The sequence below is a fragment of the Asparagus officinalis genome, chromosome 8, assembly GCF_001876935.1.
Source record: "Asparagus officinalis chromosome 8, Aspof.V1, whole genome shotgun sequence".
NCBI classification, from domain to species: Eukaryota; Viridiplantae; Streptophyta; class Magnoliopsida; order Asparagales; family Asparagaceae; genus Asparagus; species Asparagus officinalis.
Genome location: NC_033801.1, coordinates 5,832,436 through 5,891,356, shown reverse-complemented (window position 1 = coordinate 5,891,356; position 58,921 = coordinate 5,832,436). Strand labels below are relative to the sequence as shown.

At 43.6% G+C, this 58,921-nt stretch overlaps 1 protein-coding gene across 1 annotated transcript; it reads right to left on the bottom strand.

The window, feature by feature from the left end:
• On the bottom strand, positions 32,045–53,242 carry LOC109820759 (probable LRR receptor-like serine/threonine-protein kinase At3g47570). Its single transcript, XM_020386954.1, has 7 exons — positions 52,912–53,242; positions 41,778–41,983; positions 41,019–41,198; positions 40,800–40,915; positions 34,820–34,978; positions 32,587–34,187; positions 32,045–32,504 (listed from the first exon to the last, which is right to left on the bottom strand). The coding sequence occupies exons 1-7, from the start codon at positions 53,240–53,242 to the stop codon at positions 32,131–32,133; spliced, it is 2,967 nt and encodes a 988-aa protein (XP_020242543.1). The 3' UTR covers positions 32,045–32,130.

Below are 58,921 nucleotides of genomic sequence, written 5' to 3'. Positions count from 1 at the left end.
ACACTGGGGGTGGCCGTATTATTCCTCTCAAAAATTGTCCAAAACAGGATATAGATGAGGCCGAAAAGAAGAAGGATCTCGAAAGAAAAATTGATGCCCTGATGTCTGTTCGAGAGGTAAAGAAGACCGGGATTCCATGTCCTTACCCAAGAGAATGGGAATCGATCCCGTATCCGGCGAAGTTCAACTTGATCAACTTCACGCCATTCGACGGGAAGGGTTCCCCCACTCAGCATCTGATTTATTTCAAGTCCCACTTGGGGGTGATCTCTGGCAACGAGCCTTTGATGGTTCGGTCATTCGTTGGCACCCTTCGCGGGCCTGCTTTCGATTGGTACCGTCGTCTCAAGCCCGGAAGCATCAGCAGCTGGGAGGACCTGGAGAGCATGTTCCTCGCTCATTTCTTCGATGATGACGCCGAAGTGATGATCAGAGCACTCTTCGATGAGAAACAAAAAGACGGAGAGTCGGTGGATACCTTTATCAAACGCTTCCGCAATCAGGCAATGAACTGCAAGGATCCCGTCACGGAGGAGTTCGTCTTGCAGACCTGTCATAATAACTTGTCCATTAACATCTTGGACGTTATGGGAGTAGAGCCGCTCAATACCTGGAGAGAGTTGAAGGTGCGCGGAGAACAGGCCGAACGCTTCCTCAGAAGGAGGAAGGTCGAAAGAAACCAACCGAGGGTTAACCCTCTGAATTCGAGTCCCGTGTCCCATGATGAAGGGAAGGCACCTACAACAGTTATTGACATTAATCAAACGTCACAACAACAGCTCCGAAGACAACAGAAGAATTCGGATCCAAGGCTCCAAAAAGAGTACTCATTCAAAGACGAAGACGTTCCAGCCATCTTCGAGACCCTTCTTGAAAACAACAAGATCAAGCTGCCACCCATCACGAATCAGGAGGAAGCTGACAATACTGCGGATCCGAAGTACTGCGCGTACCACAGGAGGATCCTTCATCCCACCAAGGCTTGCTTTACTTTAAAGAATAGCATCCAAACCTTGGTTGAAGCCGGCGTCATAACGCTAGGATAAGCCAAATAAGAACGGCACTACTCCAAAGAGTATACGAGTATAAACTGCTTCTCAACACTCCGAAGAGTATACGAGTATAAACTACTTCTCAACACTCCGACAAGTATACGAGTATAAACTGTTTTCGTCAAAAGTTGCCTTCATCATTGATTTCATTAGAACTTCAAACGTTTACAAATGAATTCAAATAACGAAAATAAAAATTACAACTTTCTTGAAAATAAACACAAGATCCGTTTATCGTCTCTTGCTTGCGTGGGTCTTTGGCCTGTGACGGGGACGTTGATATCTGTGGACTACCTGGCAATCAGATCTGCTCCGAAAAAATCGGACAGAGCTTCGTCGATCCGCGAGGAGATCTAGAAGCTCAAAGCGCCTATCTCGGCTAAAATGAGATATTTGCTCTTCTTAGGATTACCGGCGAAGGGTAATACTAAGGAACGGACACGGGTGATGAAGACCTCTCCTGTGTTGAAGCGCTCGACCACTCTTCACTGCAGCAGGGCTTTGCCAACTCTCCAAAAATCCAGATCCTCCAAAAGTGAGGCCTAAGGCTCCTATTTATAGGCAAGAGGGCACCTAGGGTGTTGGGACACCCCTGGGGTGTCTAGGAAAATCCGAGACACCCCTGGGGTGTCTCAGAAAATCCGAGACACCCCTGGAGTGTCTCGGAAAACCCGAGACACCCCAAGGGTGTCTCGGAAATTCCGAGACACCCTAGGGGTGTCTCGGAAATTCCGAGACACCCCAAAGGTGTCTCGGAAATTCCTCCAAGAAAGATAACAAAGGGAAATCCCCTGTTACCGACCGCATTGGGTTGCGTGTCGAAGTTCAAGAGCCCGTTAAGTTTTTACGCTCGCAAAAGCGTAGACTTGAACGAGCGACTTTTGAAAACGCTAATAAAGCGTCATATCCCCAGAGGGAAACACATTCGTCTGATGATGATTGTGTTATACCTGGGAAGTCATGCCAACACTCTATGGGTTGCTCCAATTATCAAACTGATGAGTTGTACTATAGAGCTGGGGGTGCGAGTAAGTCTCGAAAGGGAGATGCTCGAGACACGGAACCTCACTGTCCGTGTGCCAACATCATCAGGGCAGTGTTGTCAGAATGCTGCTGTTCTAAAACCCCAAAGAGAGTCTCGGTATTCGAGAGGATTTCCAAGCCAAGGCGTTTTCGTGGGAAGAAGTTCGTTCGCCAAGAGGACGAATTCCTAGAAGTGTCTGTTAATATGACCGGCAGAGGCAAATCGACACGACCTTCTAGCTCAGATCAACTTGCCGAAGCGTCCCAGCGCATGACTCGACTGCGGTCAGGGATCAATAGGCGAAAGAATTACCAAAGAATGCAAAAGGGACTTCCTTTGGAAGAGGAGGTGTCAGATGCTGATTCAGACTCCTACTCGGCTATAGCATCCGATGACACGGCGTCTAGTGCGGGGAAAATCAACACATTGATCTCTGCTCAAGAGGTGAAGAAGACGGGCATTCCTTGTCCATACCCACGAGAATGGGAATCGATCCCCTATCCGGCGAAGTTTAGTCTGATTAACTTTACGCCGTTTGATGGGAAGGGTTCCCCCACTCAGCATTTGATTTATTTCAAATCGCACCTGGGTATTATTTTCGGCAATGAGCCTCTGATGGTGCGGTCATTCGTCGGCACTCTTCGCGGAGCAGCCTTCGACTGGTATCGCCGTCTCAAGCCCGGGAGTATCAGCACTTGGGATAACATGGAGGACATGTTTCTAACGAACTTCTTCGACGACGACACCGAAATCTCAATCGGTACACTATTCGATGAGAAGCAGAAGAATGGTGAGACGGTCGAAAATTTCATGAAGAGATTCCGAAACAAAGCAATGAACTGAAGGGATCCGGTCAGCGAAGATTTCATCCTCGAGACCTGTCACAACAATCTTTCATTGGACATCCTCGAAGCTATGGGAATGGCACCGCCAAAGACCTGGAAGGATCTGAAGGTGCGAGGAGAAAGAGCCGAACGATTCCTTAAAAGGAAGAAGGCGGAAAGGGGCCAAATAGCTGATAATGCCCCGCAACAAAACTTTGTCCCTAAGGGAAAAGCACATGCGAATGCTGTGGACACGAATCAAACATTCGAGGTGCAAGCGCAACCGCAACAGCGGCAACAAAAGGCGCCTCAACAATCAAGGTCACAACAGCAATCCCGAAGGCAGCAAAAGACTTCGGAACCGAAACTCCAAAAAGATCCTTGAAGGTAACAAGATCAAGCTACCACCTATCACAAATCAGGAGGAAGCTGACAACACTACGGACCCAAAGTACTGTGCATACCACAGGAGGGTCGTTCATCCCACCAAGGATTGCTTTGCTCTCAAGAATAGCATTCAGACCTTGGTTGAAGCCGGCGTCATAACGCTGAGGTAAGCCAATTGAGAATGGCAAACTCCGACCGGTATAAGAGTATAAACTGCTTCCTAAAACTCCAAAGAGTATACGAGTATAAACTGTTTCTCAATCCTCCGACCGGTACAAGAGGTTAAACTGTTCCCTGATACTCCAATAGGTATATTGAGTCTAAACTGTTTCCCACTTTTGACGGGAAGTTCCTGAAGAATATTACGCTAATATTCTTAAGGATAACCCGGTCAGGTAACTGAGAATAATGTCCATACCCAGTTTTGTAAAGAAAGCTGGGGGTGGATGATTCATGTAACGGGAAGTTCCCAAAAGAAATCCATATAGTGTATTCTAAGGGATAATCCGGTCACCACAGCAAGTTGATGAATAAGAAACTCCCATTCAAGTTCTCACCGCGTCTGTGTACTCAACACTCTCCCCCTCTCGATTCCCCCCAATGAACGAGAGGTCCACAAATCGAGCGATCAAACCTTCCTACAGTTAGGATCATCTCAAACCTCCCGATTGGTCAAACCTTCCTACAGTTAGGACCACAGCCAAAATCCCCTCTCGATTCCTCCAATGAACGAGAGGTCCACTTTCAAGTCGAATGATCAAACCTTCCTACAGTTAGGGTCATCTCAAACTCCTGCTTGGTCAAACCTTCCTACAGTTAGGACCAAAACCATAAATTCACTCTCGATAAACGAGAAATTCATCTTTAGTTCGGTAATCAAACCTTCCGACAGTTAGGGTTATCTAAATCTTTTCGATTCTCGGAGTGGAGATCCGACTTTTAGTTTCACCTTTCCTGATTCTGGGGGTGGAGATCCCACCTCGAGTCTCCTTTCCAGCTGAAGATAGAATATAAAATTCTTCTTCTTCAGTATCGGGAGATAGAATACAAAATTCTTTCTCTCCCATTTTGGGTTCGTCTTTGCCCCAAGAGAAGACAACACCTTTTTTTAACTCTCAAAATCTGTGCCTCACAGGTATAGGGAATTTTATCCCGAATCCTAAGTAGGGATAAGTCAACGCCTAACACGCGTTGCCGGTTTAGTCTTTCGCCGATTGAAAAAGACACCGGGGTCTAAACCTGGGGAATTTTATCCCGAAGCCTAAGAAGGGATAAGTCGTCATCTAATACGCGGTGCAGGGTGCCTTTTCCCTATAAAAAATGGTCAAGTCTATGTATTCAAAGTCATAGCATTAAGTCTAAGAGAAGCAATTCTCTTAGCACAACGTTACATGTGAAACAGGTTTTAATAATTCACATGCTAGCCCGATTCAAATGGTAATCGGTAAAGGCACGTCAAACCCGTTGATGGCTGGGGGTTTACCAAAAATCCCAAAGACTATGTCTAACACGCATTGCCGGTTAGTCTTTGACCGTAAAAAATGACAAAAGCCCACATATTCAATATTGTGGCAGGTTGTTATTAATAACGCCAAAATTCGTGCTTCACACGCACGGGGAAGTTTATCCCGAAGCCTAAGCAGGGATAAGTCAACGCCTAATACGCATTGCCGGTTTAGTCTTTTACCGATTGAAGAAGACACCAGAATCCGAGTCTGGGGATTTTTATCCTGAATCCTAAGTAAGGATAAGTCAGCGCCTAACACGCGTTGCCGGGTAGTCTATTCCCGTGAGAAAGACGAAGTCTACGTATTCAATATCGTAGCACTAAAAGGGTTAACTCTTTTAGCTTAACGTCACATGTGGAACGGACTTAAACAATCCGCATGCTAGCCCGACTCAAACGGTAGTCGGTAAAGGCTCATCAAACCCCGTTGATGGCTGAAAATTTGTCAAAAAATTCTATAAATGCGAGTCATTGACGCACCAGCTCCACTAGTTGGTCTCGTGACTTAAGCATCCAACAAATTCAGGATAAAATCCACACATGCAGATGAATCAGCTTTAACAGTTGGTCCTGCAGCCCCAACATTTGGGACCGCCATGCTCCAATACCTTAAGAGATTAAACTGTGTATACTCCAGAAAACGTATGAGTATAAACTGTGTCAACGTACGAGGTTCAAAAACCCTAAGGTCAACGCCAGTCAACGCCGGTCAACGCGTAACCCTAGGTCAACGCCAGTCAACACGTTGCGACAAAAAGTCAACATTCGACGTTCGAAACCCTAGGGTCAACGCCGGTCAACGCGTAACCCTAGGTCAACGCCAGTCAACGCGTTGCGACTAAAAAGTCAATATTCGACATTCGAAACCCTAGGGTCAACGCCGGTCAACGCGTAACCCTAGGTCAACGCCAGTCAACGCGTTGCGACAAAAAGGGTCAGAGCTTGACGCTCGAAACCCTAAGGTCAACGCCGGTCAACGCGTAACCCTAGGTCAACGCTAGTCAACGCATTGCGACCAAAAAGTCAAAGTTCGACGCTCGAAACCCTGGGGTCAACGCCGGTCAACGCGTAACCCTAGGTCAACGCGTTGCGACAAGAAGTCAACATACGGTGATCTGAAACCATAAGTCATCACAATGTGACAGAGACAGTCAGTTCAATGACACGAGCCAAACTCAACTCACTGGTGGTAGACTCGAGACTCCGACGACGGCCAGGCGATAAACACAGCGCCGGAAGAATTTCGGTTATTCGTCAAAGCATCGAATAGACCGAAAATCAAAGGAGCCAAGAGTTGAAGCTAACTACGCCGACTGAAGGCCAGATCAATCACATCCAAAGTATTCCAGCCTCTTCTATAAAAGAAACGAGTCCGGAACGCTTTGGAGGGGGTATCTGTAGGCATCGAAAATTGCCCATAGGTCTCCAAGAACAGCTCAGTGTTAAAGAACGATGATGAACGTCACTATCCGATCCACAGGAGTTCGATTGATGTCGATGAACGATTGAAGTGAATCGACGAACTACGAAGGCACGGGCTAATCGAGAGCCCCGCGATGTTTACAAAAGGAACAACGCCCTTCATGTCTCATTCATCCTACAGATAATCCAACCATTGGAGCTGATAGAACTCTTCGTCAGGCTTCCAACGCACTTGGAATCACTCAAATCCGAGTTCGGACGAAGAATTTACAGCGGAAGCAGACGAATGCACCTCAACGGAATGTCTCGGAAATTCCGAGACACCCTAGGGGTGTCTCGGAAATTCTGAGACACCCTAAAGGTGTCTCGGAAATTCCGAGACACCCTAGGGGTGTCTCGGGTTTTCCGAGACACCCCAGGGGTGTCTCGGATTTTCTGAGACACCCCAGGGGTGTCTCGGATTTTCCTAGACACCCCAGGGGTGTCCCAACGCCCTAGGTGCCCTCTTGCCTATAAATAGGAGCCTTAGGCCTCACTTTTGGAGGATCTGGATTTTTGGAGAGTTGGCGAAGCCCTGCTGCAGTGAAGAGTGGTCGAGCGCTTCAACACAGGAGAGGTCTTCATCACCCGTGTCCGTTCCTTAGTATTACCCTTCGCCGGTAATCCTAAGAAGAGCAAATATCTCGTTTTAGCCGAGATAGGCGCTTCGAGCTTCTAGATCTCCTCGCGGGTCGACGAAGCTCTGTCCGATTTTTTCGGAGCAGATCTGATTGCCAGGTAGTCCACGGATATTAACGTTCCCGTCACAGGCCAAAGACCCACGCAAGCAAGAGACGATAAACGGATCTTGTGTTTATTTTCAAGAAAGTTATAATTTTTATTTTCGTTATTTGAATTCATTTGTAAACGTTTGAAGTTCTAATGAAATCAATGATGAAGGCAACTTTTGACGAAAACAAGCTGGCCCCAGGGGTGTCTCGGATTTTCCTAGACACCCCTAGGGTGTCTCGGAATTTCCGAGACACCCTTGGGGTGTCTTGGAATTTCCTAGACACCCCTGGGGTGTCTTGGAATTTCCGAGACATTCCGTTGAGGTGCATTCGTCTGCTTCCGCTGTAAATTCTTCGTCCGAACTCGGATTTGAGTGATTCCAAGTGCGTTGGAAGCCTGACGAAGAGTTCTATCAGTTCCAATGGTTGGATTATCTGTAGGATGAACGAGACACGAAGGGCGTTGTTCCTTTTGTAAACATCACGGGGCTCTCGATTAGCCCGTGCCTTCGTAGTTCGTCGATTCACTTCAATCGTTCATCGACATCAATCGAACTCCTGTGGATCGGATAGTGACGTTCATCGTCGTTCTTTAACACTGAGATGTTCTTGGAGACCTATGGGCAATTTTCGATGCCTACATAAACTGCTTCTCAATCCTCCAATCGGTATATGAGGTTAAACTGTTCCCTGATACTCCAATAGGTATATGAGTCTAAACTGTTTCCTACCGTTGACGGGAAGTTCCTGGAGAATTTTTATATGTAATATTCTTAAGGATAACCCGATCATGTAACCGAACGCAATGATAAACTCAGTTTCGCGAAGAAACTGGGGGTGGATGATTCATGTAACGGGAAGTTCCCGGAAAAATACTATATGTAATTCTCTTAGGGATAACCCGATCATTACAAACAAAGTGATAAACACTAAACCCCACTATGATTTGTATGAGTCAACACTCTCGATGTGATTTGTACTCCTACTCTCACTGTTTACCTGGTCAAACCTTCCTATAGTTAGGGCCACAACTAAAGTCCCCTCTCGATTCCTTCCATGAACGAGAGGTCCACTTTTAAATCGAGTGATCAAACCTTCCTACAGTTAGGGTCATCTCAAACCCCTGTTTGGTCAAACATTCCTACAGTTAGGACCAAAACCACAATTCACTCTCGATAAACGAGAAATTTATCTTTAGTTCGGTAATCAAACCTTCCGACAGTTAGGGTTATCCGAATCTTGTCGATTCTCGGAGTGGAGATCCCACTCTTAGTTTCATCTTTTTGGATTCTAGGAGTGGAGATCCCACCTCGAGTCTCCTTTCCAGCTGAAGAAGAATATAAAATTCTTCTTCCTCAGTGTCGGGAGATAGAATATAAAATTCTTCCTTTCCCATTTCGGGTTCGTCTTTGCCCCCAAGAGAAGACACCACCTTTTTCAACTCCCAAAATCCATGCCTTTTATGCATGGGGAATTTTATCCCGAAGCCTAAGCAGGGATAAGCCAACGCCTAACACGCGTTGCCGGTTTAGTCTTTCACCGATTGAAAAAGACACCAGAATCCAGTCTGGGGTATTTTATCCCGAAGCCTAAGTAGGGATAAGTCAACGCTTAACCCGCGTTGCTGGGTGGTTCGTTCCCGTAAAAACGACCGAGTCTACGTATTCAGCATCGTAGCAACAAAAATCCATGCCTTTTATGCATGGGGAATTTTATCCCGAAGCCTAAGCAGGGATAAGCCAACGCCTAACACGCGTTGCCGGTTTAGTCTTTCACCGATTGAAAAAAGACACCAGAATCCAGTCTGGCAGGTTGTTATTAATAACACCATAATCCGTGCCTCACACGCACGGGGAATTTTATCCTGAATCCTAAGTAAGGATAAGTCAGCGCCTAACACGCGTTGCCGGGTAGTCTATTCCCGTGAGAAAGACGAAGTCTACGTATTCAATGTCGTAGCACTAAAAGAGTTAACTCTTTTAGCACAACGTTATGTGCAGAACGGATCTAGACAATCTGCATGCTAGCCCGACTCAAACGGTAGTCGGTAAAGGCTAATCAAATCCGTTGAAGGCTGGGGATTAGCCAAAAATCCTGAAGTCAGTGCCTAACACGCGTTGCCGGGTAGTCTATTCCCGTGAGAAAGACGAAGTCTACGTATTCAATGTCGTAGCACTAAAAGAGTTAACTCTTTTAGCACAACGTTATGTGCAGAACGGATCTAAACAATCTGCATGCTAGCCCGACTCAAACGGTAGTCAGTAAAGGCTCATCAAACCCGTTGATGGCTGAGAATTTGCCAAAAATTCTATAAGTACGAGTCATCGATGCATCAGCTCTGTTAGTTGGTCTCGTGACTCGATTATCCAACAACATTAAGATAAGATCCACAAATGCAGATGAATCAGCTTTAACAGTTGGTCCTGCAACCCCGACACTTGGGACCGCCGTGCTCCAATACCTTAAGAGCTTAAACTGTGTATACTCCAGCAAACGTACGAGTATAAACTGTGTTAATGGCGATCCGTAAACCCTAGGGTCAGCGCCGGTCAACGCGTAACCCTAGGTCAACGCCAAGCAACGCGTTGCAACAAAAGTCAACGTTCGACGATTCAAAACCCTAGGGTCAACGCCGGTCAACGCGTAACCCTAGGTCAACGCCAGTCAACGCGTTGCGACAAAAAGTCAACATTCGACGTTCGAAACCCTGGGGTCAACGCCGGTCAACGCGTAACCCTAGGTCAACGCCAGTCAACGCGTTGCGAAAAAAAGTCAACGTTCGACGTTCGAAACCCTAGGGTCAACGCCGGTCAACGCGTAACTCTAGGTCAACGCCAGTCAACACGTTACGACAAAAAGTTAACATTCGACGCGCGTAACCCTAGGTCAACGCCAGTCAACGCGTTGCGACCAAAAGTCAACGTTCGACGATTCAAAACCCTAGGGTCGACGCCGGTCAACGCGTAACCCTAGGTCAACGCCAGTCAATGCGTTGCGACGAAAGTCAACATACGGTGATCTGAAACCCTAAGTCAGCACGATGTGACAGAGATAGTCAATTCAAAGTCAACTCAATGACACGAGCCAAACTCAACTCACTGGTGGTAGACTCGAGACTCCGACGACGGCCAGGCGATAAACGCAGCGCCGGAAAGACTTCGGCTATTCGTCAAAGCATTGAATAGACCGAAAATCGAAGGAGTCAAGAGTTGAAGCTAACTACAGGTCCTTTACGCCGACTGAAGGTTGGACCAATCACATCCAAAGTATTCCAGCCTCTTCTATAAAAGAAACGAGTCTGGAACGCTTTGAAGGGGGTATCTGTAGGCATCGAAAATTGCCCATAGGTCTCCACGAACAGCTCAGTGTTAAAGAACGATGATGAATGTCACTATCCGATCCACAGGAGTTCGATTGATGTCGATGAACGATTGAAGTGAATCGACGAACTACGAAGGCACGGGCTAATCGAGAGCCCCGCGATGTTTACAAAAGGAACAACGCCCTTCGTGTCTCATTCACCCTACAGATAATCCAACCATCGGAGCTAATAGAACTCTTCGTCAGACTTCCAACGCACTTCGAATCACTAAAATCCGAGTTCGGACGAAGAATTTACAACGGAAGCGGACGAATGCACCTCAACGGAGCGTCTCGGTCAATGCGAGACACCCCAGGGGTGTCTTGGATTTTCTGAGACACCCCAAGGGTGTCTTAGATTTTCTGAGACACCCTAGGGATGTCTCGAAATTTTCGAGACACCCCAGGGGTGTCCCAACGCGGATTTGGGCCCTGTAGTCCGTTTTAACCGCTCCGTTATCCCTCATGCCTATAAATACAAGCCTTAGGCCTCATTTTTTCAGATCGGGAATTTTGGAGAAGAGGCGAAGCCCTGCCGGAGTGAAGAGTGACCGAGCACTTCAACACAAAGAGAGTTCTTCGTCAGATCTACATCACCCGTACCCGATCTCCTAAGAAGAGCAAATATCTCGCTTTTTCCGAGATAGGCGCTTCAGTTTCTAGATCTCCTCGCGGATCGACGAAGCTCTGAACCAGATCTGATTGCCAGGTGGTCCACGGATATCGACGTCCCCGTCACAGGGTAAAGACCCACGCAAGCTGTCACGCCCCGCTTCCCAAAATACTCAGGAATTGGGATGTGAACAAGTCCGCGACGTATTAGGTTGAGAAGAAATATACACTATTAAAATTCTTTCTTTTTCTTTTCTTCTCAATCTAATACGCTAAGCGTCAAATACGTAAATCTCAATCACAGGTCCCCGATCACAATAGCAAGAATATAAAGACAATCCAGAATAAGAAATAAACATATCATCCATAGCAAAATCATCCAGACATAAAAATATGGGTCAAACATGCCCTTATTACAAAACAGGCCCAGACAGAAATAAAATACATAGTCCATAAAAGAAAATACGGCCAAATACGAAAATCCGACATTAACTAAAGAATAAAAAGATAACTAGTTCTAATGTTCATCAGCTACTACAGAGGAAAACACATCTAGGCTTCGGTTTGCTCTTCGACTCCATCGGAAGGATACTCCGGCTCGGCATACACTGGCTCTGCTTCAACATCTAGCTGGACCTGTCCGTCTCCTAAGTCTGACGCACACCAGAGAAAACAGGTGTACGTCAGGGTGCATGGCACACGGCAAGATCTCACATGTACAGATAAAATGGTCTAACGACCCATACTATGACAATAGTAATGATGGAACATGATTCTGTAACTCTAGTAATTTAAGTGAACATTTTCTACTTTCAGAAAGTACAGAGATACTCAAGTCAATCGGTAAACTAATTCCTATGCCTGATCCATCCTGTAACAAGTCACTGGTCAATTCTCACACAAGTCATCACTCATATCACCGGATATCTGACTGTTCACAAATCCTCTACGTATACCCAATACGCCGCTACACTGGATCGGTCAGAGGGCTACACGTAATCCGTTTTTAACCTGGTTCGAACTCAAGTTAAACCCGGGTGAATATTCAATTCACGGACCAAAGTGACTACACTGGCTTCACTTTGGCCCAACAAACTAACCCCAAGCTACACTGGATCATGGGGGAGTCAGGAAGATACATCAACAGTTATATCCGATCACATGAACAAGGACTTCCCCATCCCAACTCTTCTCGTTTTTCTAAGTTAACCATAATCCCTTTGAAACTCGGGTTCACCGCCTAAACTTACACATGTCACTAAGTCTGTTCATGACGCCCAAGGCTACTAAGTCATGAACTACTAAGGTTCTCAACACATCAACAGATCATAAATATAATAAGGCATATTTAACATGATTAAGCAGTTTATGAAGCAGAAATAAAGAACTGTAATGAACATGAAATGCTTAAACAAAATACAACATGAATGTAAAACATGAGGGAGCTTCATTACTATCTTACTACTGGGATGTCCGAACTTCTCATACAAAATATCCGTACTTACGTATTCTTTAATATAATAATACAGTAAAAAGAAAACTAGAAACCGATGTCGTTTTGCACATGAAATGTCGTGCTCTACGACGATCAGTCATACTATCATAAATAATAATATTCTTTTCCCAAAATTTATTCTTTAAACTATTTCTCATAATAACTAAATTAAAATAACAATGATTTATATAATATCATATAGTAATTCCTTTCTGCATGAAAATAATGTTTTCCTATTTCATGAATTTTCCTTAATTAATTTCTTTTCAATAAAAATTACGTAAATTCTAATTTTAACACATAACTTATCATTTCTTGTCCGAAAATAGTTATACATAAATATACAAAATTGTTAATGTCTCGTAAAATCTATTTACAACGCATATACTCATCCTTTCATGCTCGTTAAATTCTCCGACATAATTACCACAAAATATCTCAATATTACCTCTAAAACATTATATAATACTATTTATCCACATTCCACTTCAAATATTCACAATATGCACATTACCAACATTATCAAATCTAATTAAATTATTTGATAATATTTGTAAAGCGAGAAAAATATGTAGATGCGAGATCTTGCCTCGGGACAGTGCGGATCTGTCGAGCGGCTGCTGACGAGGATGAGGCTCGGTCTGTCGGAGGCGAGCGGCAGCGGGGTGAGGGCTCGACGGCGTGGTCGTCGAGGGGGTCGTCGCTGCGGAGAACAGGGGAGGGGAGGACTGGTTCGTCGGGGGGCTGCTGGCTGAACGGCGGCGAAGCTGGTGGTCAGGGGAGGCGGCGTCTTCGAGGCGGCGGCTGCGGGTCACGGCGAAGGCGGCAGGCTCGGGTGCAGCGGCGAACAGGGCTCGGGTTTCGGAGGAGGACAGGGCGAGCGGCTGAAGCGCGAAAGCCGGTCGGCGAAGCGGAGCTAGACGGAGGGCGGCGACGTTCGTCGGAGGTGGGGATGACGAGGAGAGAGGGGCGGTAGGAGCAAACGAGGGAGAGAAAGGGAGGAGGTGGGTTGGCGGCGCTCTCTGGGAACGAAGGAAAAAGAGAAGGATGAGGGTGACTGCTGGGTTGTTCACGTGAAGAAAGAGAAGAGAACCTATATATATATATATATATAGGTTAGGTTAGGTTAGGGTTAGGTATTATATGTATATCTTTATAGTGGGAGTACGGGAGATAAAAGATTTGGCTGTGATTTTAAAAACTTTGGAGAGAGAAAAGATTTGATTATGGAAAAATTTGAGATTTGAAAGATAGGGAAGATTTTGTGCATAAAAAAAATATGATAGGATTTGATACGGAGAAGGTTGACAAAATATATGGAGAGAGAGAAAGTTTCGGAATTAAAAAGGAATGAGTTTACAAGTTGATTAGAAATTGATTTGGGAGGGATTAGGAAATAATTCAAATGAGAAAATAAGAGAGGGAAAATTCGAAAATCTCACCTAATATTCTGAAATATATTAATAATTAATCATCAACCAAAAATCTTTTTATTAATATTTATATACTACATCAATAATAACAATGTCATTAATAATATTAATCACCAAATGATTATATACAAAAATCACTAAACCGTAAATTAATATTTAGCGGAATTAAAATACAAGACTATATTTTTATTATTTATTTATTTTGAAAACTCAGAAAATTCCAAAAATTAGGAAAAGTATTAATAAAATACAATATAATATTTTGAATACTAGAAAATTTTATTTAAATACGTATTAAAATTTACGGTTGTTACAGCTTGCGCCAAAAGTTTAATCAGACCGTTCAGGAGTATACGACGGAGTTCCAGCAGCAGGCGATGGTTCTAAACATCGCAACAGACGAGTATCCCATCTTCATGAAGTACATGGCGGGTCTGAATGATTACATCCGGAAGGAGATGAAGCTGTTTTCAGTAGAGACAATCGCAGAGGCGAACGTGAAGGCCATTGCCATTGAGGGCCGGCAGAAGAAGGGCAATGAGACAAAGGGGGATTCCAAACCATCGGGGAGCAAGACGGGTGGCTCTCAGTCTAAGGATGAGAAGAAGAAGGTTGACTCGGGGAAAGCAGGATTGACATGCAATCACTACAAACAGACAGGGCACGTGGCTGATCGTTACTAGGCTAAGTATCCTCATCTGAAGCCAAAAGGGTTGAAGAAGAAGGAGGAGAAGAAGGCGTACGTAATAGCACAGGGTTCGAAGGAGGTTCCCGGGATGACCGAACCCAATAGCAGTCTCAACCTTATGGCGGGGAAGCAGGCTACCAAGGAAGATGACGACCCGAGGGAGCAGCTCTTTGTTCTGAAATTGCAGGTCAAGACCAGCTTAGTGGATGCTATTGTAGATCCAGGGAGTCAGAAAAATCTGATATCTGAGGTATTAGTACAGAAGCTGAGATTGAAGACGGGTAGGCATCCGAAGCCCTATCCATTAGGGTGGATTCAGAAGGAGGCGGGATTGAGTGTGGTGAACCAGTGTTCATTCAGATTTGCACTCCATGAGTCGTATATTGACGAGGTCACATGCGACGTGGTTTCGTTGGATGTTTGCCAAGTTATTTTGGGCAATCCTTATTTGTGGGATAGATACGCAGTATATGATCGGCGAGCCCAAAAGTACACGTTCAACAAGGATGGCGAGCAATTCATTTTTCGTTCAGCATCTCTTTGTTCACTTTTTCAGAACAAGGATGACTAAGATTTTCAACATCTCTTCGTTCATTTTTCAGAACAAGGATGACTAAGATTGTCAACAACACAGTATATGATCGGCGAGCCCAAAAGTACACGTTCAACAAGGATGGCGAGCAATTCATTTTTCGTTCAGCATCTCTCCCACAGGAGACGAGCTTGGTGACAGTGACTCAGGCTAAGAGGTTGGTGAACGCGGGCAGGAAGTTCGTTTTATTGTTCATTCGGCCGTATGAAGAGCAGCTGAGTAGGATGTGCTTGTCTACCTTGAGCAAGCGCCAGGAGGGAGATCTTGACAGGTTGAAGGTCAAGTATGCGGACTTGTTTTCGGAGATTACGGGACTACCACCACGTCGAGGTGTAGAGCATGAGATTATGTTGACCGGGGAGAGTTCCTTACCTAACATAGGCCTATACCGCACATCAGTACTAGAGTCCGAGGAGATCAAGAAGCAGGTTCAGGAGCTCTTGGAGGCGGGAGTGATTATGCCGAGTTGTTCACCTTGCGGGTCACCAGTGTTGTTGGTGCCCAAAAAGGATGGAGGCTGGCGCATGTGCGTAGATTATCGGGCACTCAACAAGATCACAATCAAGAATCGCTACCCATTACCGCGGATCGATGATCTTATGGACCAGTTGGAGGGAGCGAGGTTTTTCACGAAGCTGGATTTGAAGTCTGGTTACCATCAGGTGAGGATTCGGGAGGAAGACACTTGGAAGACTGCGTTCAAGACCAAGCAAGGCCTGTTCGAGTGGTTGGTGATGCCGTTTGGATTGTGCAATGCTTCGGCTACCTTTATGAGGCTTATGAATGATTTGTTGCGACCCTTTATAGAGGATTTTGTGATAGTTTACCTTGATGATATCTTGGTGTACAGCAGGACTTGGGAGGAGCATCTCGTTCATGTTGAGAAGGTATTTGAAGTGTTGCAGGACGGACAGCTGAAGCTCAACGGGAAAAAGTGCGAGTTCGGGAAGGACGAGTTGGTGTATCTCGGCTTCATCGTAGGGAAGGGCCAGCGGAGGATAGATCCAGGCAAGGTGGAGGTGATCACAAAGTGGCCGACGCCGAAGACAGTGACTGAGGTGAGGAGCTTCATGGGGGCTTGCCAGTATTTGCGCAAGTTCATTCGACAATTTTTGACTTATGCGGCACCGTTACATGGCCTCACAAAGGCTAAAGTTCAGTTTGAGTGGGGAAGGACACATGAGGAGGCTTTTTAGTTGCTAAAAAGGAAGATCTCGGAGGCACCGGTGTTGGCGTTGCCGAATTTGCAGCGGACTTTCGAGGTAGAGACCGACGCGTCTAATTATGCGATGGGCGCGGTGTTGATCCAGGATGGGAAACCGGTGGAATACCATTCTGAGAAGTTTTCAGGTGCTATTGCGAACTACCCAACCTACGACAAGGAGTTCTATGCACTATATCAAGCAATCCAAAAGCCGTTGGAGTTCTTACATGCCCAGACAAGGCTACAGCAGGCACGGCACATGAAGTGGATGTCCTATTTGATGGCTTTGAACATCATTATTAGGTACAAGAAGGGGGCAATGAACAAGTTGGCTGATATGTTATCTCGTCCGCCGATAAGGTCTTTATTGGTGGCGACGCGTATTCAGCCCTTGGTTCCTTTGGAGTATGTACAGTTGTATGCATCCAGTAGGGACTTCAATAGTGTGTTTGAGCAGGCGAAGGCTGGTCGAAGGGGGGAGTATGCACTTGGAGAAGATGGCTTGTTGTATCGTGGGACATCACTATGCATTCCGGAAGATGGTGATAGGTTGCAATGGATTCGGGAAGCACATACCTCACGTGTGCAAGGGCATTTTGGCATTCAGAAAACGCTTCTCAATCTACGGCGACATGTGTTTTGGCCACGGATGCTGGATGATGTGACCAAGTATGTTGGAGGGTGTAAGTTATGCTGTATTTCGAAGCCTTCTAACAGGAAGAGGGGATTGTACCTACCATTACCGGTTGATTCCTTATAAGAAGACCATGACGGGAGCGGGTGCAGCACAATTGTTCTTTGAGTATGTGTGGAAGCACTTTGGGTTGCCGAGCTCGATTATTTCGGATCGGGATAGCCGTTTTCTCGGGCATTTTTGGGATTCTTTGTGGAGTTTGATGGACACTAAATTGAAGAAGAGCACGGCCTTTCATCCACAAACAGACGGACAAACGGAGGTAGTCAACCGGACTATGGTGCATATGTTGCGGGGGTATAATTCCAGGCATCCTAAGACTTGGGATGAGAGTTTACCATATTTGCAGTTTGCTTCAACGGAGGTAGTCAACCGGACTATGGTGCACATGTTGCGGGGGTATAATTCTAGGCATCCTAAGACTTGGGATGAGAGTTTACCATATTTACAGTTTGCTTTTAATCGGGCGATTCATGGATCTTCCGGAAAGTCACCGTTTGAGACTTGTTATGGATTTTTACCGCCGAGCCCGTTCGATCTTGTGTTTTCAAGTGAAGCCATAGTGGACGGCAAGGAGGGGAGTGAAAGACAACGTGCTCAGCGATTTCTCGAGAAGATTGCAAATATTCATGCCACGGTTGAAGCTCAATTGAAGAAATCGCAAGCTAAGTACAAGGCGAAGCATGATCAACATAGGGTTCCTTGTAACTTTGGTAAAGGCGATATGGTATGGCTAAAATTGAGTAAGGAGAGGCTCAAAGGAGAAGGGAAGAAGTTGAAGCCTATTCGTTATGGTCCGTTTCGGATTATCGATCAGATTGGTGACAACGCTTTTCGTTTAGATTTACCACCTTACTTAGGCATGTATTCGGTGATCAATGCCGAGTACTTGAAGTTGTTTGAACCTCCGTTATTGGATGATGAAGGTGATGACAAGTTGATCTTACCGCATGTTGAAGACTTGTGGTTTGATAGAGAGGAGCCACTCTCCTCTCTAATAGTAGATCTCCCCCTCCTTACCCCGTGGACGTAGGCAGTTTGCCGAACCACGTAAAATTGGTTTGTTTGTGTTTGTGGCCATTGTAATAGTTTTTAGGATCCCTCGATAAGTCAGTCTTAGAACTGATGAAAGGAAGAGCCGATATCTCACATTGTTGAGATATTCGCTTCTGATTCTTGTTTTCTTTGTGAGACGGGAATTCTTATTGATCTTTCTCTCTTATTGTGCACCAGAAACTATGCCGAAATTTCCGTCGCGCACAACAAATGTACAGGAAATGTGTATAGGAAATGTGCCATGATTTAGAAGACCCTCGACCTAATTTCATTCAATTTGTCAGGTTACGCACAATAATGTCTCAAATTTGATATGCATGTTTCATAAAATTTGTGAATAGAGTCGAATTTTATTTTTTAAAATCTCCTCAACTAGAGCTAAACTTATCAAACATAAAGTTTTAAGCTCTTTTTGACTAGAACTAGTTCTGTGTTTCTTCAAAAGTTCTTACAAAATTGGGGCAAGAGCAGAAAGAATTTGGTCCATGCTCAAAACCCAAAAGGTTTGGAGGATAATGTTTCTTGGCTGTCACGCCCCGCTTCCCAAAATACTCAGGAATTGGGATGTGAACAAGTCCGCGACGTATTAGGTTGAGAAGAAATATACACTATTAAAATTCTTTCTTTTTCTTTTCTTCTCAATCTAATACGCTAAGCGTCAAATACGTAAATCTCAATCACAGGTCCCCGATCACAATAGCAAGAATATAAAGACAATCCAGAATAAGAAATAAACATATCATCCATAGCAAAATCATCCAGACATAAAAATATGGGTCAAACATGCCCTTATTACAAAACAGGTCCAGACAGAAATAAAATACATAGTCCATAAAAGAAAATACGGCCAAATACGAAAATCCGACATTAACTAAAGAATAAAAAGATAACTAGTTCTAATGTTCATCAGCTACTACAGAGGAAAACACATCTAGGCTTCGGTTTGCTCTTCGACTCCATCGGAAGGATACTCCGGCTCGGCATACACTGGCTCTGCTTCAACATCTAGCTGGACCTGTCCGTCTCCTAAGTCTGACGCACACCAGAGAAAACAGGTGTACGTCAGGGTGCATGGCACACGGCAAGATCTCACATGTACAGATAAAATGGTCTAACGACCCATACTATGACAATAGTAATGATGGAACATGATTCTGTAACTCTAGTAATTTAAGTGAACATTTTCTACTTTCAGAAAGTACAGAGATACTCAAGTCAATCGGTAAACTAATTCCTATGCCTGATCCATCCTGTAACAAGTCACTGGTCAATTCTCACACAAGTCATCACTCATATCACCGGATATCTGACTGTTCACAAATCCTCTACGTATACCCAATACGCCGCTACACTGGATCGGTCAGAGGGCTACACGTAATCCGTTTTTAACCTGGTTCGAACTCAAGTTAAACCCGGGTGAATATTCAATTCACGGACCAAAGTGACTACACTGGCTTCACTTTGGCCCAACAAACTAACCCCAAGCTACACTGGATCATGGGGGAGTCAGGAAGATACATCAACAGTTATATCCGATCACATGAACAAGGACTTCCCCATCCCAACTCTTCTCGTTTTTCTAAGTTAACCATAATCCCTTTGAAACTCGGGTTCACCGCCTAAACTTACACATGTCACTAAGTCTGTTCATGACGCCCAAGGCTACTAAGTCATGAACTACTAAGGTTCTCAACACATCAACAGATCATAAATATAATAAGGCATATTTAACATGATTAAGCAGTTTATGAAGCAGAAATAAAGAACTGTAATGAACATGAAATGCTTAAACAAAATACAACATGAATGTAAAACATGAGGGAGCTTCATTACTATCTTACTACTGGGATGTCCGAACTTCTCATACAAAATATCCGTACTTACGTATTCTTTAATATAATAATACAGTAAAAAGAAAACTAGAAACCGATGTCGTTTTGCACATGAAATGTCGTGCTCTACGACGATCAGTCATACTATCATAAATAATAATATTCTTTTCCCAAAATTTATTCTTTAAACTATTTCTCATAATAACTAAATTAAAATAACAATGATTTATATAATATCATATAGTAATTCCTTTCTGCATGAAAATAATGTTTTCCTATTTCATGAATTTTCCTTAATTAATTTCTTTTCAATAAAAATTACGTAAATTCTAATTTTAACACATAACTTATCATTTCTTGTCCGAAAATAGTTATACATAAATATACAAAATTGTTAATGTCTCGTAAAATCTATTTACAACGCATATACTCATCCTTTCATGCTCGTTAAATTCTCCGACATAATTACCACAAAATATCTCAATATTACCTCTAAAACATTATATAATACTATTTATCCACATTCCACTTCAAATATTCACAATATGCACATTACCAACATTATCAAATCTAATTAAATTATTTGATAATATTTGTAAAGCGAGAAAAATATGTAGATGCGAGATCTTGCCTCGGGACAGTGCGGATCTGTCGAGCGGCTGCTGACGAGGATGAGGCTCGGTCTGTCGGAGGCGAGCGGCAGCGGGGTGAGGGCTCGACGGCGTGGTCGTCGAGGGGGTCGTCGCTGCGGAGAACAGGGGAGGGGAGGACTGGTTCGTCGGGGGGCTGCTGGCTGAACGGCGGCGAAGCTGGTGGTCAGGGGAGGCGGCGTCTTCGAGGCGGCGGCTGCGGGTCACGGCGAAGGCGGCAGGCTCGGGTGCAGCGGCGAACAGGGCTCGGGTTTCGGAGGAGGACAGGGCGAGCGGCTGAAGCGCGAAAGCCGGTCGGCGAAGCGGAGCTAGACGGAGGGCGGCGACGTTCGTCGGAGGTGGGGATGACGAGGAGAGAGGGGCGGTAGGAGCAAACGAGGGAGAGAAAGGGAGGAGGTGGGTTGGCGGCGCTCTCTGGGAACGAAGGAAAAAGAGAAGGATGAGGGTGACTGCTGGGTTGTTCACGTGAAGAAAGAGAAGAGAACCTATATATATATATATATATAGGTTAGGTTAGGTTAGGGTTAGGTATTATATGTATATCTTTATAGTGGGAGTACGGGAGATAAAAGATTTGGCTGTGATTTTAAAAACTTTGGAGAGAGAAAAGATTTGATTATGGAAAAATTTGAGATTTGAAAGATAGGGAAGATTTTGTGCATAAAAAAAATATGATAGGATTTGATACGGAGAAGGTTGACAAAATATATGGAGAGAGAGAAAGTTTCGGAATTAAAAAGGAATGAGTTTACAAGTTGATTAGAAATTGATTTGGGAGGGATTAGGAAATAATTCAAATGAGAAAATAAGAGAGGGAAAATTCGAAAATCTCACCTAATATTCTGAAATATATTAATAATTAATCATCAACCAAAAATCTTTTTATTAATATTTATATACTACATCAATAATAACAATGTCATTAATAATATTAATCACCAAATGATTATATACAAAAATCACTAAACCGTAAATTAATATTTAGCGGAATTAAAATACAAGACTATATTTTTATTATTTATTTATTTTGAAAACTCAGAAAATTCCAAAAATTAGGAAAAGTATTAATAAAATACAATATAATATTTTGAATACTAGAAAATTTTATTTAAATACGTATTAAAATTTACGGTTGTTACACAAGCAAGAGACGATAAACGGATCTTGTGTTTATTTTCAAGAAAGTTGTAATTTTTAATTCTTTGTTATTTGAATTCATTTGTAACGTTTGAAGTTTAATGAAATCAATGATGAAGGCAACTTTTGACGAAAACAGTCCTATCTGCTATGGGTGTGGTCTGCGTCACACCAGGATGTGGCAGACTCGTTTTAGAATCCTAATCTGTTTGGGATTGTGTTTTGTTATAAATAGAAACACGTCCTTTTAGGGTTTAAGTGAGAAAAAGAGTACGAAAAAAAGAGGGTTTTGAGGGCTCTTTGAGGTTTTGAGGTTAGAAATCTTAGAGAGAGAGGCCAATTGTTTGCGGTCAACCGCCGCGCCACTCGCGGTTGACCGCTGGAAGTCTAAACTTGTTTTTTGCCGTTTTTCCTGTATTCTCTTCAGTGGACGCCCAAGTCAATCTTGGATCGATTCTTCTCATTAATGCTAAATTGCTGCATTTAAGCCCCTGTGTGATATCTGTCCTGCTCAAGGTGAGGGGTATGAGATTTTAATTTGAAAAATTCTGACAGCAGTAGGAGGATTATGGCCCTATTGCGATATGAATAGTCAATTTGACGCATTATTTGGTTCTATTTTACTTTCGCTGTTGAGACCGGTGGATCTCGTTGCTTCAGTGAAACTGGATTTTCATCTCGAAATGGATATCTATTTACTAAGTCACAGTCAATGGACACCTAATAGATCGAAGAAGTCTGTTCTGTATCCTGTTCCATATCCAGATTCTTTGTGAAGTACTAGAAATTTGACACGAGCAAATGCACATGACGTGAAAACATATTGTTATTGTATATTTACATAAAAAATAAAATAAACAGACCTTAAGAAGTAAGTAAATAATGCAGTGTTTTTTCTGATCCGGCCTATTGTAGACCCGTGACCAAATAAGTAGGCCCGACACACTGTAGACGCGGCCCGGCCTACTGTAGACCCGACCCATCATTGGCCTGGTCCGGCCCAAGCCGGCCCGGCCCGGCCCCGCTAGATTCAAGGTTAATTATAAATATTTATTTTTTTTAGCAAAAAATAAATGTGCTTCACGCAGACAGGTATTTAAATCCGAATTGCGTATATCTTTGTGTTTGCTATTTTTCTATGTGATGTTATATCTATACTAGGTTTTATGCACATGAAATGCACGTGGTTGAATACCATGATTAAGTATTTTTGATTTGTTTCCTTACTAAAATTTGTTCCTTGGTTCCATTTTGATGGTTTTTGCTCACTTTTGCATCTAAACTTTAGCATTGTGATTATTTATTTTCTTTGAATTTTGTTTAAATGAGCTACACCCAATTTAAATTTTAATATTGATAATTAAATTGATAGGAAACAAATATAATCCGAAACCAACTTGAATTATCATGTTATTTGGATCAACATGAAATCAAGCTTGACTTGAGAATGTATTGTAGTACAAACGTGAAAATACTTGAAAAAATAGCTTTATAAAAAGAAGATGAACAAGTAAAACTAATAAGATAAGATGATTGGTTAAAAGTGGGATAAAACGACACAAAAGAGAATATGGAGTTTGTTCTTATACCTTGATAGACTTCAAAAAAAATTATAAATTAAAGATTAAATGCTAACTCTATTACAGTTCTATATGATAAAAGCACCCATATAAGCATATAAAAGTACTAAAAATTTTCATGAAAATCCCTTAAATTCCTAATTTACTTAAAAATAAAATATTCTAAAAAGTATTCAGAAAATAGTGTCTTTTATTTCTTCTGTTTTATTTTTTATTAAGCCGACATCAATCCTTCTCCAACTTTATCTTTTTTGATAAAATTAGCTACATTTAGATGCTAAAAATGGATAATAAACCTTAAATTGAAAGTTAACTTTATATATCTTAGTGAAAGAATATCGAACAACTACTCTTTCTTTGCTAAGTTTTGAAATTTTAGTCTTTATTTTGTGATTTTGAATATTTGAGGTTGTGTTTTGCAAAATTTGAAAGTTTGATAGTATATTTTGAAAATTTTAAATTTTAAGTTAGATGTTTGTAATTTCCATGTTTCATGCATTGTTGGTAAGTTTTCGAATATCAGGATATTTCTTACAACTCTAAAACTTGAAGAGTGTTTTTTGCAATTACTAAAACTTTGGATTGTTTTTTGTAAAATTAAAATTTTAACGACCTGCTGATAATTTCTAGATTTGATATGTACTGGTTATAAGTTTTAAAATTTTAGGGTTTCTTTTGTGATTTTTGTCTTCTGAAGGAGTTTTTTTTGCAATTTTTAGAAGTTTGAGGTTATTTTTTATAAATTTTAAATTTTCAGGTGTGTTTGTGGTGAAAATTGTTGTTTTCTTCATTGCTATCGAATCTATTACAACTTCAGTCGTTACAATAAACTCGAATGAAATAAAAAGTTGATCTTTTTATAAGATCTCCTTACATAATGAAATAAAAAGTTTACAACTTTATCAAACAAACGCAGAGATCGTTTATCGGTCTTCTGCTTGCGTGGGATCTTTGCCTGTGCCGGGGTTTATCCGTGGACCACCGTCGATCAGATCTGATTGCTAAAAAATTGGGCAGAGCTTCGTCGATCCACGAAGGGATCGAGAAATCGTAGCTCTTATCTCGGCGAAGCGAGATAATCACTCTTCTTAAGATTACCACAACGGGATAATCCTAAGGAACGAATCCAGGAAACTGCAGATCTGACGAGCTCCTCTTCTTTATGCCAACGAACTTGATCAGATCTCTACTCCTCCTCCTCTCTGAAATCTGTGCACTTTAAGTCTTCAATCTGGCAGGGCTTCGCCGAGGCACGAGAATTCCAGCCCTCAAAAAATGAGGACCCGGGGCTGTATTTATAGGCTCCGGGAGGTTTCGGGCGGTTAAAACCGCTTAACGGGCCTTTTCTGCGTTGGAGACACCCCAGGGTGTCTCAACCTGAGCCGAGACACCCTAGGGTGTCTCAACTTGGGCCGAGACACCCAAGGGTGTCTCGGCCTTAGCCGAGACACCTTAGGGTGTCTCGTTGGTCCGAGACACTCTGTTATGGTGTATTTGTCCGCTTCCGCTGTAAATTCTTCATCCGAACTCGGATTTGAGTGATTCGAAGTGCGTTGGAAAGCCGACGAGGAGTTCTATCAGCTCTGATGGTTGGATCATCTGTAGAATGAATGAGACACAAAGGGCATCGTTCCTTTTGTAAACATTGCGGGGCTCCCGATTAGCCCGTACCTTCGTTATTCCGAAATTCTGTTAGTTCACCTAGTTCGTCGATTCACTTCAAGCGTTCACCGACATCAATCGAACTCCTGTGAACCGGATAGTGATGTCCATCATCGTTCCTTAACACTGAGCTGTTCGTGGAGACCTATAGGTAATTTTCAATGCCTACAGATACCCCCTCCAAAGCGTTCCAGTCTCGTTTCTACGGATTTTGACGTTATGAATAATAATCTGCCACAATATTGAATATGTGGGCTTTTGTCCTTTTTACGGTTAAGGACTAACCGGCAACGCGTATTAGGCGTTGACTTATCCCTTCTTAGGATTCGGGATAAAATTCCCCGTGCGTGTGAGGCACGGATTTTTACGTTATGAATAACAATTTGCCATAATATTGAATATGTGGGCTTTTATTCTTTTTACGGTTAAGAACTAACCGGCAACGCGTGTTAGGCGTTGACTTATCCCTTCTCAGGATTCGGGATAAAATTCCCCGGATTTGAATTCTGGTGTCTTTTTCAATCGGTGAAAGACTAAACCGGCAACGCGTATTAGGCATTGACTTATCCCTACTTAGGATTTGGGATAAAATTCCCCAGATTTGAATTCTGGTGTCTTCTTCAATCGGTAAAAGACTAAACCGGCAACGTGTGTTAGACGTAGGCTTATCTCTATTTAGGAGTCGAGATAAAGTTCCCCGTACATAGAATGTACGGATTTGAAGTTAAGAATTGTGTCTTTTCTCAGGGTAAAGATGAACCCAAAATGGAAGAGAAAGAATTTTATATTCTATCTCCCAGCACCGAAGAGGAAGAATTTTATATTCTATCTTCAGTTGGAAAGAAGACTCGATGTGGGATCTCCACCCCCAGAATCCGGAAAGGTGAAACTAGGAGTGGGATCTTCACTCCGAGAATCGAAAAGATTCGGATAACCCTAACTGTCGGAAGGTTTGATTACCGAACTGAAGATAAATTTCTCATTTATCGAGAGTGAATTGTGATTTTGGTCCTAACTGTAGGAAGGTTTGACCAAGCGGGAGTTTGAGATGACCCTAACTGTAGGAAGGTTTGATCACTCGATTTGAAAGTGGACCTCTCGTTCATTGGAAGAATCAAGAGGGGATTTTAGTTTTGGCCCTAACTGTAGGAAGGTTTGACCGAGGGGGATGTTTGAGACGATCCTAACTGTAGGAAGGTCTGATCGCTCGATTTGTGGATCTCTCGTTCATTGGAGGAATCGAGAGGAGATTTTGGTTGTGGTCCTAACTGTAGGAAGGTTTGACCAAGTGGGAGTGAGAGTACAAATTACAATGGGAGTGTTGACTTGTACAAGTCACTCAGAGGGGGTTCCTGGTGTTAAGTAATAAATACTTAACGCGGAGGGGTTTAACGATTGTCAATGATCATGATATTAAAATACTAAGTATTATGTCCAGACTCTAACAATGGGAGTGTTGAGTGCACAGACGTAACGAGTGTTTGAGTGGATTCAACCGAAGGAATTTTGGGTGTCCCACCGTCAATTAGTCTGATCGGTGGGGGATTTTGTGGTGGAAGACTGTGAGTTTTCAAACACCAACAGTTTAACCTCTTATACCGGTCGGAGGATTGAGAAGCAGTTTATACTCTTATACTTGTCGGAGTCTAGGAAGGAGCAGTTTATACTCTTATACTTATCGGAGTGTTGAGAAGCAGTTTATACTTGTATACTTTTCGAAGTTTTGCCGTTCTTATTTGGCTTATCCTAGCGTTATGACGCCGGCTTTAACCAAGGTTTGGATGCTATTCTTTAAAGTAAAGCAAGCCTTGGTGGGATGAAGGATCCTCCTGTGGTACGCGCAGTACTTCGGATCTGTAGTATTGTCAGCTTCCTCCTGATTTATGATGGGTGGCAGCTTGATCTTGTTGTTTTCAAGAAGGGTCTCGAAGATGGCTGGAACGTCTTCGTCCTTGAATGAGTACTCTTTTTGGAGCCTCAGATCCGAAGTCTTCTGTTGTCCTTGGGGCTGCTGTTGCGACGTCTGATTAGCGTCAACAACTGTTGTAGGTGCCTTCCCTTCATCATGGGAAATGGGACTCGGATTCAGAGGGTTAGCCATCGGTCGGTTTCTTTCGACCTTCCTCCTTCTGAGGAAGCGTTCGGCCTGCTCTCCGCGCACCTTCAACTCTTTCCAGGTATTGAGCGGGTCTACTCCCATAACGTCCAAGATATTAATGGACAAGTTGTTATGACAAGTCTGCAAGACGAATTCCTCCGTGACGGGATCCTTGCAATTCATTACCTGATTACGGAATCGTTTGATGAAGGTATCCACCGACTCTCCGTCTTTTTGTTTCTCATCGAAGAGTGTCCTGATCGACACTTCGGCGTCATCATCGAAGAAATGAGTGAGGAACATGCTCTCCAGGTCCTCCCAGCTGCGAAGAAATGAGTGAGGAACATGCTCTCCAGGTCCTCCCAGCTGTTGATGCTTCCGGGCTTGAGACGGCAGTACCAATCGAAGGCGGGCCCGTGAAGGGTGCCAACAAATGACCGGACCATCAAGGCTTCATTGCCGGAGATCGTGCCCAAGTGGGACTTGAAATAGATCAGGTGCTGAGTGGGGGAACCCTTCCCGTCGAACGGCGTGAAGTTGATCAGGTTGAACTTCGCCGGATACGGAATCGATTCCTATTCTTTCGGGTAAGGACACGGAATGCCGGTCTTCTTTACCTTTTGAGCAGACATTAAAGCATTAATTTTGCTCTCAAGATCCTTCATCTTTTCGTCCTCATCCATATCCTGTTTTGGACAATTTCCGAGAGGAATAATGCGGCCACCCCCAGTGTTATCATCATTGGTGGGTCCACCCCCAGCGTCGTTATTTTTAGTGGGACCACCCCCAGCGTTGTGTTCATCCACATCTGAATCGCTACCTGCTTGGTTAGCAGTGCTGCGACGGATGGACTCACCTAGCTGATTCGACAAAGCTCGGATTTGTTGGTCGTGCATTTGTCTCATCTCCTGCATAGCCATTTCCACTTCGATCTTGAATGCTTCTTTCTACTTAGCTAAAGCATCCTCAACCATTTTGGCTACTTCCTCGGTGTTAATCATAAACACTTCACGGCCGGGACTGGATACGGTGGCTTCTGAAGCGACTGCCGAGCAAGCGTCTGACGCTTCATCGTCCGAGGATAGTCCTCTGGTCATCCTCAAATAGTCTCTACGTCTAGTAGTCCCTGCACGTAGCCGAGTTAGACGATGTGATATGAGGGGGTCCGAATCAGAAGGTCGGGTAGATTTCCTCTTATCAGTCACGTTGGCGATGACTACGGATTGTTCAGGCCCGGCGGCTTCTAATTGAAGCTGAGATATTAGTTGGGCTATCCCCGAATTGACTCTCTTTCTTGGGGAGAAATCGGGGTTAGAAGTAATCGGAGACTTCCCCTTATCGACCATGTTGATGGTAACTTCTGGAAATTCATCATCTCGAACAACCGATCCTCTTTGGTGGAAACGCCTTGATTTAGGTTTCGTCGTTCCATCGGAGATCCTCTCGAATACCGAGACCCTTCGTGGAGCGGTCTTGGGGCAGCTACACGCTGATAATACTGCCCTGATAATTTTGATACACGGACAGTGAGAGTCCGCTTCCCGGGTACTTCTCTTTCGAGATTTATTCGTACCCCCAGCCTGATAGTATAACTCATCGACGTTGCGGTCGGAGTAACCTATCGGCTGCTTACATGGATTCTCAGGTATAACGCGTTCGTCTATCTGACGTGTTTTCCTCTGAGTAAACATTGCCTTGTTGGCATCTACATGAGTCACACGCTTAGAATCACACCTTTATGAGGGTGAAACCTTAACGGGCTCCTGGTTTTCTACACGCACCCCCAAGCGGGCTGTTGTAGAAATTAATTTGTTAGGAGGTCGCATACGACCCCCAGTCCGGATGTTTGCTCGGGGCTTCTTCAATGGTCCCAAGCATTCCTTAATAGGTGCTTTGCCTCGGTCCTCGGGTAGAGAGCCAATGCGATCCTTCAATAGGATTCTAGATTTGGAGAGAACCACGCTGTCATAGGGCTTCACCGAAAGTGCGGGAGCAGGACCTGGAGTTGACGAAGGCCGGAGAGCAACGTCGTCTGCTTTTGCCTTAGGCGTTGATTTGGTTTTTGGCATCCAAACTTGTTTGGATCTCGGCGATCTCTTAACTACCTCGTCCTTTTGCATTTCATGTGCTTTTCGCACAAGGATCCGGGCATGCGCAAGCAAGGCGCGGCGCTTCTGGATTCGCTCCTCGAGAGTAGAGCGGGTTCTTTTAACACGAACCCATTCGTTAATTAGAGATCGAGAGGAGGATTCCGATGCAGGTCGTGGTGACAGATTAGCCACTTGGCGCTTTCTGAACTCCAGATCTGCTTGGTAATGGAGTCCATCCATCTGATCCAAAGCCTTGGCGAATTGGCACGCGAGGTGTTGTCGTTTCCTTTGACGTGCTCTCTTTGACAGAGTTAGCGCGTCTTCAACAGTCGACTCCTTAATCGTGAAGGAGTTCAGATCTGCAGATCTGGTCTCATTGGATGCTGGCGGACCGTTGCAAGGTACGACTGTAGCATCGGCTACGGGGAGATCGATTTCTTGGGTCTTCAGATCTGGAGATCGACGGATCTTCTGGGAGGAGGAGGCCTTCTTGCACCTGCAAGGAGAGGCAGATCTGGAGGAGGAGGAGGAGGAGGAGACATACTCCTCGAACTTCTGCTGGTCGAACTCGTATTCGACATCTTCAGCCACTGGGATCTTGATCGTTGGCTGCGGCACGACAACCTCGGCAGCGAGGCTGTTGGCTCAGATCTGGAGGAGGAGGAGGAGACATACTCCTCGAACTTCTGCTGGTCGAACTCGTATTCGACCTCTTCAGCCACGGGGATCTTGATCGTTGGCTGCGGCACGACAACCTCGGCAGCGAGGCTGTTGGCTCCCACTTTGGTCGCCAGTTTGTTTGCGTCGAAAGTTGCTGTTTTCATTGCTATCGAATCTATTACAACTTTAGTTGTTACAATAAACTCGAATAAAATAAAAAGTTGATCTTTTTATAAGATCTCCTTACACAATGAAAATAAAAAGTTTACAACTTTATCAAACAAACGCAGAGATCGTTTATCGGTCTTCTGCTTGCGTGGGATCTTTGCCTGTGTCGGGGTTTATCCGTGGACCACCGTCGATCAGATCTGATTGCTAAAAAATTGGGCAGAGCTTCGTCTATCCGCGAAGGGATCGAGAAATCGTAGCTCTTATCTCGGCGAAGCGAGATAATCACTCTTCTTAAGATTACCACAACGGGATAATCCTAAGGAACGAATCCGGGAAACTGCAGATCTGACGAGCTCCTCTTCTTTATGCCGACGAACTTGATCAGATCTCTACTCCTCCTCCTTTCTGAAATCTGTGCACTTTAAGTCTTCAATCCGGCAGGGCTTCGCCGAGACACGAGAATTCCAGCCCTCAAAAAAATGAGGACCCGGGGCTGTATTTATAGGCTCCGGGAGGTTTCGGGCGGTTAAAACCGCTTAACGGGCCTTTTCTGCGTTGGAGACACCCCAGGGTGTCTCAACCTGAGCCGAGACACCCTAGGGTGTCTCAACTTGGGCCGAGACACCCAAGGGTGTCTCGGCCTTAGCCGAGACACCTTAGGGTGTCTCGTTGGTCCGAGACACTCCGTTATGGTGTATTTGTCCGCTTCCGCTGTAAATTCTTCATCCGAACTCGGATTTGAGTGATTCGAAGTGCGTTGGAAAACCGACGAGGAGTTCTATCAGCTCCGATGGTTGGATCATCTGTAGAATGAATGAGACATGAAGGGCATCGTTCCTTTTGTAAACATCGCGGGGCTCCCGATTAGCCCGTACCTTCGTTATTCCGAAATTCTGTTAGTTTACGTAGTTCGTCGATTCACTTCAAGTGTTCACCAACATCAATCGAACTCCTATGAACCGGATAGTGACGTCCATCGTCGTTCCTTAATACTGAGCTGTTCGTGGAGACCTATAGGTAATTTTCAACGCCTACAAGGTGCATGATAGTTGTTATTTGTGTTCCCATTCGTTAAAGTGCAATTCATTGCTAAGCAACGGGTATGTGCACTTCTGTATGCTATGCCCCAGTCAACTTGGCAGCCCAAGACCAGCGAGGAGTCCGACTAAGCCGACTCGTCGAGTCGACATTCCTCAATGTCGACAAGAAAGGAGGTACCAGTTGACCCTCTTGTCGAAGACAACTCGCCACAAGTCAACTCGACCACTTGCCAGACGCCTTGCAAAGACGACTCGAAAGGCGTTACTTCTCAGCGAAGCTAAACGACAATTTCTACCTCGAGCCTATCCTCATTGGCAACGTGTCAACATCACATTTAATGCTTGGTAGGCGTCATCATGCCTCTGGCCTCGATAGCCTTCATGACTCATCGGACCACATAGGCCCTTCCATGCCGCCGATCACTTCCCATTTAATGCTGAAGTGGTCCTTCCTCCAGTCGCTAGTCAACACCTGTAAAGCAGAAGCAGACTTAGCTGTCAGCCCCCACTTTGCCACAGCCCTCCTGTGCTTGGCTAGAGTGACCAATCTGCCCTTATACCCTAGGTATAAATACATGTACTATTCTAACATAAAAAAGGTTCGCAAATCTGGATCTTCTCTGATCTAATCTAATCAGTAAAATTAAACCGCACACTTACAAGAACACACACAATTCTTCTTTTTTCTCACTCAAGTTCATCAATTAACTTGGTCGTCAGAGGAACCACGGGGGACTTAAGCCCCGTCCTTTCACTTGTTCTACATGTGCAGGTTGTCCAGCAACCCAACTCAAGAATAGGACATAAAGTCAGGGAAGAAAACGGTCCCTCATCAAACTCTAACAAACTCATCCAATTTCGGCCCATACAGCTTTTATACAAGTATGTATATTGAATTTTCTTGAAATTTACAGATGACAACCAGCATATATTGTTTCTGAGAAAATAAAAGGAAAACTATATGTTATCAACAAAATCTAGTAAATAAAAGTTACTAAAATGCTTCTCATAGTTGCTTCTGAATTCATAATACACATTACTCTTGATATAACTGACAAGAAACCCGTATGCATATAAGTAAATTCATGTTTCAAGCAACAAAAGGGTCAGACATATACTTCATCTTGATCTTCTGCAACTGTGGGACAACGTCTTTCATAGCAAGCCTTTCATTAGGCAAGTCACTTGAACAAATAATCCCCAACTCCATGATTGAAGATAGACACGCTTGTGTTGAAATTAAGTAGCTCTTTGGCCTTTCATTTCCATTTTCATCTTTCAGGAGATTGCAGTCCACAATATCTAACAGGCCGGTAGGATTTGCGTCGTCTACCCATCGTCGCAAGCTTGATTCCCCAGTAAACATAGGATCAGTAGGCTTCTTTCTCGTAAAGGTTTCTAGCAACAATATTCCAAAGCTGTAGACATCTCCCTTTGTAGAGACCCTTCCTGTTGATGCAAACTCTACACCGTAAAACACAAAGGTTTAATACAAATCATTTGCGATTGGATTAAATTTGAAATGAAAGCTTGTCAATTTAATTACCTGGAGCAATATAGCCAATTGTTCCTGCCGTGCTTGCTGAGGTTCCGCTCAGGCTGACACCACTCAGTAGTTTTGCAATGCCAAAGTCACTCACGTGCCCACTCATTTCTTCATCCAGAAGGATGTTGCTCGGTTTTAGATCACAATGCAGTATAACCTCAGGATGGTGGTGGTGAAGATAGTCTAGAGCTGACGCTACATCGACTACTATATTAATCCTTTGGAGTAGGCTCAAGCAGTAATTATGGGAGTATAGCCATCTTTCTAGACTTCCATTGGGCATGAATTGGAGGACGAGTGCCTTGAAATCCAAGTTGGAACAAGCGCTGATGATTCTAACAAGATTTCTGTGTCGAACCATCCTCAAAGCACGACATTCAGCATCAAAACTCCTTGAAGCTCCTTCGATTTCCAAATTCAGGACCTTGATGGCAACAAGAAGGCCGTCATCTAAAAGCCCTCTGTACACAGAACCAAATGCACCCCTTCCGAGTAAGTTTATCTCGCTGAAGTTGTCAGTGGCACGAACAAGCTCGTAGTAGGGGATCAATCTATGCTTAGTAGGAGAGAGCATGCTAGTAGGGGCTAGACTCTTGGCTCTCCTTCTACGTAATCCTAATAAGATGCAAAAACAGAGAACAAGGATTCCGACAGAAGCAATAACAGGGAGGATATATCTCAAGAAATGCCTCCGTGAATTAGAAACTCTAGAATCAATTACATTGCAAGATGGAAAGCCAAATCTGGGTGCTCCACATAATGCCGCATTTCCTTCCAAAGACATGATGCTGGCATTCATAAAGGCACCAACATTTGGAACCTTTCCTTCTAACATGTTGAAAGATAAGTTAAGGATGCTGAGATGTCGAAGATTGATCAAGGACTCGGGTATAACACCTGTGATCTTATTGCAAGAAAGGTTCAAGACATCAAGGTTAATGAGATTACCAAATGATTTAGGAATGTGCCCGTCGAATGAGTTATTTGATAGATCTAAATAATTGATTTCGAGATACTTTGGAGGACTTGGAAGGTCACCCGACAGCTGATTTACTGATACATCAAATGCATATAAGCCCTGCATGTTCCACAGTGTTAATGGCAGCGATCCAGTGAGAAGGTTTTGTGAGAGATATAAGATCTGTAGACGAGTCAGACTCCAAATAGTTTCAGGAATTGTTGAGGATAACCTGTTAGCAAAAAGTGTTAATCTCTCTAGTCCAGTGATGTTGCCCAGTGAGTCAGGTATCGATCCAGAAAGACTATTGCCACCGAGGTCGAGTGTGTCCAAGTTGCTCAATCGGCCGAGCTCATGTGGGACGGAACCGTGTATCCTGTTACTAGCCAAACCTAGGTACTGCAGGCCTTGTAGGGTCGTGATTTCAAACGGCATTGTTCCAACTAGCTCATTATTGCCCAGTACTAATTGTGTCAATCCAGACAGGTTACCCAGCTCAACAGGAATTTTCCCCTTAATATGAGTATCACCAACATCAAGCACTGTTAGAGTCCTTGAAAGATTACCTACGGTACATGGAAGAATGCCATCCAACTCATTTCCACCAACATCCACTAAGTCTAAAAGTCTGCAGACTGGAAGGCTTCCATTGATGCCAGTGAAGGAAGATTAATAGAGGATAAAAGAAATTGATACTTCACGAGGGAAAATGCTCAACATAAATAGGCCAGCTGATTTGCTCTCACTTGCACCTACCAACGTTTACTCGGACTTTGCCGTCCTACGCCATCCCTTGCGTTTGGAAATCTGGTACCCATCGTCAACATAGACTTGGACTCTTGAAAGTCCTATCCAAGGCCATGCGTTTGCAAATTAAGTCATCAGAAATTAAGTCATCTGTCCTACATCAAAATATTTTCCACGATTGAAACATGTCCCTTGATATAAAGATCCCGTGAGGATGAATCAAATATTAACATATTCCCTATTCGGATTAAAAATATTAATATTAGGAAGGAGAAAAAAATCTGTGTCCTTGCTTATTTGGACTTGAATAGTCTGCACAAGATGGAGCCCACATCAACCGAGGGACAGGGTGAGACTGTTGGCAATCCACATCAACCGAAGGTATGCGGAAGAGAAGTGCGTAGTGTCTCATCTTCGTCTCCGCCATGACTTTTGTTTTGTTTTTTGTTTTTGTTTTTTGTATTTTTTTTTTCTTTTTGGGTCGTTTTCGCTGGGTTCACGGGAAGAAAACGAAACTGAAATTTCAACCTTTTTTCCTCTTTGGATTCCCTCATTTTCGTTTTCTTTTTCTCTCTCTTTCTAACCAGAGTCCAGACAGAGGAAATTTTTACTATGTCGTCTCTTTTCCTTTCTTTTATTCCATTTTCAATCAAATCAAACACAGGCTCAGGCTCCCGTACGTGAAATCTGGAAGATAATGAAGCAAATTAGAACTAAACAATCCAATCAATTGTTTACAATCCTCCTACTGCTGTCAGCATTTTCTAAATTAAAATCTCATACACGTCACCTTGGGCAGAACAGATCGATATCATTCGGAGACCAAAAAAAAAAGAAAAAGAAAAAAAATACTGCAATATTAGCAGTAAATGAGAAGAATAAATCAAAGATAGTGCATTACCTTTTTCTCTAGCCTCATCTTTGTCGATCTGTGCCTTTTCCACCATCAATAGAATAAAATGTTAACGATTGCCACCTGATCAAGCTTAAGCAGCTCACGAGCTACTTGTCCAGTGGAAATAAGCTCGTTATGCTGTGTGCCTACCGATGGCAAAGAGTAGGAAAATATAAAGAAGACCATACATTATCAACAAAATCTAGTAAATAAAAATTATATAATATGTTTCTCACAATTGCTTCATTATCTCATAATACAAATGTTATTCTTGAAATAACTAGTAAGAAACCTTTATGTATGTAAGTACATTTGTAATACATTTGTCAAAGTTCTAAACAATACAATACGCGGACATATACTCCTCCGCAACTTTGGAACCACATCTTTCATAGCAAGCCTTTGTTTAGGTAAGCCACTTGAACAGATAATAACCAACTCCATTATAGAAGATAAACAATCATTTCCTTTCTCATCTTTCAAGAGATTGCAGTCTCCACAGTATCAAACAGGCCGGTATGATTCGCATCGCATACCTATTATTGGCAAGCTTGATTCCCCAGTGAAGTTAAACATATGCCTTTGTGAGACTCTACCGGTTGATGCATACTCTGTTTGGACAAACCCAGGGCCCAATAGAGTAGGGTCGCAGTAATAGTAGTGAAAGTAAAGATAAAAAGATGGACACATAGATTTACGTGGTTCGGCACTTGATTGCCTACGTCCACGGGCAAGGATAGAAGAATTTACTATGAGGAGAAAACTCTGGAGTTACAATCTCTCTTTACAAGGAGCTACTCCTCTCTCTATTCTTTCTCTCTCTTCTATATAAGGAGTTTTTTCTGGGATGAGATTTTCTTAAGGATTTAAAGCCTATTTATAGTTTTGTGGAAAACATTATGCACAATAAAATATTAATATTTTACTATGCTGTGGGGCCCGTCATTTTTATTTTCTTTTCAAAATTTCAAAGTTGGTTGCTGCTTTCTTTCTTTTCAAAGTTGGCTGGCGCCTGACATACTCTATTCCACAGACATAAAGAATTGGTTTAAATCATATGTAATTTGATTAAATTTCAGGTTAAAGCTTGTAATTTCAATTATCTAGTGGTGCATGCCATGCAAGCTGAGGTTACACTTCTGTTATCAGCAGTCAATAGTTTTGCAATGCCAAAGTTGTGTGCAGTCATTTCTTTATCAAGAAGAATGTTGCTTGGTTTCAGATCACAGTGTAGTACAACCTCAGAATGGTGGTGATGAAGATAGCCAAGAGATGAAGCTACATCGACCACGATGTTGATCACAGTGCAGTAATTATGGGAGTAGAGTCATCTTTCAAGGCTACTATTAGGGCCTGTTTGGCTATTTCCAAAAAAAAAGGGAAACGGAAAACCCTCTTTGGAAATGATTTCAACACATATCAAGAGCTTTCCCAGTTTTCTTTTATTTTGTTTGTTTCGCAAAGAAACCTCCCCTTTTCATTGCTAAGTCACACAAAAAAAGCCTCCATAGTAACAGTGCTTTTGATTTCCATTTCTTTAGTTTGTTTGACAAGAAGAGAAAGGAAAAGAGAAATGACCCATTAAAAAAGGAATTTATTCATCATGGTACTCTCTAATAGTGCTTCTATTAATTAAAAACTCATTGATGTGATATTTCCAAGTGTTTTCATGACTTTTTATTGTGAAAACATATTTCTTGAAATGTGACATGGAATCCTAGGTGGCATCCCCATTTCCTTAAATAAAAAATGAAACAAACATGTGAAATGGAAATGTGTTGAAACCAAAAGCTGATGTGGATGAGGGGGATTTCCTCAAAGGTGACATGGCGGTAAGTTTTCTTCTTTTTTTTTGGCAAACAAACAGCCCCTTAGACAAGAATTGCAGGACGAGCGCCTTGGAATCCAACTTGGAACAAGTATTGTTGATTCGAACAAGTTTTCTGTGACGAACCATCCTCAAAGCTTGACAGTCAGTATCAAAACTCCTTGAAGCTCCGTCAGTACCCAAATTCAAGACCTTTATGGCAACAAGAGACCATCATTTAAATGCCCTACGTACACAGAACCAAAGGTACCCTTCCAATTAATTAATGTTGGGGATTCGAAATAATCAAATCAAATCTGTACCCTTCCAGATCTTGTGCTTGAGAGATGAGCAAGAAAGAAATTCACCACAAATAAAAGATAAAAACTTGTAGGAAAGTAAACAAGAAAGAACACACCAGATTTAACAAGGTTCGGCAGCGTGCCTACGTCATCGGGAGTCACACCACACAATTCTTTGATTACTTGAAGAAGATTACAATGCTTGCAATTGGCCTCTCTCTCTCTCTCTCTAAGATATCTAATCTCAAAGAGCCCTCAAAACCCTCTTTTTTGTGCTCTTTTTTCTCTTAAACCCTAAAGGGACGTGTTTCTATTTATAACAAAATACAATCCCAAACAGATTAGGATTCTGAAACGAGTCTGTCACACTCTGGTGTGGCAGACACCACACCCATGGCAGACAGGGCAGACTCTATCACAGGTGTGGCAGACACCACATCCATGACAGACAGGGCAGATTCTACCACACCAGGGTGTGGCAGACACCACATCCATGAACTGTCTTGAATTTTCATGTGACTGTTGATTTTGATTCTAGGTTTGGGTCTCCACTCTCAAGACCAACAATCTCCCACTTGGAGATCAAATCACCATCAATAAGCTCTCCCGAACCCCGCCTTCTTCGCAAGCATCTTCTCCTACTTGGAAAAATCCATTCTTCAATCATCAATATCCCGACGATCTCGCCGATCCTTATAGTGTGGCTCCACCTTCGTCTTCTACTCGTGAAGGCCAACTGAAGTTACGCACAACTCTAGTTTCTCAATGGTGACTGCTTTCGTCAACATGTCTGTCGGATTTTGACTCCCCAAAATCTTTATTAAATGTAACTTTCCGTCTTCAACTAGCGAGCGTATAAAATAGTATTTGACGTCAATGTGCTTCGTTCTGACATGATATACTGGATTCTTGGTAAGATGTATAGCGTTCTGGCTATCACAATAAAGAACTCCTCTCCCTTACTTCAGATCCTACTCTTCCAAGCACCCGTTCAACCAGATCACCTCCTTGCTTGCTTCAGTCACTGTGACATACTCAGCCTCGGTTATAAACTGGAAAAGATTCTAGGTAGTAAGAATCTAGCAGATATGTTAACAAAGACAGTGACCATTCAGAAACTGAAGTTGTGCGCAACTTCAGTTGGCCTTCATGCATAGATGATGAGGGCGGAGCCACACAAGAGAAGGAGCTTGATGTGATAGCCTGATGACGGCGGTTTGGTCTCCAAGTGGGAGATTGTTAGTTTTGGTGTAGACCAAACTCACCTCCGCAGGCGAGCTTTGGGGGACGATGCAGGCGAGCTCGAGTTCGTTAGGCGAGCTCAAGGTCCAATGCACTGTGTGCAGGCGAGCTCGTGGTCGACATCAGGCGGGGGTATATCGGATCTTTGCAGGCAAGGTCGACGCAGGCGAGAATCACACAGGCGAGCTCGAGCACTTTCGCCCGCAGGAGAAATCGAGCTCTGGTATCGCTGGCGACAGTCTATCGCCAGCCTAGCATCTGAGTTCCCCTATAAAAGGGAACACGAAACCCTAGCCTTGTGTGTGTGCGTCCGCTCTCTCCCTTCTCTCTCTCCTCTGGCGATTGCAAACCCTAGCGGCGGCGGTTCTATCTTTTCCTCACGCGATCTCTCTTTTTCCCTTTCTCCAGCGCCTTCAGAGATTGAGTTTTGAAGGGGGATTTAAGAAGGAAGTTAAGAGAGAGAGAGAGAGAGAGAGAATTAAAGTGGGGATCTTTTCCCAGCACTCAATAGGTGATTTTGTGGGGGTAACAAAAGAGAGAGAATCAACACTGTAGCTGTAGTATTGATTGTATTTATTGAGGGATATCAAGTTTGAGATTCGCTCTTGAATTGTAATTTCTTATTAGATTAATAAGAAATTTACTGTGTGGCTCCCGAGGATGTAGGCAGTTGCCGAACCTCGTTAAATCTTGGTGTACTTTTTCTATTCTGCGTTTCTACTGTCTTAGGGGTTTCGGCGTAAATTCCCAACATGCTCAACATAAATAGGCCAGCTGATTTGCTCACAATAATTATCTTTTGCCAGTTGACTAATGTCAACTGAAAGAGTGGATCAACTTACAAATTATATAACGCACTACCCACATTTACTTGTGGACTTTACCTAACGCACTACCCACGCTTACTTGTGGACTTTCACTTGGAGATATGGTCTTCAATTCTACTCCCACTATCAACATTGACTTGGACTCTTGAAAGTCCTATCCAATGCCCATGCGTTTGCAAGTTAAGTCATCAGAAATTAAGCCAACAGTCCTACATCAGAATATTTTCCATGATTGAAAAACATGTCCCTTGATATGAAGATCTCGTGAGGATGAATCAAATATTAACAGATTCCCTATTCGGACAAATATTAACAGATTCCATCTCGTGAGGCCGAACAAAAAGCAAGTACACAACATAAGTACTCAGTGGAAGCAAAGAATACAACATAAGTAAACAATATGTCCCGTAGATAATTGAATAACATAAAGGATATTACGAGTCTGATATCAGTGCCATCCTCACAGAAAATAAAATGACTAGGCCGCACATCTATACAAGTCTAGAATACCAACTAAAATAACCAGGCACATCAGAGTCACTACATAGCAGCGAAAATAGTATATGTTGGGACAAACCCGGGGCCCAATAGAGCAGAGTCGCAGCAATAGTAGAGCAAAAATAGAGATAAAAGGTTGGACACACATATTTACGTGGTTCGGTACTTGATTGCCTACGTCCACGGGCAAGGATAGAAGAATTCACTATGAGGAGAAAACTCTGGAGATACAAACTCTCTCTCTTTACAAGAAGAAACTCTCTCTATTTTTTTCTCTCACTCTTCTTATATAAGAAGTTGTTTCTGGGATGAGATTTCCTTAAGGATTTGGAGCCTATTTTATAGTTTTTGGAAAAACACTATGCACAATAAAATATTATTATTTTACTGTAGCAGTGGGCCCCACCATTTTGTTTTCTTTTATAATTGTCAACAATTGTGGGCTTAGTGGATTCACATGGGCGGCTGATTGTTGATAATCTCCCACTTGAAGATTTGGTTGAGTATCAATCATATCTTCACATCATTCTTTCTATCTTGTCATCTTCATGTTGCTTACGTCTCCATCAGACCACAGGAGGATCGACACCAAATAAATTTGTCAGTATTGACTGCTTCTGTCAAAAAATCTGCTAGGTTGTCTTTGGTGTGAATTTTCTGCATATCCACTGTTCCTTCTTCCACTTTCTCACGAACGAAGTGATACTGAACTCGAATGTGCTTGGTTTTTGAATGAAAGGCTGGATTTCTTGCACGAACGAAGTGATACTGAACTCGAATGTGCTTGGTTTTTGAATGAAAGGCTGGATTTCTTGCCAAATACAAAGCACTCTGACTGTCACAAAATAGAGCAACCTTCTTTTGTTCATAGCCGAGTTCCTCCAGCACCATCTTCAACCACATCGCTTCTTTACTGGCTTGTGTAGCTGCTACATACTCTGCTTCTGTTGTTGAAGTAGCCACAACTGACTGCAGTTTTGAAACCCAACTTACAGCTCCGCCAGCAAGTGCAAACACATAACCTGTGGTGGATTTTCTATTTATCACGATCAACTGCATAATCAGAATCAACATATCCACTGACAATAAAATCAGATCCCCCATAACATAATGCAACATTTGAGGTTCTTTGAATGTATCTTAGAATCATCTTTACAGCATTCCAATGCTCTTTACCAGGATTCGCCATGTATCGACTAACCACTCCTACTGCTTGTGCAATGTCTGGTCTTGTACAAATCATCACGAACATTAAGCTTCCCACTGCTGATGCATCCGGCACTCGAGACATCTCCATTCTCTCTTCTTCACTGCTAGGACACATCGTGGAGGATAACTAGAAATTAACAGGAAGTGGGGTAGAAATTGACTTACAATCTTGCATGTTAAAGCGTCGTAAGATTTTCTTCAAATAGTTCTTCTGAGAAAGCCAAATCTTCCTATTAATTCTGTCTCGGTAAATTTGCATCCCTAGAATCTTGTTTGCAGATCCTAAATCCTTCATTTCAAATTCCCTAGCCAACTGAGCCTTTAATTCTTTGATACGATCTTTGTTGGGGCCTGCAACCAACATGTCGTCAACATACAACAATAAGATAACAAAGTTATTTTCACCAAACCTCTTGAAATATGCACAAGGGTCTGAATTAAGTCTGTTGTATCCAAGGCTCATGATGAATGAATCAAATCTCTTGTACCAACACCTCGGCGCCTGCTTTAGACCGTACAGAGATTTGTTCAATCTGCAAACCAAGTTCTCTTTTCATTTTTCTTCAAAACCTTCTGGTTGGAGCATGTAAATTTCTTCTTCAAGATCTCCATGAAGAAATGTTGTTTTCACATCTAGCTGCTCTAGATGTAAGTCAAATATAGCGCTCATAGCCAAGACTATTCGGACTGTTGTTAGTCGAACTACAAGAGAAAATATTTCATTAAAATCAATACCTTCTTTCTGAGCATATCCTTTTACCACCAATATAGCACGATATCGCTCCACCTGATCATCGCCATTTCGCTTGATCTTGTAGACCCATTTGTTTCCAATGGTCTTTCTTCCTTGTGGCAGTGACACAAGTTTCCAAGTCTTGTTCTTATGGAGAGCTTCAATTTCTTCCTGCATTGCTGTCATCCACAATGATACATCTGTGTCATTTATAGCTTCATGAAAAGTTGATGGCTCTCCATCTTCTGTTAGAAGATAGTATGCAACATTACTCTCCGTAATATACTCCGAGTGCCAAGTCGGTGGTCTTCTCTCACGAGTTGACCTTCGAACTTCTGGAGCCTCGGACTCGACCGGTTCTTGTACATCATGCTCCGGTGTTACTTCAGAACTGCTATTGATTTAGAACTGCGTTTATTGCGTGGCCGTTGTCGAAGTCTTGAATTAGAACTGCTATTGAAGAATGGAGAAATAGTTTATACTCATATACTTTATTGGAGTGTTCGGGAAATAGTTTAACCTCATATACCCGTTAGGAGGTAATCAGGTTATTCTTAAGAATATTCTGAGTAATATTATCCAAAAACTTCCTATTGAGAGTAAGGAAACAGTTTAGACTCGTGTACCTATTGGAGTAACATGGTCTCTTTTTTGGTGGTAGAGATGAACCCAATGATGGAGAGGAAGAATTTTATATTCTATCTCCTGGTCTCTTGTTTGTTGGTAGAGATAAACCCAGAATTGGAGAGGAAGAATTTTATATTCTATCTCCTGGAGCAAAAGAAACTCGAAGTGGGATCTCCACTTAGAGAATCTGGATTGGTTTGAATAATCCTAACTGTCATAAGGTTTGATTATTCAGTTTAAAAGTGGACCTTTCGTTCGCAAAATGAATCGAAAGGAGATTTTGGTTGTGGTCCTAACTGTAGTAAGGTTTGACCAAGTGGGAGTTTTGAGACGATCCTAACTGTAGGAAGGTTTGATCGCTCAATTTGTGGACCTCTCATTCATGGAAGGAATCGAGAGGGGATTTTGGCTTTGGTCCTAACTGTTTAAAAGTTTGACCATATGGGAGTTTGATACGATCCTAACTGTTTAAAGGTTTGATCGCTCAATTTGTGAACCTCTCGTTCATGGAACGAATCAAGAGGGGATTTTGGCTTTGGTCCTAACTGTTTAAAGGTTTGACCATATGGGAGTTTGAGATGATCCTAACTATTCAAAGGTTTGATCGTTCAATTTGTGGACCTCTCGTTCATGGAAGGAATCGAGAGGGGATTTTGTCTTTGGTCAATTTGTGGACCTCTCGTTCATGGAAGGAATCGAGAGGGGATTTTGTCTTTGGTCCTAACTGTTTAAATGTTTGACCAAATGGGAATTTGAGATGGTCCTAACTGTTTAAATGTTTGACCAAATGGGAATTTGAGACGATCCTAACTGTTTAAAGGTTTGATCATTCAATTTGTGTGGATCTCTCGTTCATGGAAGGAATCGAGAGAGGATTTTGGCTTTGGTCCTAACTGTTTAAAGGTTTGACCAAATGAGGGGTTGAGACGATCCTAACTGTTTAAAGGTTTGATCGTTTAATTTGTGGACCTCTCATTCGTGGAAGGAATCGAGAGGGGATTTTGGTTTTGGTCTAACTGTTTAAAGGTTTGACCATATGGGAACTTGATACGATCCTAACTGTTTAAAGGTTTGATCGCTCAATTTGTGAACCTCTCGTTCATGGAACGAATCGAGAGGGGATTTTGGCTTTGGTCCTAACTGTTTAAAGGTTTGACTAAATGGGAGTTTGAGACGATCCTAACTGTTTAAAGGTTTGATCGTTCAATTTGTGGACCTCTCGTTCATGGAAGGAATTGAGAAGGGATTTTGTCTTTGGTCCTAACTGTTTAAAGGTTTGACCAAATGGGAATTTGAGACGATCCTAACTGTTTAAAGGTTTGATCGTTCAATTTGTGTGGATCTCTCATTCATGGGAGGAATCGAGAGAGGATTTTGGCTTTGGTCCTAACTGTTTAAAGGTTTGACCAAATGGGGGGTTGAGACGATCCTAACTGTTTAAAGGTTTGATCGTTTAATTTGTGGACCTCTCATTCGTGGAAGGAATCGAGAGGGGATTTTGGTTTTGGTCTAACTGTTTAAAGGTTTGACCATATGGGAACTTGATACGATCCTAACTGTTTAAAGGTTTGATCGCTCAATTTGTGAACCTCTCGTTCATGGAACGAATCGAGAGGGGATTTTGGCTTTGGTCCTAACTGTTTAAAGGTTTGACTAAATGGGAGTTTGAGACGATCCTAACTGTTTAAAGGTTTGATCGTTCAATTTGTGGACCTCTCGTTCATGGAAGGAATTGAGAAGGGATTTTGTCTTTGGTCCTAACTGTTTAAAGGTTTGACCAAATGGGAATTTGAGACGATCCTAACTGTTTAAAGGTTTGATCGTTCAATTTGTGTGGATCTCTCATTCATGGGAGGAATCGAGAGAGGATTTTGGCTTTGGTCCTAACTGTTTAAAGGTTTGACCAAATGGGGGGTTGAGACGATCCTAACTGTTTAAAGGTTTGATCATTCAATTTGTGGACCTCTCGTTCGTGGAAAGAATCGAGAGGGGATTTTAGTTTTGGTCCTAACTGTTTAAAGGTTTGACCAAATATGAGTTTTGTGAGGGAAGATTGACCCAACGAAGTGATCGAACCTCATCTCAGCAAAAGAGTATTCGGAAATCACCGTGGGGATGTAGTGTTTAACACTTTGTTTGTAATGATCAGGTTATTCCTAAGAAAATTACATATAGCATTCTTTTGGGAACTTCTGTTACATGAACCATCCACCCCCAGCTTTTCTTGCAAAAATGGGTTTATCATTATGTTTAGCTGTATGATCGGGTTATCCTTAAAAGTACTATGCATGGCATTCTCCAGGAACTTCCCGTGAAAGAAAGGGAATAGTTTAGACTCATATACCTGTTGGAGTATCAATGAGCAGTTTATACTCGTATGCTTTTCGGAGTGAGATGGAGAAGCAGTTTATACTCGTTTACTCATCGGAGTCAGGGAAAACAGTTTATACTCGTGTACCCAATGAAGTATTATGGTCTTTATTCGGCTTGTTTCGCCGTTATAACGCCGGAGTCAATTAAGGCTTAGATTTTGTTTTTGAGTCCGAAGCAAATTTCGGTGGGATAAAGAACCCTTCTGTGGTATGCACAGTAGTTTGGATCCGTAATACTCTTAGCTCCCTCCTGATCTTTAATAGGTGGTAGCTCGATTTTGTCATTGGCGAGGAGGTATTCCAATATGGCTGGAGCTTCATCATTTTCGAAAGAATACTCCTTTTGAAACCGCGGATCGAGAGTCGCGTTCCCAGCAATTGCAGATGTCGTCGGTCGGCTTCTCTCAGCTTTCTTTCTTTTAAGAAAGTGTTCAGCTTGTTCACCGCACATTTTCAAATCTTTCCAAGTTTTAGATGGTACGACCCCCAGAGCTTCCAAGACATCGATGGAGAGATTATTGTGGTATGTTTGTAGGATAAACTGCTCTGTAACAGGATCTCTGTAATTCATTGCCTTGTCACGGAAGCGTTTGATAAAATTGTCGACTGACTCTCCGTCTTTTTGCTTCTCATCCAAAAGGGTTCCAATTGACACTTCGGTGTCATCATCGAAGAAATTACTGAGGAATAAACTTTCTATATCATCCCAGCAATTGATGCTCCCTGGCTTGAGACGTCGATACCAATCGAAGGCGGGCCCACGAATGGTGACAACGAATAACCGGACCATTAAAACCTCGTTTCCAGAGATCATGCCCAAATGAGACTTGAAATAAATCAAGTGCTGAATAGGCGAGCTCTTCCCATCAAACGGTGTGAAGTCAATCGGATTGAACTTTGCCGGGTATGGTATTGAATCTCATTCTCTTGGATAGGGACACGGAATACCCGTCTTCTTTACGTCCTGAGCAGACATCAAAGCATTGACTTTGTTTTCAAGGTCTTGCATTTTATTGTCCTCATCTTCATCTCTCTTTGAGTGATGTTGAGTAGAAATGATTAGGCTACCCCTAGTGTTATTAAGAGGTGCAATTGAACCACCCCCAATATTATTGTTAGGAAGATCCATTGAACCACCCCCAGCGTTATTATTATTAGGAGGTGTATCAGCCATAATGACTTCATCCACTTCTGGATCACTATCATCTACAACATTCTGAGTGTGGCGGCTAGATTCAGCTCGCTGACTGGACCCAGGAGGTTAAGGCCGTTGAGCTAGCAATTATCTCATTTGTTGGATGGCCAACTCCATCTCTGTCTTCATCTCAGCTCTAATTTCTTCACGTTACTTGGCTAAAGCTTCTTGAAGCATTTGAGCAAACTGATCAGAAGTGATTGTGAACACTTCTTTGGTTTGTCCCGTGCTAGACATTGTATCATCAGAAGTGATCGCAGAACAAGTATCCGAGAGTTCATCCTCCGAGGACATTCCTTCATGCATTCTCTTGTAGTCTCTACGTCTAATAGCTCCTAGCTGGAGTCGAGACATCCGTTGGGCAATTCTTGAATTGACTTTTCCTCCCGGGGAATAGTCGGGATTTGACTCATTTGAATGCCATTTAGATTTTCCTTTATCAGCCATGTTGATGGTGACTTTAGGGAATTCATTTTCTTGAATAGCAAGCTTCTTGCTAAAACGTCTCGGCCTGGGCTTTGACATTTCGGTGAAAAGCCTCTGGAACACTGAGACTCTTTGCGGGATGACTTCTCGTTTGGCATAGTTATATTCTGACAATGCTACAGCTTGATAGTACGATTCATCGGTATGATTGCCGAAAAATCCTATCGTCTGTTGGTATGACCTCCCAGGTATAACGATGTCTTTTGGCGAACACGCCTTCTTATGGGGTGTAGGCATCGAAAATTGCCTATAGGTCTCCACGAACAGCTCAGTGTTAAGGAACGACAATGAACGTCACTATCTGGTTCACAGGAGTTCGATTGACGTCGGTGAACGCTTGAAGTGAATCGACGAACTACGTGAGCTGACAGAATTTCGGAATAACGAAGGCACAGGCTAATCGAGAGCCCCGCGATGTTTACAAAAAGAACAACGTCTTTCGTGCCTCGTTCGTTCTACAGATAATCCAACCATCGGGGCTGATAGAATTCTTCGTCAGAATTCCAACGCAATTCGAATCACTAAAATCCGAGTTCGGACGAAGAATTTACACCAGGGGTGTCCTAGATTTTTGGGGACGCCCCAGGGGTGTCCTAGATTTTTGAGGACGCCCCAGGGGTGTCCTAAATTTATAGGGACGCCCCAGGGGTGTCCTGGATTTTTGGGGACGCCCCAGGGGTGTCCTAGATTTTTGAGGACACCCCAGGGGTGTCGCCTATAAATAGGGACACCCCAGGGGTGTCGCCCCAGGGGTGTCCTAGATTTTTGGGGACGCCCCAGGGGTGTTGCCTATAAATAGAAGCCTTAGGTCACTTTTTTGGAGATCTGGATTTTTGGAGAATTGGCGAAGCCCTGCTGGAGTGAAGAGTGATCGAGCACTTCAACACAAGAGAGTTCTTCATCAGATCTACATCACCCGCATCCGTTCCTTAGCATTACCCCTCGTCGGTAATCCTAAGAATAACAAATATCTCGCTTTATCCAAGATAGGCGCTCCAAGTTTCTAGATCTCCTCGCGGATCGACGAAGCTCTGCCCGATTCTTCTGGATCAGATCTGATTGCTAGGTAGTCCACGGATATCGACGTCCCCGTCACAGGCTAAAGACCCACGCAAGCAAGAGACGATAAACGGATCTTGTGTTTATTTTCAAGAAAGTTGTAATTTTTATTTTCGTTATTTGAATTCATTTGTAACGTTTGAAGTTTTAATGAAATCAATGATGAAGGCAACTTTCGACGAAAACAAACTGGCGACCACAGTGGGAGCCAACAGCCTCGCTGCCGAGGCTGTCGTGACGCAACCGGCATTCAAGATCCGGGTGAATGAAGAGATCGAATACGAGTTCGATCGACAAAAGTTTGAAGAGTATCTCTCTTCCTCCTCCAGATCGCCTCTCCGAACAGGCGCAGGAAGGCATCCTCTTCCAGAAATGTTCGCGGGACCTTCGGCTCGAAGATCCAAGATCCAATTGCCGCCGCTGCGCCCGCACCACGCGACGTTCCTGCGTCGTCCAACGTGGTCGAGACCACAGATCCGGACTTCTCCTCCACCGAGGAGATGGCTACTGGAGACGCTCTAGCATTGTCAAAGAGAACACGCCAAAGACGGCGTCAACGCCTTGCTCGTCAGCTGGCTAAGGCTTTGGAGCCGATGGACGGGATCCGCTATAATGTGGATCTAAAATCCAGGCAGCGCCGGGAACAACAACGGCGAACAACCAACTCCTCCTCCAAGACAGAAACGAACGAATGGGTTCGTGTCAAGAGGACCCGCTCCACCCTCGAGGAGCGAATCAAGAAGCGTCGAGCATTGCTCGCACATGCCCGAGCCCTTTTGCAGAAAGCGAAAGAAATGCAGAGGGGAGAAGCAGTGGAGAAGCCGCCTAAGCGCAAGCAAGTTTGGGTGCCAAAGACAAAACCAGCACTTAAGGCAAAAGTGGGCGGAGTTATCGTCCAGCCTATTTCAAATCCAGATCCCGTTTCCCCTGTACCCGCACCTCCGACGGAGTCAGGAAAGAACGTGGATCTCACTAAATCCAGGGGTCCTTTGAAGGGTCGCCTCGATCCTGAAGATCGAGGTAAAGCACCCGTCAAGGAGCGATTGGGACCGTTGAAAAGTCCCCAAACAACAGTCAAGACTGGGGGTCGTACTAACAAAGGGAAAGCCCCTATTACCGACCGCATTGGATTGCGAGTAGAAGTTCAAGAGCCCGTTGGACTTTCACGCTCTCAAAGGCGTAAAAGTGAACGAGTGACTCTTGGAGACGCAAATAAAGCGTCGCGCCCCCAGAGGGAAACATATTTGTTTGATGACGATGTTACACCTGGAAAGGCGTGCCAACACTTTATGGGTTGCTCCAGTTATCAAACTGATGAGCTGAACTATAGGGCTGGGGGTGCGAATAAATCCCGGAAAAGAAATGTTCGAGACACGGAGCCTCATTGTCCGTGTGCCAACATAATCAAAGCAGTATTATCGGAATGCTGATGTTCTAAAACCCCAAAAAGAGTCTCGGTGTTTGAGAGAATCTCTACCAGGGCGTTCGAGGCCAAACCAAGGCATTTCCAAAGGAGGAAACCCATTCGCCAAGATGATGAATTTTCAGAAGTGTCCGTCAATATGACCGGCAGAAGGAAATCGACGCAACACTTAAACCCAGATCAGTTTGCCGATGTATCCCGGCGTATGACTCGGTTGCGGTCAGGAATCAATAAGCGAAAGAATTACCAAAAGATGCAAAAAGGACTTCCTTTGGAAGAGGAGGTGTTAGATGCTGGTTCAGATTCTTGCTCGGCAATAGCGTCCGATGACACGGCATCGAGCGCGGGACAACCCTACGAGTCATTTATGATCAGCGCCGAACAAGTAACCAAGATGCTTGAAGAGGCCCTGGCTAAGCAGAAGGAAAGTTTCAAGTTCGAGATGGATCTGTCCATGCAGCAGATGAGGGAAATGCATGACCAGCAAATCGTGACACTGACAACTCACCAAGGAGAACCCAGTCGTCGCAATAATCCGAATCAAGATGAGAATGAACGGGAAGAAGATAATGTCAATCCTGTCAACAATAGTAACGGAGGCGGTCCCTTGAATGATAATGCGAAGGAGGACCACGTTACCTCTCCCCGAAGCCACTCGAAGACGGATACGAGTGAAGATAAGAAGATGAAGGACTTGGAGAGCAAAATTAATGCTTTAATGTCTGCTCAAGAGGTAAAGAAGACCGGCATTCCGTGTCCTTACCCGAAAGAGTGGGACTCGATCCCGTATCCAGCGAAGTTCAACCTGATCAACTTCACGCCGTTCGACGGGAAGGGCTCGCCCACTCAGCATCTAATCTACTTCAAGTCCCACTTGGGCACGATCTCCGGCAATGAAGCCTTGATGGTTCGGTCATTCGTCGGCACCCTTCGCGGGCCTGCCTTCGATTGGTATCGACGTCTTAAATTTGGAAGCATCAACAGCTGGGAGGACCTGGAGAGCATGTTCCTCACTCATTTCTTCGATGATGATGCTGAAGTGTCGATCAGGACACTCTCCGATGAGAAACAAAAAGACGGAGAGTCGGTGGATACCTTCATCAAACGCTTCCGCAATCAGGCAATGAACTGCAAGGATCCCATCACGGAGGAATTCATCTTGCAGACTTGTCATAACAATTTGTCCATTAACATCTTGGATGTTATGGGAGTAGAGTCACTCAAGACATGGAAGGATTTGAAGGCCCGAGGAGAGCAAGCCGAACGATTCCTAAAAAGGAAGAAGGCCGAGAGGAGCCAACCGATGGCTAATTCTTCGAACTCGAACTTCGCCTCTCGTGATAGGGGCAAGGCACCTGCAGCGGCTGTTGATCAAACGTCAAAACAGCAGTCCCGAAGACAGCAGAAGACTTCGGATCAAAAGGCCCAGAAAGAGTACTCGTTCAAGGACGAAGACGTTCCCGCCATCTTCGAGTCTCTTCTCGAAAACAACAAAATCAAGCTCCCGCCCATCACGAATCAGGAGGAAGCTGAAAATACTACGGATCCAAAGTACTGCGCATACCACAGGAGGATCCTTCATCCCACCAAGGCTTGCTTTACTTTAAAGAATAGCATCCAGACCTTGGTTGAAGCCGGCGTCATAACGCTAGGATAAGCCAATTAAGAACGGCGAGACTCCGACAAGTATAAGAGTATACACTGCTTCTTAATACTCCGACAGAGTATAGTATAAACTGCTCCTTCCTACACTCCAAAGAGTATATGAGTATATACTGCTTCTTAATCCTCCGACCGATATAAGAGGTTAAACTGCTTCCTGGCACTCCAAAGAGTATATGAGTATAAACTGCTTCTTAATCCTCCGACCGGTATAAGAGGTTAAACTGCTTCCTGGCACTCCAAAAAGTATATGAGTATAAACTTCTTCTTAATCCTCCGACCGGTATAAGAGGTTAAACTGTTTCCTGACACTCCAAAGAGTATATGAGTATAAACTGCTTCTTAATCCTCCGACCGGTATAAGAGGTTAAACTGCTTCCTGACACTCCAACAGGTATATGAGTCTAAACTATTTCCTTTCTTTCACGGGAAATTCCTGGAGAATTTTATGCGTAATATTCTTAAGGATAACCCGATCATGCAACCAAATGCAATAATAAACCCAGTTTCGCGAGGAAGCTGGGGGTGGATGACTCATGTAACGGGAAGTTCCCGAAAGAATACTATATGTAATTTTCTTAGGGATAACCCAATCATTATAAATTAGGTGATAAGCACTAAACCCCCATTGTGATTTGTATGAGTCAACACTCCCGTTGTAAGTTGTACTCTCACTCTCACCTCTCACTTGGTCAAACTTTCCTATAGTTAGGGCCACAACCCAAAATCCCCTCTCGATTCCTTCAATGAACGAGAGGCCCACAAATCAAGCGATCAAACCTATAAAAGGTAAGATCGTCTCAAACCTCCCATTCCCAATGCTCCCTTGGTCAAACCTATAAAAGTTAGGGCCAAAGCCAGATTCCCCTCTCAATTCCTTCCATGAACGAGAGTTCCACTTTCAATTTGAGCAATCAAACCTATAAAAGTTAGGGTTGCTTGAATCTTTTCGATTCTCGGAGTGGAGATCCCACTTCTAGTTTCACTTTTCTGGATTCTGGGGGTGGAGATCCCACCCCGAGTCTCCTTTGCATCTAAAGATAGAATATAAAATTCTTCTTCTTCGGCTTTAGGAGATAGAATATAAAATTCTTCCTCTCCCGCATCGGGTTCGTCTTTGCCCTAAGAAAAGACACCACATTTTTAACCCTCAAAATCCGTGCCTCACAGGTACGGGGAATTTTATCCCGAATCCTAAGTAGGGATAAGTCAACGCCTAACACGCGTTGCCAGTTTAGTCTTTCACCGATTGAAGAAGACACCAGAATTCCAGTCTGGGGAATTTCATCCCGAAGCCTAAGGAGGGATGAGTCAGCGCCTAATACGCGTTGCCGGTTAGTCTTTGACCGTAAAAAGGACAAAAGACCACATATTCAACATTGTAACAGGTTGTTATTAATAACACCATAATCCGTGCCTCACACGCACGGGGAATTTTATCCCGAATCCTAAGTAGGGATAAGTCAACGCCTAACACGCATTGCCGGTTTAGTCTTTCACCGAGTGAAAAAGACACCAGAGTATAATTCTGGAGACTTTCATCCCGAATCCTAAGTAGGGATGAGTCAACACCTAACACGTGTTGCCGGATAGCCTATTCCCGTAATAGGGGCGAAGCCTATGTATTCGAAATCATGGCACCAAGTCTCAGAGAATTCACTCTCTTAGCACAACGTTACACGCGGAACGGATTCAGACAATCCGCGTGCTAGCCCGATTCAAACGGTAATCGGTAATGGTACATCAAACCCGTTGAAGGCTAGGGGTTTACCAAAAATCCCAAAGTCTATGTCTAACACACATTGCCGGTTTAGTCTTTCGCCGATTGAAAAAGACACCAGGGTCTAAACCTGGGGAATTTTATCCCGAAACCTAAGAAGGGATAAGTCATCGCCTAATACGCGGAATTTTATCCCGAAACCTAAGAAGGGATAAGTCATCGCCTAATACGCGGTGCGGGGTACCTTTTCCCCATAAGAAATGGTTAAGTCTATGTATTCGAAATCATAACATCAAGTCTAAGAAAAGCGATTTTCTTAGCACAACGTTACATGTGAGACGGGTTTTAATAACTCACATGCTAGCCCGATTCAAACGGTAATCGGTAAAGGCATATCAAACCCGTTGATGGCTGGGGGGTTTGCCAAAAATCCTGTAAATTTTATCATCGTTGAATTCAAAGTAAATAAAGAAATATCATGAAAGAAGCAAATGCAGAGTCTCTAGTAATAGATCAAGTCAAAAGCATATAATAAAAAGCTCGTTAGCCCGAAGGCAACTGACGGCTAAGAACACGGAACTCTAAACTAGAAAGTCTGTCTACATAGATCTGCTCAAGTTCTGCCTGCAGACTAGCTCGGACAAAGTCTTCGGAACTGCTTAAGATCTTCGCGGCTTCATTCTTCAGCTTCACCAATCTCTCCTGTGTAGATCCCAGCTTCTCGAGCGTCTGTTCACGAGAACGCTCTAATCCAGCCAGGTCTTCTGCAATAAGAGTAACGGACTCCTCGGCGTGCCTCAAGGCCTCCTTCAATCTAGCCACTTCCTCACGGCCGGAATCCAAAGAGCTGAGTAACTCGGCTCTACCTGTATCCTTCCTCGCCACGGTAGCCATCAGCTGCGCAACAGAATGCTCATGTGATCGAAGCTCGCTGCCACCAAGTCCGAAACCTCGACCCCCGCGAAGGAGGGTGTCGGCCCTTCCCGAATGACCCGCGAAGGGGCCAAACGAGGGTATGACAAAACCACCAAGTCCGAAACCTCGACCCCCGCGAAGGAGGGTGTCGGCCCTTCCCGAATGACCCGCGAAGGGGCCAAACGAGGGTATGACAAAACCACCAAGTCCGAAACCTCGACCCCCGCGAAGGAGGGTGTCGGCCCTTCCCGAATGACCCGCGAAGGGGCCAAACGAGGGTATGACAAAATCACCAAGTCCGAAACCTCGACCCCCGCGAAGGAGGGTGTCGGCCCTTCCCGAATGACCCGCGAAGGGGCCAAACGAGGGTATAACAGAACCACCAAGTCCGAAACCTCGACCCCCGCGAAGGAGGGTGTCGGTTCTTCCTTCATGACCCGCGAAGGGATCAATCGGGGATACAAAAATAAGAAAAAATTCCCACCCCCAAAAAAGGAAGCCGCTGGAGGGGAGGATGCTGTAGGAACTTCTTCCTCGCTAGGCTGCGGACAGGAGCGACTCCTTGGAGGTCGAGGTCGACGTGGAGACATCGAAAATCTGCAATGAAAAGCAGTAAGTTAGGTACAATATGAATACGCGAAATTTAAAAGGGAAATTAAGAACTTTAATTAAAATCCTATGTATAAATAGGATTTTATAGTTGAAGTCTAATTAAACCTACAAATTTCGTGCATGCGAAACAATAATTGTCATTTTCGCGATAAATTTTGATGAAATACCCAAAATACCTCTCGTGTTCAAGGCTAAATTCGGGTCAAGAACACGCTCGAGTTGGGTCATGGTCATCATATCTGATCATATAGCACCCCCAATACCTCACACCCACAATTTTGGGTTAATCTTGCAAATAAACCCTTTTGTAAAATCTAGCCAATTTTGCAAAAAAAACCCTCCACAAATTTCGGTTTGGTTTTCGCAAAACTTTGATCGTAGTTTTGTGGTCTAAACTTCTTGGTTTTCAGCCTTGGATTTTCTTCCCTTTTTGCAAATAAGTAGTTCTAAAACATTTATGGGCAATTTTGCAAATAAACCCTCAACAATTTGTGATCTCTTTGCATGAAACACACATCAAAGTTGTGGCCAATTGTGTCAAACATCCAAGCCTCAAAATTCCAGCCCTTTTGCAAATAAGCCCCCCTATACTTTGTGGATGGCTCTTTTGCAAATAACCCCCTCAAATGGTAGCCCTCTTTTGCAAATAACCCCTTCAAGTTTCGGCCTCATTTTTTGCAAATATACCCTTCAAATTTTAGCCATATATTCGCACAAAAGCCCTCCAAAATTTCGGCCTCAAAATTTGCACATAAACCCTCCAAAATTTCGGCCTCAAAATTTGCACATAAACCCAACAAAATTTCGGCCTCAAAATTTGCACATAAACCCACCAAAATTTCGTCCTCAAAATTTGCACATAAACCCTCCAAAATTTCAGTCTCAAATTTACACACAAACCCCCAAAATTTCAGCCCTAATTTCGGCCAAATACCCTCTCAAATTCCCCGAATTTTGCACACAATCCATCTCCCAAATTTCGGCCATATGTATATGCATGAAATTAAGAATGTAGTGAAATCAAAGGTGAGGGAATACATATCCTAATTTTCGGCCAACTTTCAAGAATCAAAAATCAAGATTTAATTTTTCCCCAAATCCAAAATTAGGGTTTTGAAATTTGGAGGATTCAAGAGAAAAGAATCAATCTAAAGCATGAAGGAAAGAAGATCTTACCAAAGCTTGGAGAATCCTTGAAGAGGAGACTTTGTTGTTGATGAAGATCCTCCAAACCCAACTTTCTTTGCTTGAAGCTTTGGAGAGGATGAGGGAAAGATGAAGCTTTGAAGAGTTTAGAAGGCTTGAAGAAGAAGAGGATGAAGTCCTTGGAGAAGGAGAGCACAAAACCGAAGTTGAAGGGGGAAGTTCTCTGTTTTCAAAACCGAAAAAAAAATGAAGGGGAGTGCGGATTTTGCTTGCTGGGGACCGAACAAAAAAAAAGGAAAGAGAAAAAATGGGGACGGAACTTTGGAAACCGGAAACAGTAAGAAAAGAGAGAAAGAGGAGAATCGGTCTTTGAGGGGGATTTTAAGAGCCTGAACCGGTTTGAACCGGACCGGTCTGAACCGGACGGGTCTAAACCGAACTTCAAATCAATTCAAACCAACTCAAATCAATTTGAACCGGGCCGGGCCAATCCCAGCTTGTTGATTCGCATGCGTGTGAACCGCGAAATGTGGGTTCACGCATGTGGAAGGGTCCGGGGGTGATTCATATGCGTTTCGAACCACTTTTCGGATATGTTTCGATATATTCAACACTCGTATCTATACTCCAATGAGAATACGAGTTTAAACTATTTCTCACAATGGACGGGAAGTTCCTAGAGAATATTATGTATAATATTCTTAAGGATAACCCGTCAACCTCCGACGGGTACACGAGGCTAAACTAATTCCCGAAACTCCCAAGAGTACACGAGTATAAACTGGTTCTCCTCACGATCGATTCGAAACCCTAAGGTCAACGCCGGATCGCCCTAGCTCAACGCCGGTCAACGCGTTGCAATGAGAGTCAACGCTGATCGATTCGAAACCCTAAGGTCAACGCCAGATCAACGCGTAGCCCTAGGTCAACGCCGGTCAACGCGTTGCGATGAGAGTCAACGCTGATCGATTCGAAACCCTAAGGTCAACGCCGGTCCAACGCGTTGCGATGAGAATCAACGCTGATCGGTTCGAAACCTTAAGGTCAACGCCGGTCAACGCGTAACCCTAGGTCAACGCCCTTCAACGCGTTGCGACATTCGAAACCCCAGGGTCAACGCCGGTCAACGCGTAACCTTAGGTCAACGCCCTTCAACGCGTTGCGACATTCGAAACCCTAGGGTCAACGCCGATCATCGCGTAACCCTAGGTCAACGCCCTTCAACGCGTTGCGACATTCAAAACCCTAGGGTCAATGCCGGTCAACGTGTAACCCTAGGTCAACGCCAGTCAACGCGTTGCGACAAAAAGTCAATATTCGACGTTCGAAACCTTAGGGTCAACGTCGGTCAACGCGTAACCCTAGGTCAACGCCAGTCAACGCGTTGCGACAAAAAGTCAACATTCGACGTTCGAAACCCTAGGGTCAACGCCGGTCAACGCGTAACCCTAGGTCAACGCCAGTCAACGCGTTGCGGCAAAAAGTCAACATACAGTGATCACACAATGTGACGGAGGTAGTTCAAAGTCAACTCAATGACACGAGCCAAACTCAATCCATCAGCTGCAAACTCGAGACTCCAACGACGGCCAGACGATAAACGCAGCGCCGGAAGAACCTCGGCTATTCGTCAAAGCATCGAATAGACCGAAAATCGAAGGAGCCAAGAGTTGAAGCTAACTACAGGTCCTTTACGCCGACTGAAGGCTGGATCAATCACATCCAAAGTATTCTAGCCTCTTCTATAAAAGAAACGAGTCCGGAACGCTTTGGAGGGGGCATCGAAAATTGCCTATAGGTCTCCATGAACAGCTCAGTGTTAAGGAACGACAATGAACGTCACTATCTGGTTCACAGGAGTTCGATTGACGTCGGTGAACGCTTGAAGTGAATCGACGAACTACGTGAGCTGACAGAATTTCGGAATAACGAAGGCACAGGCTAATCGAGAGCCCGTGATGTTTACAAAAAGAACAACGCCTTTCATGCCTCGTTCGTTCTACAGATAATCCAACCATCGGGGCTGATAGAATTCTTCGTCAGAATTCCAACGCAATTCGAATCACCATCCGTTCCTTAGCATTACCCCTCGTCGGTAATCCTAAGAAGAGCAAATATCTCGCTTTATCCGAGATTGGCACTCCAAGTTTCTAGATCTCCTCGCGGATCGACGAAGCTCTGCCCGATTCTTCTGGATCAGATCTGATTGCCAGGTAGTCCACGGATATCGACGTCCCCGTCACAGGCTAAAGACCCACGCAAGTAAGAGACGATAAACGGATCTTGTGTTTATTTTCAAGAAAGTTGTAATTTTTATTTTCGTTATTTGAATTCATTTGTAACGTTTGAAGTTTTAATGAAATCAATGATGAAGGCAACTTTTGACGAAAACATGGGGGTGTAAAGCCTTGTTGGCATTCTCAGGATAAATTATTGTTGCCTTTGAGCGATCCAAGGTTATGTCAGGAGTCACACGTTTAGAACCACCCCCTTGTGGGTGCGGAGTCTTAACGGGCTCTGAATGCTGATTTTGCATAACTCCAGACTTTGGAATCCAAACTTTGCAGAGTTTTGGTGGTTCTTTGGCCACCGTTTCCTTGTTTCCTTCTCGTCTTTATTGCAAGAGAGCATGGGCATGAGTGGTTATTTGCACAATTTTTTTGTATACGTTCTTTGAGGGTCGAGCGAGCCCTTTTGACAAGAGTCCATTCATCCGTCGTTAGTTTAGTAGAGATATGAGTGATTGGTCGTTGAGACAACTGAACCACTCGATGCCTCCTCGACTCTAAGTTCGTGTGATAACGAACTTCGTCGGTTTGTTCTAAGGCCTTAGCCATTTGGCGAGCGCGGTGCTGACGTTGTCTCTGATGAGCCCTCTTCGTTAGTGCCGGGGAGCTTTGATTCAATGACTCTTTAATTGGAGAAGAGTCATTATTAGCAGAGAGGTTGCGAGTAGAATCCTCAGCAATAATCAAGCGAGAGTCTTCATCTGTAGTGTTCGACAGAGTCGAAAACTTAAAAACCTTCTTAGAAGATGAAATCTTCCTACATTTGTGAGGCGAGGAAGACTTTGAGGATGGGGATGACAGATATTCCTCAAACTTTGCTTGGTCGAATTCATATTCAACCATGGACTCAACCAGTATCTTGATCGGCTGCGACACGACAGTCTCGACAGCGAGATCGTTAGCTCCCACTGTGGTCGCCAGTTTGTTTTCGTCAAAAGTTAGTTTTGTTATGGAATTCATTATATCTTCGGTCGATTACAAAAAATTCAAAAGAGATAGTCTTTTTATAAAACTTCTTTTACACAACAAAATAAAAATTACAATTCTTGAGAAAATAACACAAAAATCGTCTATCGATTCTTGTTTTGTGGGACTTTGCCTGTGCCGGGAGTGCTTTGACTCGTGGACCGCCAAATCACAGATCGTGAAGGGGGCTTTGTGATTCTTCCATCGTTTATCAAAGTGAGAATTTGAAACGAAGATCTTATCAAAGTAAGACAATCGTTCTTCTTAAGATCAAGTTGAAGCTCGAATCTCAAGGAATCACACCAAGAACTCAAGTCTGCTCTCTCTGCTCTGGATTGCTCGATAAAATGCTCGATGATCAGCCCCTTCAAAAAAATGATCTCAGGGGGGTATTTATAGCCCCTGGACGAATAGTGCTTCCGAGACAGTGTTTGCTGTCTCGGCGGCCGGCGGCCGAGACAGTAAAGACTATCTCGGAAAACTCCAAACTGCCTGATGGCTTCATAATAACTGCCTTCCCACGTTCAAACTCCGTTATTTCGACAGTTATCCACGTGATTCTCGCCCACGACGTTTCCCATGTTCTTTGACAGTTAATGGACACGTGTCGGCGGTTATTCAAAACGGTTTCTGATCCTTCGAGAGC

Coding starts and splice junctions, on each gene's coding strand:
- LOC109820759 (XM_020386954.1), bottom strand. CDS start 53,242: ATGGCTACCGTGGCGAGGAAGGATACAGGTAGAGCCGAGTTACTCAGC. Junction 41,984..52,911: donor AGAGTTCCGTGTTCTTAGCC/GTCAGTTGCCTT, acceptor TGTGGATGACAG/CAATGCAGGAAGAAATTGAA. Junction 40,916..41,018: donor GTAAAGAGCATTGGAATGCT/GTAAAGATGATT, acceptor CTGATTATGCAG/TTGATCGTGATAAATAGAAA.